Consider the following 72,089-nt stretch of genomic DNA (forward strand, 5'->3'; position numbering starts at 1 on the left):
GGTATAAACACTGCAGATTTTGTAAGTCTATCCACCACTACCCAAATGGTGTAATTTCCACTATTTGACTTTGGGAGGCAAGTCATAAAATCCATTGAAATACAATCCCATTTCCATCCAGGAATTTCCAATGATTGCACAGTTCCTTGCGGTCTTTTGTGTTCTATCTTCACTTTTTGACAAGCTAGACACTTTGCCTCAAATTCCACAACCTCATTCTTCATTTTGTGCCACCAATACATCTTTTTCAAGTCCTTATATAGCTTGTCCCCTCCTGGGTGTACTGAATACGGTGTGTTGTGGTCTTCTTCCATCAACTTTCTCTTTACCTCCTCACATTTTTGTGGTACACACCAACGACCCTTGTACCTTAAACTCCCATCTTCATGAATTTTGAAACCCGTAGCTTTTCCTTGCTTTATTTTCTCACGAATCCTATCCAACTTTACATCTCTTGCTTGATTTTCCCTTATTTCATCAAATATTATTGGTTGAATACTTAGGCTCGCAAGTATTCCTGCTGGCACTCCCCATTCTACCACTTCTAGATTCATTTTCCTCATTTCTCTACATAACTCATCAGCCACTATCAAAGTATTCAGTCCATGACTGGTTTTACGACTTAGAGGGTCTGCAACTACATTTGCTTTCCCCTCATGATATTGTATGTCTAAGTCATAATGCGTCATATATTCTAACCATCTTCTTTGGCGTGAGTTTAAATCCATTTGAGTGAAAACGTATTTCAAACTCTTATGGTCTATATAAATCCAAATTTGACTCCATACAGGTAGTGCCTCCAAATCTTTAGCGCAAAAATGATTGCAGCTAGTTCTAAGTCATGAGTAGGGTAATTTACTTCATGAGTCTTTAGCTGTCTTGATGCATACAAAATCACCTTCCCATTTTGCATAAGTAGACATCCTAGACCATTCTTGGATGCGTCACTATATACATCATAAATTCCACTATTGTCTGGCAGTGTAAGCACTAGCGCTGTGATTAGATTTTGTTTCAAGAGTTGGAATGCTTCCTCACACTTGTCATCCCACTCAAACTTCTTGTCCTTCTTCACTATAGAAGTCATAGGTTTAGCAATCTTCGAGAAATCTTTCACAAAACGCCTGTAATACCCTGTTAAACCTAAGAAACTCCTAAAGTCATACACTGTTTTTGGCGTAGGCCAACCTTTCATTGCCTCGATCTTTGCTGGATCTACTTCTACCCCATCTTTGGACACAAAATGACCTAGAAATGTTACTTTCTCCAACCAAAACTCACACTTAGAGAACTTTGCGTAAAGCTTGTTTTCCCTTAGTGTTTGCTGAATTGTCCTCAGATATTCTACATGTTCTTCTTTACTCTTCGAATACACCAGTATATCATCTATGAACACTACCACAAACTTGTCCATAAATGGATGAAACACCCTATTCATCAAGTCCATAAAGATTGCAGGAGCATTCGTCAATCCAAAAGGCATTACTATAAACTCATAATGTCCATATCTTGTTCTAAATGCAGTCTTGGGAATATCTTCATCTACAATCCTAAGTTGATGGTAACCAAAACTTAAATCAATCTTTTAAAACATAGTTGCGCCTCTCAACTGGTCAAATATGTCATCAATCCTTGGTAATGGGTACTTGTTCTTTATGGTGACCTTATTTAACTCCCTATAGTCAATACATAACCTCATAGTTCCATCTTTCTTCTTCAAAAATAATACTAGCGCTCCCCAAGGTGATGCACATGGTCTTATGTATCCCTTTTCTAATAAATCCTACAATTGCTCCTTTAACTCACTCATCTCTGCAGGTGCCATTCGATATGGTGCCTTGGAAATTGGTGTTGTTCTAGGAACTAGCTCTATTGTGAAATCAATTTCCCTTTTGGGTGGCATCACAGGAATCTCTTCTGGAAACACATCCAGAAACTCATTTACTACTTCTATATCCTCAAGCTTAGTTGTCTTTTCATGTTATATATTCCTCACACTATGAAAATACACTGGATGCCCCTTCTAAATATACTTTGCCAATTTTAACACAGATATGATCCTTGGGCACTTGGTTTCACCATGCATCCAATATGTCACCAACGCATTATCCGGTGTACTCATTTTTACTTTTTGTGATCTACAACTAATCTATGCGATGTACTTGCTCAACCAATCCATTCCCAAAATGACATCAAAGTCACTCAACCCAAACTCGATGAGATCTGATAAGAACACTTTTCCTTCGACTTCTAAAGGTATATCTTTAAATGTCTTATTACACTTTACTACCCCACCCGTAGGAATAACTATAGGTAAATCTACCTCATCTATGGTTTTCAAACAATTTGATAATTTTGAAACAATGGCCTTTGAAATGAAAGAAAAAGTTGCACCAGAATCAAACAAGACTTTAACAGGAATAGAGTTAATAGAAAAGGTACCAGTGATGACATCTTTCGTGGAATCAGCCTCATGCCTACACATTACATTCAACTTTCCTGCAGCTCTACCTTTCTGTTGGTTATTTCCATTACTATTGTTGGTTTTCGCCGCATTCTGTTGTGCCCCCTTGTTCCCAAAATAGTTGTTGCTTCTCTGAAAGTTTCTCTGATCCCCTCCTTGATTATTTCCCTGTTTTTTTCGATTGGGATCCTTGGAGAAACATTCATACTCCCTGTGTCCTAACTTGTTGCAAGCACGACAGGTAACCAATTTTCCATCACAATCCCTACCCGGGTGGTTATTTTTGCACCTTTTGCAAAAATAGCGCCTTCCATCCTTATTATTTCCCTGGTTAGAGTTCTTAGCTCCACCATTAAAGTTCCGACCACCTTGGCAATTGTTGCCTTGGAAATTATTGTTGTTGTGGAAGTTGTTGTTATTATGGTGGTACTTCTATTTCTTGAAGTTGTTCTGGTTACCTTGCGGGTTTGCAGAGTTCTTTCCCACCTCTTTTCTCTTTTCTTTTCCTTCCACTTCAGCTATCTCTTTTTTTTTCTATAATTCTAAGGCATATTTGGTCAAGTCCCGACTAACCTTCAGGATTAAGACCGCTCGGGTCGGGTTGAGGGTGCGAGCCGTAGGAGGCCGTCGCACTTGCGGGGCTCAAGCTTTAAAGTAAGAGCTCGTGAACCGACCGAAGCATGCGTCAAGGGTAAGAATGTCTTTTCTCTTTCTCTCTCTTATGTTCTTAATTATGTGATTGCATGTTTAGTTATTTTAATTAATGGGTGGGTCTTAGTCGGGTTTCTCTTCCGCATAGCGTTGGACGCTACAAAACCCTACAAGACTTTTCTGTAGAAACAGACTCTTTAGCAAATCGTGACAGCTCAATAAACTTGGTGTAGTATTCAGTGACCGACATATTCCCCATTGCAAGGTTAGAAAATTCCTCTGCTTTTTGTTTCCGTAAGAAGCTAGGGTAAAACTTGTCCCTAACCTTCTCCTAAAACATGGTCCAATTAAATCCAAGTAATGCCTTAATGGTAGCTTCATTTTGCTGCCACCAAAGGTCAGATTCACCCCTGATGTAATGGGTAGCACAGCCTAACTTTGATGTTTTCGGACACCCTACTGCCCCAAACAGTTTCTTAAACTCCCTCAACCAGTTTTCCAGTATAGTTGGATCAGGCTCTTCTTGATAGCTGGTGGCTTGCTCAGCGCCACCTTCTTAAATAGCTCTCCCTAAGCATCTACATTATTGGTTGAGTTCCTTGCTAATTGTTGGGCAAAAACTACCAACTGCTTCACAACTTCGGTTAGCTCTCCTCCATCGTTGTTGTTACCACTCCATTCTGCCATCTTTCTTCGCCTGAATTAAAACAAAGGGGTATTTCTTAAATATGGTCTTGGCTAGCTCTCAAGTTAGACACCCATCTACCTATTTAATACCCTTGAAGCATACACATTAAATTTTAAGCTAACAAATTGGGATTACAAAAGTTAAAATTCCCAAAATTTGCAGCTTTGTCAATTAAATATTGATTGCTAACCAACCACACATTTAATAAAGCATCACATTAATAAATAAAAATAATTTTCATGGATTCCCAAAGTTTAGAAATGAATTATTAGAATATTTGTGAGTAAAAAATTGCTTCTTGGAGTAATGATACGAAATGAATGATTTGGGAACGAAATGAATGATTTGGGAACGAAATGAATGATTTGGGAATGAAATGAATGATTTGTCAATAAAATGAATTAATGGACAAGGAAATAAATGAAATTTTATTGCCGATTAAGAAAATGTATGGAATACTGAAATAAAATGAGTTTAAATAACTTATGCAACTACATAAGTTTACTGACTCACTGTGGACATGCCACTTATTGCTTCACTGAAACTGGAATAAATTAAATGCGGAAACGAATCTAAGAATCCTAAAAGAAATGAAACTACAAAAATCTAGTCCTTTCGAACATTATCCTTCTTGTCGGTAGATTGTTAGTAGCTTATAGGATCGAATTCAGGGTCATCTTCTTCCTCCATTGATTCAGGTGACTTTGGTTGTTGCTCTACTTGGACAAACTCTTCATCTTCCTCATCGTCAGATGAAATGTTGATTACAATTGGAGTTAGAGGTGAATTTGGATTTGGAATCTCCATAATGGAACTATCAATAGTATGGTCACTCTCATCCATCATCTCTCCTTCTTCCTGCCCTCCATCTGTCCTTGCTTGATTACCCTGAGTGGGAGAAGAACTTCTTGACTGATGACTAGTGGAAGGGGAATAATTCCCTGCTGGATTATCATAGTAGTAATTGGGATATGGAATGTGCAAGCGCTCACAATGATATTTCTCAACTCTAACGAGGTAAGAAATTAGGTATTTGTAGTCAGGGTACCATTGTCCATAGAAATTTTTGTATTTAGAGTAGTTTGGGATGTCGCCGGGTAAATAAAAATCAAAGAACTTTGATTTAACAGCAAGATATGGGGGTTCATCTAGAAGACAGTGAATAATCATAGCAGAAACACGATCAGGAAGATCATAGTGCTAGTCTCCTAAGACATTGCTCATGTGGGAACAATAGAATTGGATTTTCTTGACAAAGTCAAACGGATGCTCATTGTTTTTCTTAATTAGAGTACCAATTTGGGAATGTTTGCTAGGAAGAATCGGCATCCTGTAAAGGAAAAGGCTTAGAAAAGAATTCCCTTCCCAAAGAAAATAAAATAATACAGTTCTTGCATGAATTAGGTTCAATGTCCAATCAAACAATTTCACCTATTCTAATCATATAATCACATGCTTTCAATTAATCAATCCACATGATCAAACATCACAACCTAAAATATTAATGCATACAAGAACATGATTATTTCTAACTTATATGCCCCAAATTCTTTCCTACCCAAGCTCACCAACACGCTTTTAAAAGCTTTTAACACATAGTACTTACCTCAATCCTTGCTTTCCTGCAAAATGAACAAACTAAAATTATTTTTGACTCCTCTTTTAAAATTAATTTTTCGAGAATAAACCCTGAAAAAAAAAGCCAAAATATTCGGGCAACATAAAAAAATTTTGACACCCCAAAATAAAAATAAAAATTTCAGATGTTCCTTCATAAAAAAAAATAAATAAAAAAAAATTTCGGATTTTCTACAATAATTATAAAAAAAATAAAAAAATAAAAATAAAAATTGGACCTTTAAAAAAATAATGAATAAATTTTCCGGTTTCCAAAATTAAAATAAGTGAGAATAACCCTCTTTTAAAATAACTTAATTCAATAAGCATTTGGCCAAGTTTAAAACAAAACACTTGAAAACACGTTTTTAGCTTTAGTGGTTATAAAAATCTCAACCTAAGCTCCCACATACCACTTTGTAACACCCTAGAAATTTCTTTCCTTTAAAATACCTGTTTCGCCCTTTTTGAAATACGAAATAAGAAAATCTAAGACATTACCGCCACCGTGAAAACGACTAAGACATTACCGCCAGCGGAAGATTTTCTTTAAAACCATTCAAAACAAGTCAACTTAAAAGTCAAACCAAAGTTAAACAAAGTCAAACAAAGTCAACCTATAGCTTGGAACCATTGTAGGCCTTTAAAACCAAACAATACTGAAAACCTTTACGTTAGTCTCATGAGCATTAAAAAATAAATAATATCCAAAGCAAATAAAACACATCATATTCCTATGGAAACTAAGCATAATTCGCTTTTCACTCATGCCCATCATGAAAATGTTTTATCACCTGAAAAACTTCTCTCTCCTTTTCCCCACTATTCGCCATTAGAAATGGGTCGTTGTGGGGCCAAGGTAAAGACAAGGCCAAACAAACATACAACACACAATCAGCAATGCTGAGTACATAAGCGTAATAAAACACACTATCATGCTTCATCCTATAATCACACAACTTACCTTGTTGCACCTGTGTACAAGCATACAAGACATTCAACACTTAACTAGAAAAATACCAATGTCCATTTGATTTGATTATGCATCGAACGGGTTTCCCCCTAACCTGCCCCAATAAAGGGGTACTAACACGGGAGCTAACCGTGCCAGTATAAAATAACCACTCGTAAGTAGCGGAACCTGCGCATAATAAAAAGGAATATACAGCGTCCTATACTCCTAGTAGAAGTTATGGTCAAATATAAAGTCGCATACTTCCCCCCATATGTTCATACTCAAGGTATATACGTTCCAAGAGTTTTGAGCACCTTAAGTGCACTTAGGCACCAAAATATAATTTCATCCTCGTGTACATAGACACTTAAATAGCTCCTTCCTCATGCTTATAGCATCAATAAAGATTATATGAACCATAATAAAATTTCCTTTTCATATTCCAAACCAAATTTAACATTTAGTTTAATTAAACATGCCTTCCATCATGATAATAATAAAAGTGTGGTTCATATCCAACATGCCAACATATTTAATTCCAATCACCAATTCATCATAAATAATTCATACATCACAAATCATTCACCAACATCAATCATACAACAAATTCAAACCAACACCTATCATGATACTACTTGGAATTAATTTATCAAAGCCTAATATGCTTCTACATATTCAAATAATTACCAAGTACGCGAACGTACCTTGAATGTGATCTCAAAATCGCCACGAATAAATAAAGTCACTCACTTGGAAACCTCCTACGAACCAAAATTACAAAGAGGCATGAATACTTATTCCACACAAATTTCCAGCAATATATACACTCCTTAAATCACTCATAAACCCTCTAAAACAAGCTAAAATTTAATTTAGAACTCTTACTTTTATTCCCAATAAAAATCCTTTCAAGAAACACAATTATAGCTTATATATAAAAATTCCAGCTTTATTAAATCATTCAAATTGATGTAATTGTGTTTTAAAACACTTACTTCAATAATTTAAATCACCCATAAACAATTTCCATCAATATACATAAACTTAGAAACCTAGGGTTATAATTTGGGGCTTTTTAATTCAAAACTAAATCTGAAAATTAAAATACATCATACTTAAAATCAAACATCATAAAAACCATCACAAAACCCAAAAACAATAATTATTAAGGGTGGATTGAATTAAAAATCAAAAGAAGAATTTTTTTTTTGAAGGTGCGCGCACAGCACCACCACGACAAGGCTGTTGCCGAGCCTGCCGGTCGCTGCTTCTGCTTTTGGCGTTTGCTGGTGGTGGCAGCTGGCCGGTGGTGGCTGTGTGTGGATGGTGATAAAACAAAAATAAAAATAAAGGGGAAGGGGAAAATTAAGGGGAAAGACAATAAGAGGAAAGAGAGAGAGTTTACCTTTGGGTATTCTCCACCTTAGGCAAAGTTTGATTTTGCTCATATGATGGGTATTTATACCCTCTCTCAATAACCCTCCTATTTAAAATTCCTTTACTACCCTTAATAATCCCTTTCCTATTCAAACTAGTATCTTGACTTTCCTTAAAACTCGTTGACTTTAAAATTTCCTTTTATAAAATAATATGCCCCAAAGTTTCCAAATCATGAAATAACATATTTTAAGGATTTTTAAATAATTAAAAATAAACTTTTAATTAAAATAATTCTTTTTAAATTAATGAAACAACATAAATAATTCATTTCGAATTATTTAAATACTTTAAGAAATACTTATTTAAGTTAAAATATGTATTAAAATACGCGGTATTACACCTAGCCTTAAGAGTCACCATCTTGACTCTTCTCACATCTTTTCCACAACCACAACCTCTACAACTAACCTTTATTAGTATCACTTTCATACACATCATTCATACATACATTGCCATATCACCTTTCCTTAAGGAACCCTTTGTCATGAAAGCTTGTGCCTATACCGCGCATGCTTCATCACATGTCACGATAACATTCAGCAAACATCATCATTGTTGAAAAGCATCATTGTATACTTGCTTAGCTTTTTTTCATATATTGCATATTGTGCTTAGCTTCATGACCTAAGCAACATTCATCAAGATTTGTTTTTTCATACATTGCATATTGTGCTTAGCTTCATGACCTAAGCAACATTCATCAAGATTCGTTTTATCATACAAAGTATATGGCGCTTAGTCTCCTAGCCTAAGTACATTCATCAACACATACATCAATTGGTCGCGTGACAAGGCACATTGTTCTTAGCCTCCTGGCCTAAGAACGTTCATCGTTCAAGCATCATTCTCAAGACGAGCGATTCAATTCGACAAGTAGAATATCCATGCGATTAACCTCACTCCACTCTATCATACTCAGTGGGGAAACTAAAAAATTCTTCCAATTTTAACATGCTTTCTTTTGGGGAAGTTAAAAAACTTATCTGAAATTTTTCTTTCGGAGGAATTTTAAAAAACTTTTCTAAATTTTCTCATTTGGGGAAGTTTAAAAACTTTTTTAAAATTTTTCTTTTGGGAGAAGTTCGAAAACTTTTTTCACAACTTCATTTTTTCACGTCTTTCTTTTTTCGGGTGAAAGTCGATACCCTCCACTCATGACAAAAATATGACGGAAATTTTTTGCATTTGCAGTTGTGTGTGTCTGTGAGCACACGATCAATTTATACACATAGACACACAATCACAAGTCATACACGTGTCATGTTGTAGGGTTTCGTAGTGACCCGACACTACGCGGAAGGAAAACCACCAAGACCCGCCCCTCAATTAAAGCAATTAAACAAGAATAATAAACTTAATCAAACAAGATTAAGAACAAGAATTATACCTTTGACGCGTGCTTCGCTCCCAAAGAGCTCTTACTTCAAAATCCCGAAAAGACGAGATCTCCGACGGATCGTACCCTCGACCCGACCCGAGCGTCCTAAGTCTTGAAGGTTAGTCAAGACCCGGACAAAATAACTATGAGTTTTACAAATCAAAGGTTTACTCTTTTTCTAGAGTTGCCTTTTTAATTCCACTCAAGGTTGTTCATTTCCCAATACCCAAGCTTGGTATTTATAGGGAAATGAACCCTTGTATTTCATTCCCCAACCAATGTGGGAGAAAGTTTATTTTGCTAATTAATTTATTTCTAAAATAAATTAATAAACAAAACTAATCACAATGCAACAAGTGTCAAATAAAGAGAGAAGGTTAGGTGAGGACCATGAATGGGTGGGGGGACCATTGCCTTGCTCCTCAAGGCCTTGCCCAAGCTTTGTCCCCACCCCTCACCTAAACCGACACCTCATAGACAGCTGGGCTGGCAGCCTGCCTTGGCTGCCAAGGCTGCCAGCTGGCGCCTAGCACCAAGGCTGGGCAGCCAGCCAGCTTGTTGTGCTAGCAAGCAGTGCTGGCACGCACTGGCCTAGCACGCATGAGCCATAGCACGCTGCGAGCTGCTGGGCGCTGGTGCTGCTAGCCTAGTGCTGCTGCCTAGCACTCCCTCGCACACAATCTCTCGCACAGGCCCTCTCGCACAGCCAGCCAGCTAGCATGCGCACACCCAGCCAGCGCATTATGCACGCAAGGCCTAGCATGCGTGCTGCTAGCGAGCCACGCATGCTGGGCTTGGTGCTCCTTGCTAGCATGTTGTGCTTGGTGCTGCCATGCGAAGGCACGCACGCAAGCACACAGCTAGGTGCCTCATTGCGAGGCTGTTGGGCGATGGTGCACATGCACACGCACACATGCATGTGGCTAGCACTGCGATGGTGCTATGCGTGATGCTAGGGTGTTGCGAGAGTGCCTATGCACACGCACGCACACGAGGGCGATGTGCTTGGTGCGATAGGGCTGCGATGGTGCGAGGCATGCATGCACAAGCCCATGCGCCAGTGCCTAGCACTGCGATGGATGTGCTTGGTGCGATAGGCTAGCGATAGCACCCATGAGCACCCAGGCACCCAGGCTAGCACGCTGCTAGCTGCGATGGGCTGCCTGGTGCTTGTGTGGCTTATGATAGCTGCCATGCGCACCCAGGCACCCATGCTAGCATGCTGCTAGCTTGCGATAGGCTGCCAGGGCGCGCCTAGGCTGCGATGGTGCCTAGCACACCATGGTGCGCCTAGGCTTGTTATGAGCTAGCCTAGCCTAGCTACGGCTACGCTCATACTTGTTGCTTGTGATTTTGCGACGCTCGGTCTCGACGCCCTAGGCTCGATTTCCGACGTCTGTATTCGTAAAACTCTGTCGACTCATTAAATCCTTTCGGATTAATTCGTCGTCTCGGATCGGTGATTCGATTGGGTTCGACCCGAAGGGTTCAGTTAAGATCAAGCTGTAATATCAATTGTACCTCGATATTACTGATCGGAAGCGGCCTCCACCTAGGCATTCCGATCACTTGACCTTACTGAAGAATTAGCTCTGTAATAATTCTGAACCCTCTATCGGAAGAATACACTTGTTGGAAGGACACCATTCCTTTCACATGTTGTGTCAAGTCAAGCTTGGTCGAGTCAGTTGGTCAAGTCGTGCGTCAATCACCGTCCACACGAGTCCTTTGGCAAAATTCCATTTTGCAGGTCTTAGGTACAATCTCTTTTCAAGGACATTCGAGCAATCATATTATCAGCCTCTGTTTGGGTACAATCAAGCAACCATATCAATAGCCTCTGTTCGGGGACAATCGAGCAAACAACCTCTGTTCGGGGACAATTGAACAATGTCGTACGCTCTTCTCCACCAATACCTATATAGTTAAAAGCACATGACATGAAGGTATCGAGCAACACTTATTAAGTCAGATATACATGACTTGAAGGTGCCACCATCGACATTTCATCATCACCATCAAAACTTATACAGTCAGATGCACATGACTTGAAAGGGCTATCATCATCATCCACAGCTTTTATTCGGAGACAATCGAACATCCCTGCTCTTCAGAGGCAATAGAAGGCACATTTATCAATATTCATTGATCATCCCGAGGCACGGAGGATTACTACTCATACATTCATATTTCAAGTTTCTCGAGGCGTAGAGGCTTGTAATATTTCATCATCAGGAACTTTTCTCGAGGCGAGGAGAATTGTTAATTTGTTTCTAACTTCTAGAGGTGTAGAGGTTTGAAAATTCGTCTCGAGGCGCGGACACCTTTTCTTGGTGTGATTTCCGAGGCGTGGAATTTCACTTATGATGTTGTGAGCTACTCGAGGCGTAGGAATTCACGATAGGATTCCCGAGGTGCGGAATAATATCATTCATCATCCGATACTCTTCCCGAGGCGCGGAACACTATCATTCATTCAGTAGACTGCTCGAGGCGTAGGAGTCTACGGCATGTTTCCCGAGGCGCGGAGACTTGTCATTTCTTTTATCTAGTAATCGCTCGAGGCACAGTGATTCACGATAGGATTCCTATGGCATGGAAGACTATCACTCGACATTCGGTAGATTTCTCGAGGGGTAGAAAGCTACCAAACGTATTTGCTACCGACGCACTGGTGTTAGATACGCATTATATTCCTTTACTCTTTATCTGTGGAACGAACACTTTTCTGCAGGTATCCACGTGTACAGAGTGATTTAGAATCGCAAAACGTTTTAAATTATTCTCCGTCCTCATTTACTACTTTGACTTTTGTTTTCAAAACTTACGTTTCTACAAACTCAGTTAAAGTGGTGGCTTGTGTAGACACGTAAAATGTCTCCCCAAAACCAAACCCGATGATGAACAACCTTTTATCGCCGTTATTGGTCGAGTTGCGTATTGAATTTGTGGAGTGCTTAAAACCATATCCTTATCCCAACACATTTTTATTTCATTCACCTAAACCAACCCAATTCCAAGCCAATTTCCCCAAATCATGACTTATTTTTCTCTTTTCGTGACTACAACCCAAAAACTGAGAAAAACTGGTTTAATGGCCCCATAACATTGATCCAAATATTATTTGGTTTGATAGGCATTAAAATATCTTTCCAATGATATATCATAAGCCCGATTTTGTTTTAGAACGAAGAAGATATGAGCAAAACAATAAAACTCGGCCCAAAACCAACACCCTTACACTAAAAAAAAATATCGTAAAGTCTACATGTGATTTTAACCTAATTCTAATTGGATTGGAAAGTAGACTTAAATATCTTTCCAACGATATATTATATGCCTTATTCCGAGTTACGGATTAAAAATTATGGACGTTTTAAAAACACGTAGAAACTGCCAAATATATCGCGTTACGGTACAAAGAGCCGTGCCACGGTACTCATGCCGTGACAAGGTGCCTCAAATTCCCGGTTTTCATCTTTTCACACGTTTTCTCTTTTAAAAATAATACTCCCTCCGTTTTTTTCTTAAAAACTAGAAATGAGATTGCGCAGAGTTTTAGGTGGTTTATTAAAATAAGATGTTAGTGGGGTATATAAGGTTAATATTTTATTGAAAAATAAATTGGTGAGAGAGGGAATGGGAATATTAGTGGGTAAAGAAATATTATTAAATTGTAAGAGATTTCCAAAAATGCAACTCTAGCTTTTAAAAAAAAAAATTGGTGAGAGAGGGAATGGGAATATTAGTGGATAAAGAAATATTATTAAATTGTAAGAGATTTCCAAAAATGCAACTCTAGCTTATAAAAAAAATGGACGAAAATAGTAATTCTAGCTTATAAAAAAAGCGGAGGGAATATCATTTGGTACTATGTAATGGCACCTAATCACTTATGCCGCGACACGACACTTTTTACCGTGACACGGTACTCGTAACGAGTTACGGTACCTTTTTCCCCTCAGCAGCGCCTCGTTTCTAGGGTTAGGGACCTCACTCCATTTTTCTCTATAAATACAAGGCTCATTTATGAGTTTCGGGGCAGCAATATCAATTCTCTCTTCCTTCCCTCACATTAAACAATTATTATACTTTCACCATACATTCCCTAAGCACTCCATGGATTCTGTACTATACCCGAAGTTCCATACTTAAACCAAGGCATGAAAGGTAGCCTTGTTTGAGGGTTTGGATCAAATCAACTCTACTTTAATTTAATTTAATTTCAATTTGATTTATTATTCTTTGATGTTATTAATGCTTTATTCATTATGTAGCAATTTAAAGAAGCACATAATGTGAGTAATTCATTCAATTACTTACTTTTATTTTATATTGCTAGTATAATGTTTAGGTTTATTATTATACTTTTGATGATTTGACTCACGATATTATGGTTAAATTGATTTCAATATTATTGCTTATTTTTTATATTGTTGATCACCATATTGCATGTTAAAAAGGAATATGTAATTAAAAATCACAACTAATAAGATAATTTGGACGACCGGTTTAGGTTCCTTTTTTATCTTGTTATTTATTTAAGTGGTCACTAATACTTAGAATGTGTGCATTAATATTCAACTATTAGACTAATCTAGTTTGGAGCAAATTGAATCTTTGTTTTCGTTATAAGAATAGAGTAGAGGACAATACGGGTGAAGTGGCTTCCATGACTTACTTCGTACCATCATCCCTGATCCTCCTTTCGTGGTTCTGGGCCATATGGAATTAGTAATCTCATGAAATATGAATGGGGTGTAACCTTCACGGGTCAATCGTTGTTGTCTTTCATTGTCCGTTATCGTGGTTGCCTTAAATGATGCGTGAACGGTTTACAAGTACCTTAAAAACTTGTTGGCCGCTCCCTCATTTTATTGTCCCTTATCATATAACATCAAATCCAGCTTCCTATGATTGTCAAGCATATTCACATCATGGTTAAGTAGATGCGCTTAAATCGACGCCTACAATACTGGAGTAACTTTTAGGTGCCATGCCAAAAATTACTTACTTAGAAAATATACTTTGCATATATAATATTGTGAGTATAGAAATATGTTAAACCCTGTAATTTGGTTGTATGTAGCGCGAACTGCTACTTCATGGATTTTTATCAATTTCATATTCAAGTTGTAATAATTATATATAGTTTTTTTTTTTTTTTGAAGAATAAATATATATAGTTTGTTGTGTCGTAGTAATCAAAAAACATATGGATAAAGGTATAAATTATAGTACAAAATAAATTTCAAATATTTTATACTTCACAAAATTATGGGCGCAAATTATATATGGAAAATATTTTATACTATGCTTATATATTGAATAGTAAATAAAAAAGATAAAAAAAATAAAAAAACACATAATAATATTTATATTTGAGTGATAATCTACAATATATATACAATCAATAACATATTTTTAAACTATAATATAATCTTTAGTAAAATATTTATATGTAAAATATATAAGATTTAATAAATTCTGAGGGTTATGCAATAATGTATATGAATATGATTTTTGACAAATATTAAAATATACACTATAACAATTTTCATCCCACTAAAAAAAACTAATCTAAAACAGGGACACATACCCTGTTTTAGATGTATAGATTATGATATGTTTATCATTAATAATCTAAAAAGGATAAAGATAGAGTAGAGTTTTTTTTTTTAGGGGAAGCATGTTGTTCAGGTTTTTTTTTTTTTTTTTTTTTTATGGAATAGGGAGGGGTGATTTCATTAAATAATAATAGTCATTCGGCACTTATAGTCATCCCTTAACAGATCTAAATTTTCAATACAAGTATTTAAAACCTCTAAACTAATGGCATCACTTCTGAACTGCTGCTGAATAATTTTAGATGTTTTCGCATCGTTTTTGACAAAGCTCCATTAATGTATAGTCGCAAAAGTGATAAAATTTTATTTTGGCATACATTGGAGATAGTTAAGGTAAGAAGCATAGTTAAGGTGAGAAGTGTGAGAAGCTCATATACATTGTAAATACATTGGAGATACATTAATGGCATACTCTAGATACATTAGAAAAACATTAGAAATACAGCAATTTATTTCCTTTCAAAAATGCATCTGGGCAAGTTTTTTACTAAATCAAAGGGCGCACAATATTTTTTTTTTTTTTAATTTTATCAATTCTAACCTCCATTACCGCACTCGAGCGCACTACCTCAGCTTTACATATACCAATACATCGAGAAACCAAGGTAGATACATCAACTTAATACATTTAAATACATCAAGTTCTAATTATAGATACATTCACTAATAAATTTAATTAAACAAAATTTAGATACACAAAAAAGTGATACAAATACGTCAACCTAAGCTAATAATATGTTACTCTGTACAATCAATCGAAGAGTTCAAGAAAAAGATAACAATCTAAGCTTGAAATTTGTTGTGCCGATTATCGTCAATAATGTCACATATAAGTTTAATAGATTCCAGTGGAGAAGAAATAGAATTCGCAAACGAATTTCGTCCAGCGATTAACATTGTGTTGTCAATTTCATAGCCGCCGTCGATTAATGGTGGTAGCACGAATTTCCAGCGATTAACATTGTGTTGTCGTTGGTTTTTTAAACAAACATCGAAATTATATTACCTAAGGATGGAATAAGAACATCCTTGGAAAATCAAAGTTTGGAGCTGCCGAGAAACTTAAGGGGAAAAGAAGTACTCAAGGCAGCCCAAAGGTGCATAGACCAAATAAAAGAAAACTTAAAAGCATAGCATAAAGAAAAGGTAATCAACTGAGAAACAGCAGCAGCCGAGAGATGATGAAGAGGGGAGCCTGAAGCAAGCTCGTGATAGTCAGCAAGGCCAGGCCTATCATTCACCTCTGAGTACAGCCAAGGTGTTAGCCAACTCTTCAGTGTTGTCGTTGGTTATTAGTGGGATATTGAAGAGCAATATTTGTTTTTATATGTGCAATGAAAGTTGGTGAAAATTATCATAATGCCATTAATGATGTGGGTTTAATAGCAACCTTTAGATTTTCTAGATCTAAGGGTTGTAATTGCTTCTCACCTTTTCACCATAAGAATACTTCTCATATGATCCTAAATCTATATATATATATATATATATATATATATATATATATATATATATATATATATATATATATATATATTACTACACTATGGTCCATCTTTATTTTGGTTGGTAAGGACTATCCTATTAAATTGGGACCTTTTACAGGTAAACCAACCTATTTACGCGGAATCTTGGGAAATTTGGGGGAGGGGGTGAGGATAAGAGAATCTCCACCCCCAAGAATCGCTGGTGGTAGAATTCGAACTCATGACCTAGATCTTGACGTAAAACTCCTACCAAGTTCACCAAGTAAGATTGGGTATAAAACTCATGTTCTTGGGAGCACCATGTTTCTATATGAGTGTGGGGTGGGGGGTGTTAATGTAGTACTTCTAGCATGTCGAGGTGGTCAATGTGACTCCCACGCACTCTTTGATTTACACCCTACAAATTCTTTGATGGACCATGGTGCAGCTAGCTTAGCTAGACCATGGTCCAATTTATAAACATATACTTCCTCTGTTTTTTTTTTTTTTTTGAACTTGACTCGCTTTAACTTTTACACTATCCACTATCCTTCTTTTGACTGTCTTTTGTGAATAATATGTAAGGAAAAACATATTCATTTGGGAACTTTTGAATTCGTTTCAATAAGTACTATCATAATATATAATTTTTACTTATGGAGAATTATTGACCGTTAAAGTTTTGCATTGGCAAGCGTGATAAAAGAAACATATCAAGTAAAAAAGAACCGATGAAGTAGTTATATTATAATAAACATCCTTATTCTTTTGTTTTAAACCTGATTGCCATTTTTATTTTTCTCTCTCCTCAAGAAATTTCTCAATCACCTATATGTTCAAAAACAGCTTGAAATTTTAAAGTTTTGGGGTGATGAATTTGGTGAGAAAAGGAAAATGAAGTTAAAATGGAGAATAGTGAAGATGAAATGGAGGAAAGAGAGAAGAAGTGTGGTAATTGTGGATTTGTGGTAAATATTTTTTTGAATCTTTTCCCATTTTTTTAAATTTATAACTGTAATTTGTTTGATTTCCTTAAACATGGTGATGAATTTATGTTATTGTTTGATTATTTGAATAATTTATAAATATGTGATAAATATCAATTATATTACTAACTTTGTGATGAATATCAATTTATTGTAGTCATTTTCTCGATCCTTTTTTTTTTTTTTTTTTTTTTTTGTTTCTACTCTTTTGATTCATATTCAATCATGTTATAGATCGATAATTAGTTTTTTTTATGATAAACCAAATTAGATTTAAGGAGGAGAAATTAGGGTACTCATGGGATAATTATGGTTTTGAAGATACTGAATTGCAAAGTCCACTTGATGGTTTGAGTTACTTAGGAAGAGTTGATGGGGGACACAGAAATTTCCAAGGTATTTAGAAGCAAGAGGAAAGCCTAAATGAAAACAAATAAGAGTGGTCGTGATATAATTACAATCAAATTTTTGTATAATTCTGTTAAAAAAATAAACATGTACTACTTTTAAAATGAACATTTAAGTACATTATAAATGAACAAACAACTATTTATAATAACATATTTTAAATGTTTTATTTTATCTTTATTTTTTCGTTAATAATTATAGATATTGAATTTGACCTTATATGAATACAGATAAACATGTTTTAGAATTATCTCGAATCAAGAGGGGAACTCTAACCACTTGAGCTATTTTACTAAATGTTCATATTTATTTTTACAAGTTCATAATGTTTTACTAAATAATTATTTTTTTAGGTCGTGGTCTAGCAATTCTATGATTATATGATAACATTTTCATTTTTTTTTTACGTATTTTCTTAATCACTTTTTACCATAATTGTTCATTTTTTTTTACGTGTTCATTTTTTAATTATTACTAAATGTTCTTTTTTTTTTTTGACGTGTTTATATTTTCTAACTAAATGTTCATTTTATAAGTCGTGGTCTAGCTAAGACTGTTGGAACAAAGTGTGTATGGGTGTGAATTTTGTGAAAATCACAAAGTCCCACCAATGTTGATCTAGCTAAGATTGTTGGAACACGACTTGAAAGTGCCCTTACTTGAAAGTGTAGCTTCCATTACGATTTTCGGTCCAGTAGTACACATCTTCCACTCCTTATGGTGTACAAGTTGAGAATAGCCTAAAGACTCTAAATAAACTACTTCCTCCGTTCTAAAAAAATTGCAACATGTTAACTTTTACACCATTCATCACGTTTGTTTGACCACATATTATGATTTATATGTAACGTAAAATATAGTCATGTGGATCTTGTTAGATTCATTTCGTAAAATACTTTCACAATATCAACTTTTTATAATATTTATTCTTATATAATTATAAATATTTAACATATAAAATATATTTTAAAATGCGTAATTTCATCCTTACTGCAATATTTGTGGAACAGAGGAAGCATTACTATTTCTCTATACATTCTAAATATACTTGTTTTTCGTATACAAGTATTAATCAAAACATAAAGTCAAATGCATAGACATGTAAATTGTGCAAAAATCATATTGTTTGCCTTCTAATCCCTCTAGCAAAAGTAGATGTGAAGTACTGTATCCTTAAAGCACGTCACGTGAAGACGAATGGAATTTCAATGCAGTTAGAACTTAAGTAAAAGTCATCTCATAAACAGTTCATCACTTAAGCGTTACATCAAGGACAGTTTCTCAAAACTATTAACTATACAATGTAACCATAAGCCCTAAAGAAAGAACCACCCCCTAAGCTACAAAACCAACCTAAAAAAGGGTAGCTTCATTACATCAGAGCCAGAGCAAATATAATGTGCTCTGACAAGACAATAGCCAAAATAATTGGTAGCAAAACATCGGTTTTACACAGTTAAAAAAAATGCCATTATTTTCTCCTCTTCCCCTGCAAAAATAATTTAAAGCACATCAGCTCACAATCGGAAAGTATCCTCTGAAAACTGATAAATCAAAAAGGCCATGACTTAATTATAGAAACATACAGATGCAGCAGCATAATCATCCATTGTTAGCTGTTTCCTTTTCTTCAAGGAATATGTGGGGCTTTCAGCTTGCTGACGAGCTGTACCCCGTTTAGAGGGCGTAGCAGTCTGCAAGAGTAAAGGACAAATGACATTAAATAAAGATCAAAATATGTGATCAAGGCATTAAGCATATAAAAAAATCTATTTCAGGAGAAGAGGGAGGGGGTGGAAAGCAGGATAAACAGTCAGCAGAGAAGATTCAACAATTAGAACTCAACTGACCTTGGCAAGCTTTTTCTCTTTACGTGCTTGCCTCTCCCTCTCATCATACTCCTGGTTCTCTCTCTCAACCAGACGAATAAGGGTGTCGCATCTCCTAGCAAGTTCTTGGGTGGTGCGGGATTTAACAAACCAATCGAACCGAAACAATGGAGATGTTCGGAAAGCAGCCTTCAATTCATCCCAATTCCCATATCCAAGTTTGTGAACCATGCAAATCTGTCCAAATTTTCAACAATGTCAGGTGGCATGAAATGTATAAAAACCTCATGGCACGAAAACAAAGAAAAAGAGAGAAATTTCACCATGAAGCGATCACATTCTTCATTGTACAGCTTCCCTTTGTTCTGACCATACTGGATCTTCAGTTCCAACCATGGATTCTTGTAGCGATCCAGCTTCTTCCCAATTGCTTTCATAATCTCATCTTTCCTGGATATTCTAGCTTCCCCTCGTTCGATATTCTTGATGATCCTATCATAATCTAAAAAATGGAACCAAATCAGCATAGAAGAGTTTTGTTGTAAATGCATAGAAAAAAATGTAGAAAATCAGTTGAGTTAGTCAATTCATCCAAGTCAACCCCAGGAAAGATGGAAAGATAAGGCTGACTAAATATCACAGAACAGCCTATCTATGACCACAGCAGACACTTTAGAAGTTTAAATTTCACATACAATTAAGCAGGAACTAGATGCTACATTATTAATCACACTTCATGAGAGGCACTGTTAGCAAGAGGTTATAAGAAGATTAGAGAAGGTAGAAGTTGAATCACCATTTAACTCCTTATATCTCTCTTTGAAAACTTTAGCATATCTTTCAACATCCTCGAATGTTTTCCCTTCCATCTCCGCAGCAATGCTTTTTATGTCACTTCTACCATACTTCTCACAAGCCCTGATGAAAGTATTAAAATCTCTTCTAGCCCATGTAGAGAAGCCCTGCAGCAAAGAAACAATATAATAAATCGCTCACTAATGATACAAAAAAGGCTTTCCATGCTCTCTTAAAATCTGGAAAGAGGGGGCTGTGAGATCAGTATTACCTCTTCCAACAATCGCTCCTTTTCTTCTTGTTCTTCAGCAGTCAGGGGGGGATCCGTCATTTCTGTAGTCAAATACTTCATCAGCAACAGAAAATGAATTAGATTTAAACAGATTATATACGCAGAAATAACATACCATCTGGCTCATCCACTTCTATGGAATCTTTTATCTGATTTTTTTGATGTGCTTGCTGAAAAGATAGAACAGAAGTTAGTTCATACTTAAATGCTTGATATTTATAGAGGAGTAGATATAACAAGATAACCCACCATCTGATGGCGCACTTCCTTCTCATAGAGTTCATTAAGCCTTTGAGTGTTGAAAAACTGGAAGTCATGCCTAAAATTGAGTAGAAACATACGTAAGTGACTATTGACTACAACCAACAAAAATTTGACCAGGAGAAATTAGAAAATAAGATGCAAAAATTTTAAGATAAGCCTTACAACTGAGGCATGCGAGGTATACGAGGCTCCTTAGGCCTAGCAGGACCACTTTGGCGCATAGTTTGCTTAAAATATTCTGATTCTGAATAGCTGTACAAGCCACAGGAATGTGGAAAACAGGATTAGGCATAGGGAACAAATATCAAAAGGCACTGTCAAAATGCAAATACGTACTTCCGCTTTCTCTCTCGTTTTGGTGGTTCAATCCAGTTGTCACTCACGAGTTTCTTGAAGTCCACCTTGCTTTCATCCTTAAATAGTAAAAAAAAAAAAAAAAAAAAAAAAAAAAAAAAAGGAACAGAATTAGCTTATAACCTCTAGATCAACTTGAAAAATTGAGCATGAGACACCTATAATATTCCTACCTTCTCATCCTCAAAATCATATAGATCAGCCGCTGTGAAGAAGCAAAGGATACACAAATCAGTCCAGCTCGCTAAATAAACGAAAAAGATACAGGCAATGCTTAAAATACTCCGATTCAAGTAAACCACATACTGTCGTCCATCTTAAATTTAATGGCATCCTCTGTGAATTTTTTCATTTTTGCATCCAGCTCAGCAGTTGCCTCTTCTCCCTTGGCAATAATTCGGTCTATATCTTCATCTGTAATTGTGCTGTCGCCAGAGCTAAAAACCATTTCAGCACCAAATCTCACCATTTGGAGCAGCTCATCCTTGTTAACAGCTGCACAAATCCACAAGTTTAAGTCAACAAGTCATAAAACACGAGAAATTATCATGTACCTCAATAGAAAACATCTTACTTTTTTGCTCAGCTAGTCGTCCTTGTTGAATAACCAATGCATCGAGCGCAAGTTTCTTATAAGCTCTTTCGATCACTTTTTCCTCAATGGTATACTGTTCACAAAATATCAAAGCAAGGTCATACCTTGATTATTATCAATGAAGAATGCTTTAACCTAGAAATAAGTACAGAAAATGAACAAACCTCTGTGCAGAAACGAAACACTTGAACCTCTTTCTTTTGACCAATCCTATGAGCTCTATCCTGTGCTTGCAAATCAACTTGTGGATTCCTGAAATGTGTTGCAAGTATCAACAAAGACATCAAGCAAGTAAACTCACCCACAAACACCATCAACAAGCAAAAAAGAGGGGAAAGGTTTCATTGATTTACACAAGAATTCTCACCAGTCACTGTCATACAGAATGACTATATCTGCAGTAGCAAGATTGATACCAAGACCTCCAGCTCGTGTTGACAGTAAGAAAACGAACTTTTCACTTCCTGGCTTATTAAAAGCTTCAATGGAAGCATCTCGATCATCTCCACCGGTATTACCATCAATCCGACAATATTGGTGACCACGATACATAAGATAGTCTTCTAAAATATCAAGTAGCCTTGTCATCTGATGTTAGTTGCCGAGCATAAACAGTTAGATGACATACTAAAATCTCAACAAAAATCATGGAATCATAGAGCAAGCAACAAAAGACTTGAAACAGTAATTTACAATAAAGCAAAGACCTAGGTTTTACAAAATATACCTGTGAAAATATTAAAACCCTAGAGCCACGCTCCTTCAGCTTTGGAAGCAACTTATCAAGCAATACCATTTTCCCTGAAATAAATAGAAAGTGAAGATTCATCAGTCAACAATGCCACATCAAAAGGAGCAAATCATAGTATCTATATTCACTCAGAATTACCAGCGTTGGTAACCAAATGATCTCCTGTGGTGTATGGAGGACCAGGTTCGGCACCTTGGAATAAATATGGGTGATTACAGCATTTACGCAGCTGCATTGCAATGTTAAGAAGGCGTTTGCGCTCTCCACCAGCATTAACAACTTCAAGATCCTTCTGCAGCAATGCTCTGTAATACTGTTTTTGCATTTGAGACATGCCCACTTTAAGAATCGTTTCCTTTTTTGGAGGTAAACCTTTCTCAACATCTGACTTCAGCCTCCTAAGAAGAAAGGGTCGGAGAACCTAGAGAATGCAGAACTACATAAGTTATGCAACAGAAGTAAAGAGGAAATAAAAATGATAAATAGATACTCTTCTAACTTTTGACTTACCTTATGGAGTTGCTGAACGACCTCCTGCTGATCATTCTCCCCGGAAATCTGAAACCACTCGTCAAATGTTTCTGCGGAGCTAAAAATCTCTGGCAATAAGAAGTTGAGAAGTGACCACAATTCATGGAGATTGTTCTGCAGTTCAGAAGAATATTGCATAGTATTAGTGTTAAGATTAACTTGGAACAAGGTGCATCAGGTCAAATTATCAATATCCAAGTCATAGATAAGACTGAACATCAAAATTAAAAGTTTGCGAACAATGTAAATGTCAACAAAAAACAAAAACAACTTTCAACAACCAGTTGAATAAAAATTATTCAAATTTGGCAAAAAAAATAAAATAATAAAATAAAATAAAAAATAAAAAAAAGAAGGAAAAAAATTTAAGAAACTTGATTCTGTAAAATTACAAAACCATACTCATAAGTGAGAGATCCACCAAATCATACACATAGTTAAGTATGTATTGGCTGTCTTTTTCTATCATAGCTAATAAGCCTCGAAATAAGAAATCTTAACACACAACGGGTGTAAAACTAACTGAGATTCTGTAAATAGTAAACCTTGCTTTAATAATACTCCCCCCCTCCCTTTATTTTTGCCCCATTGCAAAAAATTTGGGTCAAAATTTAAAATCTTTGACCATAAAATACCAAATCTATAAGAGATAATTAAGTCAGGTGGGATCTTGTTGGATTCGTTTTATTGTACATTTGATTAATATCTAGTTTTTATAGTTTTCACACAAGAAAATGGAGATAAAACCGTTTTAAGACACATTTTGGGGACCGTGAAAAGTCAAATGGGGTAAAATATTACGGATAGAGGGAGTAGTAGCTCATATTTAACTTTAAAAATCAAACTTAAAACAAATTTGAGTTTTTGGCCATAAATTTTTATTACCACATAATAATAAAAAATAACACATTTTTTGTTAAAAAAAACCTATGATAACATCTTTACATGACTGACATAAACTTAGAAAATGCAGCCTGTTTTATTGAAACAGAGATGGTCAATTTAAATTTCAAATGGACTGTCAGGGCAAACTTTATATTCTGTACTTCCAATTGGTCTCAACGGAACTTTATCATTTAACTCAAATCATAGCTTAGGAACACAGGCAAATAGCACACAAAGAGTGCTTGAAATACAATATAAAGGGGTCCTGTCAACTTCACTCTTCACAACTATCACAATACACATCATCTTATATTAGCTCAACACCCAAAAAATGCTAAGACCCAAAAGATTACCTGAAGTGGAGTTCCAGTGATGAGTAAACGATAGTTAGTACTAAAGAGTCTCATTGTTTTTGAAAGCAAAGAATTTTCATTTTTGATTCGATGTGCTTCATCAATGATGATATATCGCCAACTAAATCGGCGTAAAGTGGTCTTCTCTTTAATAGCCATTTCAAAACTAGTGACACAGACATCAAACTTTCCAGCAACCAACAAATCCTCGCGTATATGTCTCTGTGAATATAATCAAAAACACACAGCAACAAATCATCAGTGAACATTAATTGTGACAAGAACACAACAAAAAATCCATAAATAGAATCCAGGCTTACCCTTTCATCAGGATTTCCTAGAAATTTCACAGCACGCAAAATTGGACAAAATCGTTTTATTTCATTCATCCAATTTCCAAGGGTTGATTTTGGAGCAACAACCATGTGAGGCCCAGTAATTCCTCTGAATTCATGAAGATAGCCCAACAAGGAGATAGTTTGTAAGGTTTTACCAAGACCCTATTATTAGGAAGAAGACATACATATAGCAAATTAATCAATAGCAGCAATATAATTCTCAGAATAATAAAGATAATTAAAATAAAAGGGCAAACAAAGCTACACAAATTCAAACAATAAAGGGTACAAGTTTATTTCTTACCATTTCATCAGCAAGAATTCCATTTATACCATTTTCATACAGACGAATGAGCCAATTCAATCCAGCAAGCTGGTAATCCCTCATCTTTCCTTGAATACCTGAAAAAAGAAAAAACCCAATAACAAAATCAGGAGAAATAAATGAATACGAAATGTGCATACATACATGTAGAAAGGGTTCAAGTGAGACCAGCTCACTTATATGAGAAAACAAAAAAAAAAAAAATCATATGCAAGCAAATACGGTATTCCTATACCAGATTCCTGCCATTACATACTACATATGTTGCTTTTTAAAAAAAATGATTTGCAAAATTGTAAAGATATGATTAACTGGAAACAAAAGGCTAAAACTACAACAATCTCCACTCGTTTCCAAGCAGTCTCAGAATCTTTCTGCTTTCACTTTCCTCCATCTTCCTCCCTCTCAATATCATTTGTCAGCCATTTTCTCTCCAGAAGAAGCACAAAACTTTAAAATAAATTGCAAGAGAGTGAGAGGGGGGCATAGCCTTTCCCCTAATGCTTCTACTATTAAATATGGTCACATTAAGGAGCACATTATAAAAACACAAAGAGTATGTTTGAGTATGGCACAAATATTATTCACCAGCCGTGTTTCTCTTTAGATTGTGGTAAGATAGAATTTCAACACTTTCAAAAATCAATGTGCATATTTTTAACAAGATGTAAGTATTTCAAAAATAAGGGTATATTTTTTGAATATGTACATAATATTTGAGCTATATGTATTTTAGACTGAATATTTAAAAAATAAATATGCATATCTTTTGATCTAAAAATGTATATTTTCACTAGTTGTGCACAATCTTTCTCTCCCTCTCCCCCATATATATAGAATTGTCCAGTTGTCCATATACAGTACTGGCCATCAAAAGAACAACCTAAAATTCATGTACAAAAAGTAATCCAATTCCCAGCTCAAGTAATGTGTGCTAGCAGAAATTTGTTCCAACTTCAGATCTAATATACAACGACAAGAAAGCACTACAAAAAAGACCTAAATCAGATGGAACTGGAGATGGCCATTGCACATTCAAGCATCTCTACTATGAGATGCTGGTCCCAAAGTTTCAGTGATATGGCAATTTATATGTTTCAAAGTATTCCGTGTAGAAAATTCAATCCTGAGAAATGCAAAGGACAAATATAGGGTAGACACAATCAATAGTTTCTTAAACAAAAGATGCTCTAATGAAAAAACTAAATCATCAGATGCTCCAAGAGAAAATTGAATGGGCCTTCACTATAAAACAACTCCATAGGTTTATTACATGAACCTTACCACAAAGCACTTAAAATGGCAATTCCAGGTGAAGCCAAGTTACAATAAATCTTTAGATCTAAGTAATTGACCAAGGGAGAGCGGAACTCACAGGAAGGCTGAGTGACCAGCCTTGTATTGGAAGGCCCAGTTTCTTCCTCCTTAAGATATTCCTCATCTTCCTCTTCTTCAGTAACCTTTGATGCATGGCGACCCCTAAAATCAGCATACAAAAACCCGTAAAGAGGCAGATTGATAAATTTGGAAAATATCATATGCCACAAAAAAAAAGAACAGAGTTTTCTAAACAAATGCTGCTCAAAACTCACATTAAGGTGACGTAATCACGGTACAATATGGACTACAAATCAAGCAAGTAAACACTTGCCTAATTGCCTTTACCCATCAATGTTCTGTACAACAAGGGGCAATTCACTTATTCCCGTATCCTAAATCGACCAAATAACAAAGAGAATCTTGAGGAACACAGTTACCCTTTACGTTTAAGCACAGTTACCTTTTAGCTTATAATATAAATACTTCTACCGTGATTGCTCGGAAACTCACATCAAGGTAACACGATACACTATGAATGCAATGAAATGCTCATGACAAATCAAGCAAGACAACATTTGCCTTTACCCTTCCAAGTCAGTAATTTAAGGGACACTCTATATGGATCTATATTGGGTAATTCATCAATTCCCTTTCCCCGAATGACAACCCAAATCATGAGGAGCACAAGTACCCTTTTTGTTGAAGCAGACTTACCTTTTAACTTATAATGAGCATACTTCTCCCACTTATGCCCAGAAACTCACATTATGATGACCTAAACAAAGTTATACTATGGACTTCGAAATTCTCATAAGAAACTAAGTTAACCGTTGTCTTTACCCTTCCACGTTCAATAGTTGATGCAATATGCAGCACTGTGTAGGGGCAATTCACCCAAAATTGACAAAATAAACTAAGCAAATTATGAGGAGCACAATTACCTTATAGGTAACTTGATAAGCATAGTTCTCCCATTTACCGCCCTATACTATATGACCACCATTTTCTAAGTAAGCAACCCTCCACAAGAATATAAACCACTTCTGCTCACAATTGAAGACAGAAGACACCGCCCTTTATATTGAACCACACCTAGATTCACAAGGTATTTTTCAACATTTTCACCAAATTATGAATCGACACGAAGGCAATCATACATTTCCATATTCTCATACTCCACTCATGATTATCTCCACCTACTCAAAAAGGTAAGTAACTTAACCACATATCGAAACAGAGAAAAAATTATGTATACTAGGCATATAATAAAAACCATAGCATCCCTTGTTACATAATTTAGGACCCAATGATACAAAACAGCAAAAGTGTACTAGGCATACAATGAATAAGATTAACCATACCTTCCCTTGACCTTCTGAGAGGCAGAATGTTCACCCTTGGCAAAATGGGCAAATATCTCCGTTTGCTGTAGAAGATACTTCAACCGCCCCTTCCCTTTGTTATTCTGCCAGAAAGATCATAAACATTAAAGTCATTACTTATTAACAAAAAATATAACCAAAAGCTCGAAATTACGACACAACTAGTAGAAATCAAACGCACCATATCAGCATCAACAGCAGCATTCTGTTTGTCCAAAATTTCCTGGATCTTCTGCTTCTTTAGCTTCTGCATTTCCTTCAACCTCGCCCTTTCGCGCTTCGAAAGTTCTGTATTACCAGCGTTTACTTCCTACCACATTCACGCCACCAAAAATCGAAACAATATGTAAGAAAACCAAGAATACAAGCTCGTAGTAACCAAAAAAAAAAAATCCATAAAACAACACACCATGAAATAACACAAACAAAAAATCAACACAAAACGTAATTTGAAATTCATACTTAACCCTAGATTACACAAAAACAAAAAACAAAAAAATGCGATGGATCCAAACAAACACAACAAAATTGAAAACCCTAGAAATGAAGAGAGAGAAAATAGCCACCTCAAACTCTTCATCGTCGGCGGCGGGAACGTCATCCTCGGGTTCTTCTTCGTCGGAATCGACGGGTCTTGCAACAGCCTCGAGCTCTTCATCGTCATCTTCATCGATCTGGTCGTTAACTTGTTCTTCTTCCGACGAATTGGAAGCGTCGTCGGAGGAAGAGCGCTGTTTGGAGGGTTTCGCCATTGGAGAAAAGCTCGGTACTTTTTGACTGCTCCAAGACCGAGGGTTTGGAATTGGAAGAGCAAATTAGGGAAAGTGAGAAAGAAAGAAGGAGACCGACTAAACAAACTATGAGTGGTTTTTTTTTTTTTTTTTTTTTGTTGGATTACAAAATAATAAAATGATGAGTGAGAAAAGTGTAGGAGTATTTAAGGAGTTATTATTTATTTTCATTTTATTGAAAAATAAAAAATTGTAGACAGTGAAAAAATTCCCGCCATTTATCAGTGAAAATATGTCTTCCCGCCTTGTGGGTTGATTTTTTTTTTTTTTTTTTTTTGAAGGAGAGGGGCAAGCCCCTAAAAACGCCTTGTGGATTGATCTGTGCATAATATAATTTGCTTAGGGTGTTGTCAAACGTCGTTCACAAATTACAAGGTGACGCTCGTATTTTTTTATTGAATTTCCTAATTTACCCCTCATATATAAATACTTGGAAAACCGAGTTACGAAACTCACAAGTCATTTCTCAACCCCGACACTTTCTCTCTAAAACTTTCTCTCTCTAAAAAAAAGACAAGAATTTAAAAAAAATCAGAAAAAATAAAAAAAAAAATCAGAAATTTATTTTCAAAAAAAACCAAAAATTTGAAAATCAAACGAAGAACATACGAAAACCAATCAAAGCTTCAATCCGGGTATGGCGGACGGGAGACGCGTTAAGCTTACGTACGGTGGTCGTGGGGGCGGCATTTCCGGCGGCGAGCAGGTTGGTAATCCGTGCTTTGTTACTGTAATTTAAAAAAAATTACGGAAAACCCAGACTTCCGCCTGAAATTTCCGGAAGTTTCCCCAGACTTCCGGAAATTTCAGGCGGAAGTCTGGGTTTTCCTTTTTTTTTTTTTCCTTTTCTTTTGTTTGCTGAAGCTGCTTTTGTTTTTTTTTTATCTTTTTTTTGTTAATTATTTTTTTTCTTTTGGTGAAGCTGTTTTTTTTGTTTGTTTTTTGTTTTTATTTTGTTTGGTGATGTTTAGTTTTTTTTTTATTTTGTAAATTTTTCTTTTGTTTTTTTTTTCTTTTGTTTGGTGATGCTGTTTTTTTTTTTATTTTTAATTTTTATTTTTATTTTGTTTTTTTGTTTTTCTTTTGTTTGGTGAAGCTATTTATATTTTGTTTTGTTTTTTTTTTCTTGGTTTTTACTTTTGTTTGGTGAAGTTGTTGTTTAATTTTATTTTTATTTTTTCTTTTATTCATGATTATTAAATTTTCAATAATCTGTTTTTTTTTCTTTTTTTATTTGGTGATTATTATTGTATTTCATTGATTATTTTTGTGTAATTTAGATCGATTATTATTGTTATGTATTGTTGATATGTTTATTTATTATTTTTTCCATTTATTGTTATTGTTACGTATTGTTGTTATGTTTTATGTATTGTTGTTATTGTTATGTTTGTTTACTTTATTTTTCATTTATAGTTATTGTTATGTATTGTTGTTATGTTTATTTAATTTTTTTTTCATTTATTGTTATTGTTATGTATTGTTGTGATGTTTATTTTTTTTATTGTTGTTATGTTTATTTATTTTTTGTTTTCATTTATTGTTATTGTTATGTAATGTTGTTATGTTTATTTAATTTGTTTTTTCATTTACTGTAATTGTTATGTATTGTTGCTATTATTTTTGAACTGGAATATTAACGATTCAAGGTTGATATCATAGTTGTGTGTGTAAGTATTAATGAAATTATATTTTCTACTTATTTAATGCAGATTGAGGGTTCGGGCGCTCGACATGCAAGATCGAGACGTTTGAATGCATCAGTTAGGAGGGAGTTAGGTGGTGCAGGACCTTCGGAGGCACCGTTTCACCGTGAGCAGCAGTACGGGTCTGCTCGTACTTGGTCGGGGGAGCATCAGTCAGACATGAGCGCCCCCATGTACTCGTCGGGTAGAGTGCCTGTATTTGACGAAGAGGACGATGATGAGTGAGCTAGTCATGCTAGTCGAGATTCAGAGTATGACCCTCAGGATTACCGTACTGTGTATAGGGGTGACCATGGGAGATATGGTAGTAGTAGTGAACCAGGTGAAGGTTCTACCAGCTCGTCTGAGTCATGGGTGGTTCAGGGGCCGATGCCAGGTGGGCCTGAGGATGGTACTGTCATTCCTAGTTTTGGGGGTCACGTGGCTGCATATCTATGGGGTGGCCAGGAGCGAAATGTTCTGCGGTGTTTGAGCAGGACACAGTTGTGTACTGAGTTGGGTAACTAGCGCGCTCGTCTTCCGCAGGAGCACCTGGAACTAATTGATGGCAGTGGTCTATCTCACTTACCCGGGATCATGTTCCAGCGATTTGACTGGCCCCTGATTTCTGCTTTTGTTGAGAGATGGCAGCCAGATACGAACTCGTTTCACATGCCATTTGGGGAGATCACGATCATGCTGCATGACGTGTATCATATTCTAGGGCTCCGTGTCGACGGTTCCATGGTTTCCACCACTCCTAGCACGGACGTTTTACGGGACGTGTGCTCGATTACCTTGGATATGACTACGGAAGAGCTGAATGAGAAGTGCGGTACTAAAATCGTATGGCAGGGAAGTGGGGTGCTTACTGAGAGGATAGTGGAGTCGACCTTGGAGGCGTAGAGGCCCTTCAGTTTCCATTACAGGGCGTACTTGTGGTTAGTTCTTGGCGGATGTTTGTTTCTAGACAAGAGTGGAAACCGTACTTATCCTTCCTTCCTCAACGAGGTTTTTGTTGAGGATGGTCAGATTAGTGACTACTCCTGGGGTTCTGTTGTGCTAGCATACATGTACCGGCAGTTGGGTACAGCGTCACGAAAAGATGCTGATTCTATCGCCGGCTGTCTTACGCTTCTGCAGGCATGGATCTACGAGTACTTCCCGTGTTTTAGGCCTCAGCAGGGGACCTTGACCAGAGAGCTTACTGTTCCGCGTGCGTCCGCCTGGGATGTCGGATCGGGGTGCCCCAACAAGAGCATGGAGCGCCTCCTCGCTTTTTGTGTTAGGTTGGATCATCTGACTGACAATGAGGTGAACTGGCTACCGTACGGAGTTGATCCAGCACGACGCGTGCCTGCTACTCTTTTCATTGGCTGCATCCAGTATCGTAGCATCATTGAGCCATATATGCCTGATCGAGTGGTTCGACAGCTTGGATACGTCTAGGGCATTTCACAAGCCATCATCTGGCCTGAGAAGGCAAAGAGGCCGACGAACTTGAAGATGTATCGAGTTGAATTTCCGTCAGAGATGACTTTGATGATGTGGACTCGGTTTATTCCCGGTATGTCTTTCAGTGTCGTGATAGGTGCCCTGAGCAGACTTGGTGGTGGTGGTCCTACGGTCGGTCCTGGGTACATGCAGTGGCTATACCGGTTTTCTCATCCTCGTGTTTCTCCAGTTGCGTCATCGCATGAGAGTCGCACACTTCCAGAGAGAACTAACACGGATTACGTAAGAACTTGTGTTTCTAGGATGTGTAATTATGATTAGAAAACATGTGATTTATCTAATATGTTGTTTTTTAATTGCAGTGGATGGGTCGGTTCATGGAGGTCATCAACAGGACACTGGAGGAGTATCCGAGCTTGTCGCATGATACAAGAGTAATGGCTGAGGCGCTACGAGCTGACTGGAGGGCGATGATGGGGTTGTAAACTTGATGTTTTTTTGTATTTATTCGTCATGTACTTTAAGGACTGAACAACTGTTTTTGTTTTGTTGTTGAAACTTTGTTTAATTAAATTAATTTCTTGACGAATTACATTTCTACAACTGTTCATCATACATGCGTGTTACATCAATAAGTTCATTGTCTAGTTAACGCATCCCACATGTTCCTTCTAGCTACATAACGGTGATCCCAACCTTCAACACTTGGTTCGTGGTTCTCGGTCCACCAACCAGCAATAGGGGGAAGTGGTGAATCTGGTGCAAGTTCAAGCAATATAAAATGTGAGGCGGAAACTGTAGCGATGACAAACTCCCGTTGTGGTACCGTGACTCCTCTTCGTGCCCGCAACGGCAAGATAGTGAGACATGGGTACAAGCACGTTGGTACGGTGCCTACACCGAGAATAATAACCATTGCGTTGAACCAAGTAGCAATGGAAATAAATCTTGAATTGCAACCATCCAATGACGAGCATCAACCGCCCCACCGTCCCATCGAATACGCTCCACATTTATCTGAAGCCTTCCAAGCCCGTAAATCCTCTCGTACAGGGATGGATAACCAAGGACCTCGTTAGCGATTGTTTCTCGAGCGTCATACCATCGGCCTTGATCACCAAAGAAGAACTCGGCGACACAACGAAAGCCGCAGTTACCATCGCCAATGACATCTTTCCACCCTGTGATGAAAGGCAACATCGGTCCGGGAATCAAGTGTCGATACCGGCTTTGGGTGATGTCTGATTCATCTTCTGCAAATATATAGGGTTCAGTTATTAGTACAAGAACTCATGAAAAACGATTAAACCCACAATACCAAAATCATACCTCCTTGTCGTTGACCAGATTGACTGTTTCGGCGATTCACATGTTCGAAATAAGACCGATCACGTCTTATATCGTTGTTCCTCTGTCGACCACGCACCCTATGGTTGATATGAGGTTCTTGGAGGTTATCATGATCCGGATGTAGCTCTTCCTCAATGATGCGTGTCACATTTCGTAGAACAGCATTATCACTACCAAGTACCTCGTCCATCAGATTTCGAAAATGTGTGGCGTCCTCGGTCGCGTCATTACCGAACGCTGTTCCGTCATTACCATTGCTGATAACCAAAGTCTTCTAGAAACTGGTGAATTTGCCTACTATACAAGCCCGTCTCTCGAGCTAAAGACTCATGTATCTTACAAGCACATGGCAAACCATGGGTCACCCGCAATGCACATCCGCAACGCTCATACACCTGATAACTCAGATCCCTCATCCTTTTCGTCTCCTTGTCGAGAATCTTCAAACAATGCTGAGACACCTTGCCGTTAATACATGACAATGGCAATTGTCGGTACTTCTGACCAATCTTCGACCTAGATGCCTCCAAATCATTACGAATAGCGATGATCTGATTACCAATGTGACAATGAACTCGGGCCCATACGGTATCCAAAGAACCCGCACGTTACCAAAAAAACGTTATTATTTACAACAAACATAAATACAACAAAATACATACATCAAATACAACAACCAAAAAACGAACCTGTCGAAGAATCAAACCACATCTTGACGGCCGAATGCTGGCTCTTAACTCTACATGTGCTTGTGTTGCCAAAATGAAGAACTTGGTTTGTCCAAAATGTCACAAACTTCGTTTTATGACAAAGCCAAGTCCTCTCAACATACTCTATCACCTTTGGATAACTTGCCCATTTCAGTTTCATCGTCTCTACAGCAGCCTCATAATCCTCCTCGGTTGCAGCGTCCATCACACGTTTCCATCTCCCGTTTTTGAATGTCGCACCGACCTTTTTGCTTTTAAACATATCAGTGACACGAGCCTCAACATCTTTGTTAATATGCCATCGACAAAGTAAGTGCGAGGTCCCTGGAAACACTTCCCTCAATGCCGCAACTAGCCCCAGCTCACGATCAGTCAAGAAAACCGACGGTTCCTTATCAAACCCGATCAAGTCTCTCAATCTCTGCAAAACCCATCGATAGTTGGCCGTGCACTCGTTGCGCATGAAGACGTAACCAACGAGGAAATTTTGATTTGTCGGTGTCACACCAACTATCTTAAAGAACGGCATTCCGTATCGGTTGGTCTTGTATGTGGAATCCATACCGATCACATACGGGTACGTCCGTAGGATGTCTACCATGACTGGATGCGCCATGAAGGCGTGCTGTAAAACGCCTTGATCATCAGACAATACCCAGTAGACATACTGACTCTGTCTAGCCAAATGTAGAAACTGAATAACTCCTCTCCCATCTGACATCTCGGTTCTGAAGTCATTTCGGCAGTTGTAGATGTGTCTGATGTTTGGATGATCCTGAGGAAATTGCTCGGCAATAGTCGCCATGATGTTACGCGGTGCTACCTTAGACTTGGTCATGTTACGCACAACCTGCTTCGCTTCCGGGCTTAACTCGCTTATTTTACGATGGCCCTCTGGATACGCAATCATTGGATGGTTGTGAGTCCCAGTTACATCGTTTTTCACTGTGATAAACCAACAGTCGTTGACAAAAATGTAAGATATCTTGATGTAGAAAGGACAATCATTGGCTTTGGTTTTCGTGTCCTTCCTTATTGAGTTCTCAAGATCTCTCGGCTTACTCCTGCGTCCCCTATCACATCTTAAATATCGATATGGTCGACCATCCCTCTATCTGTTGAAAGACGATTTCACCAAAATAAATCCCAAATTTATTGCAACAGCATCCGCCCAACTAACTGCTTCATCAAACGTTCGAAAAACCTTGTCTGTCACGAAATTTGCACTATAATTCACACCGTCACCGCCGTCTTCAACCTCCGAATCCTTTAACAATAAACCAAACAAATGAGCCAAATATTAGTATTATAAATTTAACAATAATACTAATATTTTTATTAATAACAAAAACTATAATAATAATAATAAAAACTATAATAACAAAAATAATAATAATAATAATATAAATAATAATATAAATAATAGTAACAACAATAGTGATAATAATTACAATAACAATAATCATGCTAACAACAACAGTAACAATATTAATAATAATAATAATAATAATAATAATAATAATACCAATAATAAGAATAATAACAATAATAATAGTAACAATAATAATAATAATAATAATAAAAATAAAAATAAAAAAATCGATAATAATAATAATAATAATAATAATCATACTAACAACAACAATAACAATAACAATAATAATAATAATAATAATAATAATAATAATAATAACAAAAACATTAGAAATATAAACATAATTAATAATAATAATAACTAACACAATATAATAATACTCACAAAAAAAATCAGCAAAAATAATATTATGAATTTTGAAAGAATAAAAAAAAAACAAAACAAAACAAGAAAAACCGAATTTATGGACTTCCGCCCATTTTTTCCGGATCCCAGGGGAAGATCCGCCTAAAAAATTCGGAAGATCCTCCTAGGATCCGGAAATTCCAGGCGTGTGTGGGGATCCGCCTAGAATTTCCGGATCCTAGGAGGATCTTCCGGATTTTTTAGGCGGATCTTCCCCTGGGATCCGGAAAATATGGGCGGAAGTCCATAAAAAAAAAAATTTAAAACTACGACTTACAGATTCTTCCGACGACTGCTCCGGCGTACTAAAGTTGTCATCGCTCATCGTGAATAGTGGGCAACAACTTCCACACTCGGGATTTTAAAAATTGGTCGGAATTACCGTACAATGGTGGTCTCGGGTTTTTTTGTGGGTCGGGATTTTTTAAAGACAAGTGGGGGGTCGGGAATAATATTTAACTTTTTACTAGCTAAAGTGAGTCATGGTGGAGCCTTATATGGAAATAAAACACTCAAGGGCAAAATAGTCAATACACATAAAAATGGGAGCGTCACCCTGTAATTTGCGAATGACGAATAGCAGTTCACTTTGCTTAATGCCCTTTTTGGTTGAAAGGATTTAGATGGAAAAGAAAAGAAAGGCTTTTAATCATGTTTTCATGTTTGGTTGAATTAATAACATAAAAATTTGAAGGAAAGGTAGGGAAGTGGGAGGAAAGTTCCTTCACAAATTATTAGCTTTCCTTTCCTTCCAAAATCGAAGGAATTCGATTGGAAAGAGAAAAATAAAAGTTATCCTTTATAAATTTTCTTTCTCATCCCTTCATTTCCTTTTCATTAACCAAATATTGGAAAATAAAAATACATTCCTTTCCCTTCTTTTCCTTTCTTTCCCTTCCCTTCCTTTCTTTTCTTTTCCTTTACTAATATTGAACCAAACAAACCCTAAATATATATAACTTTTTGGCTTGAATATTAAATACGGTCATATAATCACTTTTGACAATGTAGGATATTTGGACATGCGATATCATACTTAAATAATTTTTACTAAACTGAAGTATTTTTATCGGTTAAAACTTATTTTTACTAATTCTCTATTATTTTAAATATATTAGATCTTATTTTAAAGAACTTTTTTAAATAAATTTTATGAAGAACATAGAACCGAGTTATTAGATTTTTATTCAAAGTTATGATTAATTTTGTAAATATGAAATATCAGTAGTGTATCGATAATAAAACTCTTACAACCATTTTATCTTCAAAATTCTATCCAAAATTCAATTATTTAACACCATATATGTCACAATAATACCTATTTGTCATTTACATGCACGACACTTGGCGAAAAACTAGAATGCCAAGTGTCGATGTCTCGTGACCTGGCTGCGAGACCGACTTTATTTATTAGTGATATATATATATATGTATATATATATACTAGTTTTTTACCCGTGCAATACCCGCATTAATTTTAAAATAAAATTTTTTATCAAAAATATTATATGTGTTATTTGAATTTTCTGCTCATGGGATTAATAATCACTTGACAATCATACTTGTCCGTTTATAAGTATTTTATAGATTAATAATTACTTGACAATCTACAAAAATTAGAATTAATAATGCACCACCAAAAAGAACGGTTGTCTAAAGTTGTGATCTCTTTTCATTTTCTCTAAACATGTGAGGAAAGGTTGGTTGCATGTTAAGACTTAAGAGAACGGTTATATATAATAACAGGCTCTTTGATTTTTTTATTTTTTTCTTTTGTACCTCTCTGGATCCGTCATTTATATAGAAATATCGGTATTTTATTGAAAATAAAATTATAAACCAAAAGTTTTATTGAAAATAAACTCTAAAATAATTTTTTATCCTACTAAATCTATCCAAATTTTATTGAAAATAAAACACTAAAATAACTTTTTTATCCTATTGAACCTATCCAATTTTTCTATCCTATTCTACAAAAAATATTCAAATAAATCATACGTGAAATATCGGTATTCGTTTTTTGGTGGCGTGAATAAATATTATATATATATATATATATGTATATATATATATAATCATATTTATTTTACACATGATAACATATTACTCCGTATTAAATTTCATTAATATTGTAGGAAAGAGAGAGAGAGAGAGAGAGAGAGAGAGAGAGAGAGAGAGAGAGAGAGAGAGAGCCCAAAAGGAACAACAAGAAATAATTAAAAGAAAGATGATGGATGGAGGAAAGAAGATTTCAATAGATTAGAAATGTGAATATTTTGGGTTGATTTGAACATATATGTACTAGGTACATGTAAATATTTTAGAAGTATTTTTATATGATATTTTGGGTAGGTTTGATCTGAATGTTTGCATAAATTTTTTATGATATTTTAGAATGAAATATACAAGTAGCATTGTGTTTTAACAACAAATTTTACAATTTCCATTAAGGTAAATCAAAAATTTCAAAAAGTAAAAGAAATGTATTCTAAAGTAAAATGAAAGTATTTAAAAACAAAGTGTGGGTGTGAAATATGTGAATCAAGAAGATATACCGTAGTTAACTTTTTATATATCTTTTAAAGGGTTATTATGAATTACATATTTAACGCATTTTTATGACAAATGTTATACATTGAGTTTAAAAGTTAATAAAATTATTCTTAAAGTAAAAGAAATCAATATAAAAGTAATCGAAAACTATTAAAAATTGGAAAACATGAAATAACACAAGGATGTTACAGAGAAGTCGATTCTGAAGTTAAATCACCATATTATAAATAAAATAATATAAATAAAGATGAATCTACTTATCAAATAAATCAATCTTGAATACAAAACTTAAATAATATTATAAAGTTAATGAAATGAATTATTAAGCTAAAAAGTAATTGGTAAAAGTAAATAAAATAAATAGTATATGAAATCCAGTTTAACAAAAGTTATAAAAAAAAAAAAAATATTCTTTCTTCAATTTGCAATCTATCTTGATCTTCAACAGCTATAATCCATCATGAAAATTCTAAGTACAGTGGTACCTGCACAGAATAAAGAAATATCAGGAAGTAAATCAATAACAAAGAAAAGTAATATAATTAAAACGGAAACAAAAGTAGAATACCTTAAATCCTTTTTGTTTGGACAGTTTCTATATTGTCATGTGAAACACATGATTGCCCACAAGCTCTACAAGTTCTTCACTTTTTAGATTTTTCTTCGGCACTTTTCAAGCATTTCGAGCTTCTAGCAGAACCTTTGTTAAGGTATATATTGATTTGGAGGCAAGATGTTTACATCTACTTTATTGATTCAACCAGAAGCTTAATATTAGCTTCTTTAAAAGTTCCACCATTCATTATTCAAAAAACTAATGTATATTTTTTTGGCATTTCTCTCTAGAATTTGAGAGTATTTCTCACTAAAAGTGAGTTTCTCTAGTTTTTGCTAGGGTTTGTTTTTCCCTTTGAAGATCTCTTGCGTGTTCTGCTAAGTTATAGGATTTCTTATAGGCTTGCTAAGGGGAAGTAGCTCTTCAGTTCCTAGATTCTGAAGGTTTATTCTCCTTTCTATTTCTTCAAAAAGATTAGTTCCTCGTTTTTATGATTTCTCCTCGTTTACCATAAAAGGCATTAAGCTTTTAGTAGCCTTTGGTTCTTTCCGAGATTGCAAAAGCGCAGCCTTTGGGTTTCGCATTTACCTTCTGTTGGGCAGTTAATGCTCTTTGTTCTATTGGTAGAGACTTTTGATAGAGGCGACTATCCCTCTAGGTTTATTCAGTCCCTTTAAGTTTTGGCTCCCCATGCGGGTTTCGGTTCTTCTTCCAAGAACTGGAGTTTGGCTATAAATGCCAAGAGTTAATTGTTGAAGTTCATCTCCTGTCTTTTTTATTCTCTTTCTATCATTTTTCTTCTGCTAGTCTTGTCTTTTCCTCTTCACTTCTACAACTACCAATCCTTTCTTTTGTATCTCTTTTATTCTCCCCTATATTCTCTGTCTCTCTGTTCGCGAATCATGAGCAATAATAGGGAAAACCCTAATGCTCATATCAACCTTAATATACAAAATATGAGGGAGGGCCCCCTTATACAATCCCCCTCAGATTTCAGTATTGATAATGCACCAATTAATTATAACTCAAGCGCAATTGGCTTATTCACTGGGCCTCACCCTCCTTTGGTGCACTTCGTTCAACATATAGTTAACTCTCGATGGATAAGGAGGGGTGAAATTATGGTCCACAGATCGGGGCCTTATTTTCTGTTTGAATGTAATAATAATCATGACTTGGAAGGAATTGTTAAGGCAAGTACAACAATCATAGATGGGAGGGTGATTAACCTAAGAAGGTATCAAGTTGACTTGGTGCCTAACCAAATGAGTTTTAATCTGGCAAGTATTTGGGTGAGGGTTCATGGGCTTCCCTTGGCCTATCTTACTACAGGCTGGGCGAGACAAATCCTCAGGCATGTGGGCTATATAGAGGAAATTGATCAAGAAGGGAATGAACTCCCAGCCCATGCTGAACTTAGGGCTCGTATGCTAATTGATCTTTCTATCCCCCTCATTCCGGGATGTTTTATTCCTTTAGAAGGAAATAGAGTTATTTGGGTGCATTTGCGTTATGAAGGCATTACAGGTTCTGCAAATCATGTTGTTGTGCAGGTCATGCGACCTCTCGTTGCCCCCTCCATGCGGCTGTTGCGAGGAGAAGGGTGAGGAGGAGGCTCAATGAAGTGGAAGCTGATGGAATAAGGGTTCTATATGGGCCTGCTGAGTACCCCTTTTACTCAAACTATATTCGTGGCCTTCCAGACTCTTATAGGTTTCGGAACTCTGGCCTGGACCTGCGCCCTCGAGAAGTTCAAGAAGAACCTTCTCTGTATAGAAGAGTCCAAGGAGAAAATATGGGCTTTGATGAGTATCATCCTTATGTTGAATCTCTTTCTTCCCATGATAGTGAAGATAGTGATGGATTCCACACTGGTGAGGAAGATTTTTCTAAAGATGATTCTGGTTTAGGTGAGGTGGAGGAAGAGCCGGGTAGGCCGGAGCTGAGGCTGTCTCCGGGTAGGCGCTTGGGCTTAGGGGATGATCCGTATGCTGAGTATACGCAAGGAAGAGGCTTGAGCCCTAATCTGGGAAACTTCAATGGAGGGAACTCCCCTCTCATGAGAGAAGACCAGCAGGGGGGAGGAGAGCGAGGGGTAATAGAGAGGAGATCAGGGGGTGTGCTACCAATCAGGCCTCTAGCTAGTAGAGGATCGACGAGCCATACTCTGTGTTCTCTCCCCTCTCAAACTCAACCTATTTTTAAGGGCTCAACTTTTGAAATGGGAGAGTCCTCGGCAACATAGCAAAGAATCAGACAAGGTGGGGGGCCGGGAACTATGTTCCATGCTTTGGGTATTTCTGAGTGGGCTTCTACTCCTTCTGGTCTGGAAAGGGTTACGGGTTTTGTGCAAGATGATAGGGTGGAGCAGGGAGGGAATTTGTTATCACCAATTGTTGAATTTCCATCCCAAGGAGGGGAAGGTTCACCTAACATGGCATTGAAGAGGTTGGATGATGAAGGGCAGCAGGAAGCAAATGATTATGCGAGTATTATGGAAGCAAGTACGATACTATCTTTGGGTATTCGACAGGCAAGAAGGGCAAAAATCCAAGAGCTCAACCGTGTCTCCCGGGCTTCGACCTCTCCTTTTCTTCGCCTATCACCTGCTGATTTAGGGGGGCTTCCGAATCTCCCCCTTACGGAGTTTGACCCTCCGAATAGCCCAATAATCCACATCAGTTCATTTAATTTTACGGAATTATTCAACTACGATGAAGAAGGGTGTAACAAGAAAAGAGTATGGGAGGCAGTAGGCCATCTGCCGCATTCTTGTGATGGGGATTCTATTAGGTATAGTGAGTCGGATTTTGAATGGGTTCAAAGGAAAAGAACTAGGAGGCTTTACAGGTGGTCGGAGAAAGGGGGCTTTTCGATTTGGCTTAAGGATAAAGGAGGAGTTAGTAAGTTTGCTTCCAAGGCAATTTCAGATCCCGATATGGCTCATAAACTTGGAGTGGAGGTTGATGGAGACCTTTGCAGGAGGGGCAAGAACAAAAGACCCCAAGGAAATTCTTCTTCTTCAACTGAGTCCTTTAAACGGCAAAAGAGTGAGGAGGTTACTTCGGTCTTAAGGGAAGTTAGGGACGACATGGATATTGACCTTCAGTTACCTGTTATGAACTTGATGAGGTTATCGTCGGGTGGTGAGGAGGATGCACCAAGTCAGCCCCCAATGGATAGATGAAGGTAGTGGCGTGGAATTGTAGGGGTTTTAATGATCCATACTCGCCTACAATTCCCTACCTAGTATGGATCTTTCAAATGAAGTTACCTACGTTTTTATTTATTTCAGAAACTAAAATGAATTTTGCTTGTGCGGCAGCTAGATTAAGTGCTATTAACCCTACTACCGCTTTTGGGTGGGATTCGGATGGTAGTAGCGGGGGTCTTTTAGTATTAAGTTGGTCTAGTGATAAAGTTGAATGCATGTACTCCTCAAAAAAATTTATCTTTTGTAGAATGATCAATATGAATGGAAGTATGAAATATGTACTTTTCTTTTATGGTGAGCCTCAAGTAGAAAATAGAAAAATCATTTGGGAGAAACTTCAATGGTTTTTAGAAGAGTACAAAAATGTTCTAGTCATAAGAGATTTTAATCAGGTTGAAAGTGGGAGTGATAAGCTAGGGGGCTCGGTCCGAATAAGAGGAGTCGATGCCTTCCTAGATTGGAGGTTCAGCAACAATGTGACAGAAGTCCCTTTTTCGGGGCCACGATTTACTTGGAGTAATAAAAAGGAGGCAGAAGACCTTATTCTAGAAAGGCTTGATCGAGCCTACATTACAGAGGAATGGTTTGCTCATTCCTCGAATGGGAGAATTTTTCATGAACCAATTGTTTGCTCCGATCATGCGGCAATCACTTATCATGATCAGCCTAGTTCTACCACTTCTAATAGACCTTACCAAATTGAGAATTGGTGTCTCAATTTTCCGGAAATCAGAGGAATAGTGGAATGTGTATGGAAGGAGGAGTATCAGGGTTCGTACATGTTCCAACTTTCCAGGAAGCTGGGTAAACTAAGGTCAAACCTTCAACATTGGTGCTTGGAAAATAAGAAGGTTTGGGGAATCAACTGGAAAAAGATTACTAAGGATCTTCAAAGCACAGGGATGAACATAACCTCGCTTAAGGAAGGAGAGGGGTTTGATAAGCATATCAACATGCTTCTGCCTGAAAGCCAATTGTGTTTTCGATTTTGGAAGCAAAGAATGAAGGCGAATTGGGTGAGACTAGGGGATTGCCCAACGCCAACAATGTATAGGAAGGTAAAACAAAGACAATTACACAACGAGATTTTGACGCTGAAGACTGGGAATGACACGTGGGTAGAGGGGCAAAAGGAGGTGGAAGAGTTAATCTTAACCTCAATAAAGGATGTCTACAACCCAGTCTTAAATGATTCTCATGGGGAAGATATCGACCTGTTGCTTAGGCAACTTGATATTCTTGTGCTCAGGGATGAGGATAAAATCTGGCTCGATAGGGATTTTACTGAGGGGGAGATCAAACAGGCTATGTTCAAGATGCACTGTTTTAAATCTCCTGGCCCCGATGGTTTTACCGTGGATTTTTTTAAAACCTACTGGTATGAGGTAGGGCAGCTGGTGATCGATAGTGTAAAACAATTCCTACGTACAGGAAATATGCTCAAAGAATGGAACCAGTCTCTGCTAGTTTTGATTCCAAAAGTTAAGACCCCAGAGCTGGCAAGTCAATTTAGACCTATTAGTTTATGCAACACAATCTACAAATGCATTTCCAAATGCTTGGTTAATAGGCTCAAGCCGATTCTCCCAAGCCTTATTACGGAAAACCAGCATGCTTTTATACCAGGAAGGTATATGGAAGATAATATTCTGTTGAGTCATGAACTTATGCACCTTATTAATTCAAGGAAGGGTTCTAATTTTACAGCAATTAAGATTGATATGTCAAAAGCTTATGATAGAGTGGACTGACTCTTTCTTCTGAAAGTTTTGCAAGCGTTTGGGTTCTCAAATCACTGGATACGGATGATTTCACAGTGTGTCTCAACGGTGAGTTTCAAAACAATTATTAATAGGAAGGCTACTAATCCTTTTGTTCCGAAGTGTGGTTTGAGACAGGGGGACCCCCTCTCCCCGTACCTATTTATTTTCTGTATGGATATCTTGTCAAGAATGTTATCTTTGGCAGAAGATATCAAGCTTATTAAGGGTCTGAAAGTCTCGCGAAGATCCCCTTCGATCTCTCACCTTTTCTTCGCAGATGATGCTATGCTTTTCTTCAAAGCAAATAAAGAATCATGTTTGTGTATAGCGGACATTCTTTCTAGGTTTGGGAAAGCTTCTGGTCAACAATTAAATCTCCAGAAGTCTGTTATAAAGTTTTCTCCGGATATTGCCCCCGTGGAAAAATTAGCTATTAAACAGGTTCTCTCTATTCCAGAAACTGAGAATATGGGGATTCACCTGGGTGCCCCTATTGATATTAGGGGGAAAAAAAGTTCCTCCTTCCAGTTCCTGGTTGACAAAGTGGCGGAAAGAATCATCTCGTGGGCCCCCTTACATCTATCCCAGTCAACAAAGTTAATCCTCATTAATACGGTTTTGGTTGGCATGTCTGCGCATGTTATGAAGTGTATGAAACTTCCCCGGAGCATCGCAAATAAAATTGACTCCCTAATTGCTCGATTCTGGTGGGATGGTAATGTGAATAAGGGGTTGCACTGGGTGAGTAGAAGTCTCATCCAACTTCCGAAGAGTATGGGAGGGCTGGGAATAAGGGGTATCTCGAATCTTAACGACGCTCTTCTTTTCAAGCAAGCGACGAGGATTCACCTAAACCCTCAGCTTCTGTTAGCAAGAGTACATAGAGGGTTTCAACAATGTAGTATATGTCATTTTGCTAGTCCTTATAGAAGACAAGGGAATCCTTCAGTGGGGAGGTCAAGTATACAGAAAGTGGTTCATTCCTTCAAGAAAGGTTTTGCGTGGAAAGTGGGAAATGGAGAAGCATCAGGGCTCTCAGCATGCCGTGGGTTAAAGGGGAAATCCCTCTAGTTAAGGATGGTATTATTCTAAGGGCAGCTTTGAATTGGAAAGTAAGTGATTTCATTAACGGTGATACTTTAACTTGGAATGCAGGAAGGATAAGGGAGTGTTTTGAGTGGAATAGTGCAAAAGCGATCCTGGCAATGGAGCTCCCTCTTTCATCTGAAGAGGATTTCCTCTACTGGAATTATCACCCCTCCGACAAATACACTGTTAAAACTGGGTATTACTACCTATCAAAGGATAGAGGAATGGAAATCACTTCATCTTTGAATAGGGATCTAGAGTTTGTAAAGCTGGTTTGGAGAATGAACATTCAACCGAAGTGGAAAGTTTTCCTGTGGAAGCTGTTTCATGATGGAATAACAGTGAAAGGTAATCTAGCTAGACGAGGGATACAAGTTGAAACTGAGTGTGACTAATGTGGGTTGGCTTTGGAAGATAGCCAACATCTGTTTTGATTTTGTAATTTGGCAAAGGAAGTTTGGGAGGATAGCTCTCTCACCATTTTCCCTGACATTCCTGGGTCCTCTTCTTCTTTGAGGAGATGGATCCAACACTATATCCTGCTCTTTAATAGCGAGGATGGGAAGAATAGTAATTGTAGTGTTTTGTTCATAGCTTCACTATGGAGTATATGGAAAATGAGAAATGCAGTATGCTTTAAAGGGTCCACAGGAACAAGTAGTCTGGTAGCGGAGTCCATAAAGCTTGCAATGGAGGAGCATGAGCTCTTCGGGCAACAAGGAAGTTTAGCAGACGAGAGGGAGGTTGCCAGCAAGGATAATCTTATTATCCCCCCGGGTTTCAACTATGTTCAGCTAGGAAAGGAAAAGCTTGGTTTTGACAATTTCATAGTGGAAGCCGATGGCTCCTGGGATAAGAACACAATGAGATCAGGGGTAGGATGGGCAGTAAAGAATTATATACATGGTGTTGCCAGGGATGAAGGGGGGAAATATGGTACCACAACATCAGTCATCCAATGTGAGGTATGGGCTTGTCTTGAAGCTATGAAGTGGGCTCGGGCTAAAGGGAAACAGGGAATTCTTCTCTTATCTGATTCCATCTCCCTCCTGAATAATTTACAAGATCACCAGGGGAAGGAAATCTCGATTTATTGGCTGCTAAAAGAGTTAAGAATAGTCGGAGCTTCGTTTCAAAGATGCGCAATCTTAAAAGTTAATAGGGATCAGGTTCAACGAGCTAACGACATTGCTAGGAAATGTCGGATAGATTGCACTTCTTTGCTGTAGTTTTACGTTTTGTTTCCTTTGCTTTTGTCAAAAAAAAAAAAAAAAAAAAATTTAAAAGTTCCACCTTCGCCAATTTTCTTTTTCATCATTTCTTCCTCAAATGAAGTCAAATTCTTTACAAGATTAGATAGATCATCCTCATATTTCTCTACTAAACTAACACAGGAGAACATCTTGGACTACACATAAGAGAGTAATGATAAGTGACATTTTATGGGTCTTTTTAGGGTCATTTTCTTATTTAAGTTCTAATAATTTCATTAGCTTTTGCGTTATTCTTCCTATTTTTCCCTTTTGATTTATTTGTTACTTAAATTTGAGTTATTTTGTTATTTTTAATAGTTTAAGCTTATTTTCGTAATTTATTTAAAGTCTTTTATTTTCTATTATTTTTTTTAAGTTTTTAGTTCTTGTTAATAATAATTTTCTAATTTTATTTTTTTTTAATTTTTTTTATTTTTTATTTTTTCGCTTCTCTCTTCCTATTTATTTTCTTTTAGTATCAAGTTAGTTTAATTCATATTATTTATTTGATTTCATTTGATTTTATTCTTTTATTTTACATCCCGATAACCCCCTATGTTTATTTGATTGTTTGGGTGGTCATTCAATGTTCATGGTTCAAGGTTCGAGGCTCGAAATTGAGCATAAGCAATAAAGACTATTGTAATACCCTGGAAATTTCTTTCCTTTAAAATACTCCGTTTACTCTAAATAAAATCCTTTTAGGAAATAACCAAAATATTACCGCCACCATGATAACGGCTAAGGCTAGTTTTCAAAGTCACACAGCGGAAGTCTAAAAATAAAAACCAACTTTTTTTAAAAAATAAAGTTTAAAACTTGAGTTCACAACCTCAAAACAAATGTAGAATAAAACATTCACAAGTTGGAACCAATTCAAACATGAACCTTCTTAAAAACCAATTAAAAACAAACATAATAATGTTAGTCCATAAATAATAACCAATAATTCAATAACATTAAAACTAAGAAACATAACAAGTAACACTCTGCACTCTATCCTATCATGCTCTTCATGCTTCAAGTACCTGTTATGTCTTTTTTATTTCAACTCTCTACACACCATATAAATAGGTCATAGTAGGGCCAATCCAAAGGAAAGCTAAACACAAACATAAAAGTACGAATCAGCAAAGCTGAGTACATATGCACCACACTAACATGAATATCCTAGCATCAAAATAAAAGTAATAATTAAAACATGCTCGCCACACAATCACAAGTCAACTTACCTTTGACTCATAACTAGCAATATTAATTATTAATAATAATTTTGGATTACGCATCGAACGGGTTTCCTTCCTTGAAAATAGCCCATTTAAATATTGAGATTCCAATCAGGGAGCTACCCAAATTGGCACCTACTATGTCACACTTGGTGACGGAATTCCAGCGCATTAATAATAAAAGAAAGTACAGCGTCTTGTACTCCTGTAGAAGTTATGGTTAAAAATAAAACCCCATAACTCCCCCCATATGTTCATACTCAAGGTATATACGTTCCAAGAGTTTTGGTGCATATTCTCTTACACTTTACGTGATTTACCAATTTAACATGTGATGACTCAAATCAATCAGTCAAGAACAAACATAATAACAATCAATACATACTTTCAATTCATTCTTGAATTGATTAGTGAGCACATACTATTTATTTTAATTAAGGTTCCTTGCCTAGTTTTGTGTCGCTGCTCCCGGTGGCTCGCCGGTAGTGGTGTTGGCGCCGGTCGCTGCTGGCGTGAGGGGAGAAGAAGAGGGAGAGAGAGGCGTGGGGAAGGAGAGGAAAAAAAAGAAGAGAAAAGGAGAGGAAAAATAAGGGAAAAGAGGAGAGAGAAAATAAAGAGAAAACCTTGGAATTTTTGTGAAATCTGATAATTATGATTTTAGAGTGAAAAATCTTGAGGTTTTGAAGTATTTATACTACCCTTTCAAAACAAAAACTAATAATTACAAAACTGCCATTACTAAATCCAACTCCCCCTTGACTTCTTCCTTTGAGGCCAACTTGTTAGGCTTTTAAGTGTCCTCAATCCCTAACAAGTTGATCCAACTATTGAAATAAAGATGACCCAGTTTAAAATACTTTTATTGCCTCAATTAATGACTCATATTATTTTATGCACACTTACATAATATTTAAATAATTAATTTCTTTTAAAATGAAATAAATCTTTTTAATTCATAAAATAAATAAAATAAATAATTAATATATATATATATATATAAATAATATAAAAATACGAAGTATTACAACTACTACCTATTCTGCTCCCCAGCTGCTTCCCTTTTGCTGCTCTATCATCTTAACACCAACACCACTCCACTAATTTGACCCCTGCTCCACTACCGCACATCCACCTTCACCAATTCACCTCACCCTCGCAGCACCCCAACAGCCGCACAAACAGCCACGCACCACCTCACACAACCCCTGCTTCTCTACTCACCAATCGCAACACAACCACCAAAATCTCACCTCAAAATAGAACTCCAACTCCCATACTCCAACAAGACCAACACCCGTTCAGCTACAACACTATTGTCTCACCACCTGACCACAACCACCGTCACCCTCCATCTCCAACCTCCACTCAACTCGCTGCCTAAAACACCCCTACTAACCAATCTCAACCTTTTCCAAACACCAGTCCATGCATCACCATAACACCACCACCACCACCAACGTAACCAGCGCTCCCACTGCCTCCTCCTCTACCGGCAGCAGGACGAGCCTCCAACCACCTCCAATTTGAACAGCAATAGCTCCAATTAGCCCACAATATCCCATTTCACTCTAATTTCAGATTAATTACGGAGCGGACTGTCACGTGCTGACTACTTTGCCCTAGTCACGCACCGTGCGCCACTTGCTTACAGTCCGTCGTAAGACAAGTCAGGCTTTCTCCCTTAGCACTATTCTTTGTGCCCACGTAGCACAACCCTTTGTGCTGCTAAAATATATTTGCTAGCACGTCCCCTTGGTGCTAACAAGACCCCTTGGTTGATCTAAGCACTCACCCTTAGTGCCTTAGTCCGAATTTACGACTAAGTATCATAGACAATTGAGCACACAAGCTATCACCCTTGCTAGTATGCCCGATCACTCACTTGGCACCCTCGTGCCTTGGTTTTCCTCACACCATCTAAGTGTTAGAAGGAAAGAGATTGAGTTGCAAGAGAACACAAGTGCTTTTGGAATGCTTTTTGTATTACTCTCAACTTGAATGTACAAATAATCCTTGGAGCCTATTTATAGTGCTCTATCCTACTTACAAGGATTATCTAGAATATTCCTGACCTCCTCAAATGGAGGGTTCTAGACTACACTAATCTAGAGAGTTCCCACCTCCAAAGGAATATACATACAAGGAGGTTTCTACACACTTCCTACCTAGAATTCTAAGGACTACCCTAGAAAATTCTAGATCGTACACTACTTATGTACATACATAGAAGATCCTAGAAACTCCTACTATGTACAAGATGACCCTTGAATATTCTAGAGACATCCCCTCTAGAATACTCCTTCAAAAGAACCCTTTGGTGAAGCCCGGAACATTCTAGAAGCACCTCGCGTTTTCTAGACTACCTGCTGCCAAAACTTGTACTTCAGGACCTCATCTTGGAAAAGCGACACCACCATGGTCTTCCTTGGCCCAAAATACGGTGGACCCCCAAATTTGGGCCCATTTGGACTTCGTTTGGGCCCCCAAATGGCCCATTATTGTGTTATTGTCACTTGGGTGTTCACTAGGTAAAATGGCAACCTGCTAAATAAAGCTCTATAGGGGGAAGTGCTCAGTTGGGCACCAAGGGCAAGCCCCCTAGCTATGATTATGCCCTGTTGCCTAGTGACCCAAATGACGCCTATGGTTGGCAAGGGAGATGGTCCGTGACAGGACGCTCTATAATTCGACGCGGGCGCTCCACACACATTTAATTTTTACAATTGAGGCAGTAAGTTCGGAGCGGACTCTCTAATGGGGGGTGCGACCGCTCAGTTCTATCGAGCTTAATTGTACGGATTAATGAATTTGGACGGTTGAGATTGCTTCAACTAATCCAATGGTGGAGATTTCGTGAACTCGTTGATGATGATGCCAGTTGATGTTAATAAACGATGGTGAAGAGTGATGATGGTTGTTAGAGCTCTGGCAGCGGAAATATGACTTCTACAAGATAATATGAAATCTATACCTCACAAATTAATAACATTTTTGGGATAAACAAACAACCACTGTGAAGGAATATACTTTCTTAATGCTAATAACCTTTTGACGTGAATAATAATTGAATTGTTTATCAACTTACAACCTATGCATTATATAATAACTTAATGCTAAACAATGAATGGTTGAAATTATTTAACTAAAGAAACAACGTAACATGTTGTTTGCAAAATATACTCCTTTCATTTTGCAATCACACTCATTTTCCTCTCCTAGAAAATCTCTCTTTCTCTCACATTTTAGAAGAACAAATTATATGGTTAATAATAGCCATATACTTCCACAATTCTCCACCTCGTTCATAATTTGAAAATTCAAATTTTGGACGAACGAATTTTAGTTATCCGTATCCGGTTGCACCATTTTGACAAGGACTGCCTACGTACCATCGACTAGGATCAAACCAACCGTAGTTCCACTTATTTCTCTATGTTAATACCTAACATGAGATAATGTTAAGTAATTTCAAATAACATTGGAACTTGCTTCCTGACACAACTTTCATTAACATGTCTGCAAGGTTCTCATTTGTATGCACTTTCATAAGAGAAATACTTCCTTTCTGTATGACATCTCGTACAAAGTGATACCTTACATCTATATGTTTGGTACGAGCATGATAAACCTGGTTCTTGGCCAAGTGAATACTACTTTGATTGTCACAATTTAGATTCACACTATCCTGCTTCAATCCCAAATCATCTAGAAGTCCCCGCACCACAATGCTTCCTTAACTCCTTCTGCCATAGCCATATACTCGGCTTTTGTCGTAGATAAAGCCACTGTAGTTTGTAACATTGATTGCTAACTAACTAGAGCACCATGTATTTTAAACACATAACCAGTAGTAGATCGTCATCTATCTAAATCTCCAGCATAATCCGAGTCAACAAAGCCTCTTATTTGACATGTATCTCCACCAAAGCATAAACTTGTGTCAATAGTACCTTTTAAGTACCGTAAAATCCATTTAACTGCTTCCCAATATGCTTTATCTTCCGCTGTAGTGGGAGATTGTTTATCAGAGAACCTAAAATGTGGAGCCAATGGAGTTACCACTAACTTAGCACCCTCATCCCAAACCTTTCAATAACCTGCTCTATGTAGCCTTTTTGGCTCAAGAACAATTTCTGGCTTCATCTCTCTCTTCTAATCTCCATACCCAGTATTTTCTTTGCAGCGCTCAAGTCTTTTGTTTTGAACTCTTCACCAAGTTGAGTTTTTAGTCTATCTATCTTCACCTTGGTTTTTGAAGCAATAAGCATGTTGTTCACATATAGTAATAGATATATATAATCACCTCCATGAAGTTTATGAATGTATACACAAAAATCGTAATTACTTCTGAAAAATCCTTGTTTTAACATAAAAGAATCAAATCGCTTGTACCAATGTCGAGGAGACTGCTTTAATCCATAAAGTGATTTCCTTAAGAAACATACATGATTCTCTTTACCTTCAACCATAAATCCCTCAAGTTGATACATATAGATTTCCTCATCCAAGTCACCGTGTAAGAAGGCTGTCTTCACATCGAGTTGTTTCAGCTCAAGATCTCCATGAGCTACAAGACTCAACAACACTCGAATAGAAGTATGTTTTACCACCGGAGAAAATATCTCATTGTAATCAACACCTTCTTTCTATGCAAATCCCTTGGCCAATAACCTAGCCTTATACCTTATTTTATCTAACTTGGAAGGATCCTTTTTTCTTTTATACACCCACTTACAACCGAAAGCAGTCTTTCCCACGGGCAATGGGACTACCTCCCATGTCTTGTTTTTATGAAGAGATTGCATCTCTTCTTCCATAGCAACCAAACAACTCTCGCTATCCTTGTCTTTGACAACTTGTTTGAAGGTGACCGACTCATCATCATCCTCCACCAAGAGTGTATATTCTACCAAGTTTACTTGCCCGTAATGCCTTAGAGGTTTGTCTGACCCAAACTTCCTGAACTAATTTATAATTCCTCTTTGGCTTAGTGGATGCCAAAGAATCCCGCTGTTGTTGTTGTAGTAAATGTGCATTTTCCTGCTGAATCTCCTCATAATCAAGATCATCCTCCTCTTCATCTTGAGTAACACCAGGATGCTCCACCTGAACATGACTAGAATCTTGTTGGTTTCTAGATTCTTTCTCCACCAATTGAGTATTTGTAGTCATTCCAACATCACCATCATTAGGCATCATAACTTTCGATAATGCTACCATAGATCTTTCATCAAAGGTCACATCCCTGCTAACTACAAATTTAGAATCCTCTACACTCCAACGACGATAGCCCTGAACCCCTTTTGGATACCCCAAAAAGATTGCTTTCTTGGCTCTTTTATCAAGCTTATTATCCTCAATATAATAATAAACCGTGCACCCAAAGACTCTAAGTCTCGTCTAATCTGCATGTTCCCTTGAACACACCCTATAAGGTGTGTCACCATCTAACTAAGGATGTGGGGATCGATTTACTAATTAACAAGTTGTAGCAACCGACTCTACCCACCATTCTTAGCTTAATCCAGAATTAGAGCGTATACACCTTGCTTTCTCAAGTAATGTACGATTCAGTATTTCCGCGACTCCATTAATTATGTTGTGGTGTGTTTACAATGCCTTCCTGATCACAAAAATCCTTCAAATCTCCCTCCGTGTATTTGGTACCATTATCGGACCACCGCTTGAAAATGTCGAATACCTTATTCTTGTGCTTAAGTAAATAAAGTCAAGCATATCTAGAATGATCATCAACAAATGTAACAAAATACCTGGAACCACCTTTGAAAGCAACTTTAGCCGGACCCCAAACATCCGTATGCACATAGTCGAACAACCCTTTGTTCTTCTGCTTGCTTGTAGAGAACTTCACCCTGTGTGCTTTTCCATACACACAATGCTCACAAAATTCCATTTGCGGCTTCTTCATGTTCTTCAACAAACCTTGTCCACTAAGCAATGATAGGCCCTTTTCCGACATATGCCCAAGGCGCATGTGCCATATCATCGTGTATTCTGTTTAATCTTTACTTCCACCAATTCCAACTGCTAAATCACCTGTAACAGTTGTCCCCAAGAGTGGATAAAGATTATTTTGCAAGACTATTTGCAAGACTATTTGCAAGACTATTTTGCAACTTTTAAAACTTTATTCTCCAAGACTATTTTGCAACCATGTTTCTCTAATAACCCAAGAGAAATAAGGTTCTTCCACAAATTTGGGATGTGTCTCACATCCTTCAAGGTTATTATTGTTCCATCAGGCATCTTGACTCGGATAATACCTAACTCGACAGTCTTACAAGCATGACCGTCTCTCATCAAAACAGTACCACCATCCAAACTCTGGTAAGTTGTAAACCACTTCCTGTTTGGGCACATATGGTGTGATGCACCTGAATCAAGCATCCATTTACCGGATATCTCATTGCATTGTTCTGAAACTGAGTTACAATAATCATCCTCGTCATTTGTTACAAAAACTAGCTTCTTGTTTTTCATGTTGTTTTCCTATGGAGTTATCGTTGTTGTTCTTCTTGAATATTACCCTCTTATTTGGGCAATTAGCTTTAAAATGACCAAGCTCACCACATTTGAAACATGCCCTTTCTACAAGAGGTCTAGATTTTGATCTAAACTTTCCTCCCTTGCCTAGCCCTCTTTCATTAGTCCTTCCTCTATTTGCAAACAATCCCTGCGCTTATTTGTTGTGTTCTCTTCCATTATTACTAAACATCATCCCACTTGTAGCAACCTTTTGAAGGTCATCCGCTAAAAGCGATGTTCTAGTCTCATCCATGGTTAGAGTATCACCCACAAGCATCAATGTTTGAACCAGATTTTCCTAGGATTTTGGTAATGAAAGCAATAACATGAGTGCTTAGTCTTCCTCATCTACCTTCACATCAATATTCTTCAAGTCTGATATAATCCTATCAAACTTATTGATATACTCCTGGATTGAGGTGCCTTCTTCCATCTTCCATGTATACAAATTGGATTTTAAGTAGATCTTATTTGTTAGAGTATTCGTCATGAAATTTGTCTAACTTTGACCACACGCCAGCGGCTGTTGCTTCTTCATTTACCATGAATGCAACATCCCTCTCAAGGCATAAGATTATAGCCGCTCATGCTTCATGGTCTAACTCTTCCCAATCCTCATCCTTCATGTCCTCGGGTTTTTGTTCTTTTCCTGCCAATGCCTTATGCAACTTTTGTAATACAAGCAAATTTTTCATTTGCATTCTCTAATAGGAAAAATCATTTTTCCCATTGAATTTTTCGATTTCACATTTCCTAACTTTACCTGTTCCACTAATAGATGTCATTATAACTAATTTCAAAAGCAAAAAATTCTACCACTTAAGATTTTGACGTCGGCTCTAATACCAATTGTTAGAGCTCTCGCAGCGGAAATATGGCTTTTACAAGATAATATGAAATCTATACCTCACAAATAAATAATATTTTTGGGATTAAAACAATCACTATGAAGGAAATAATATGTAATACCCCGTATTTTTGAAACGTATTTTCTAATTAATTAATTAATTAATTATTATTTTCTAAAAAGGGTATTTTAGTAATTTATTTTACTATTTGAATTTTGGAGCTAAAATGATATTTGAATTTTGGCTGCAAAAGTATTTTAAAACTTAATTATTATTTTTGGATTTTGTATAAGATTTATTATCCATTTATTTTATTTTAAAAATCGGATTATTTATATATGTTTCGGATATTTTAATTAAGCAAAATTATATTTTATTATTTAATTAAGTAGTCCAAAAATTTCTGATGATTATCTAGGGATTTCGGGTTTTCCTAGTGTGGAAAATCTGATTTTCTTAGTTAATTTAATAAGTGAATAATTGGTATTCTTAATTAATTATTTTATATAATATATATTATTTACACAATTGTTTTTAATCCCTTAAATCTAGCAAAATAATTCTCTAAATACTACATGAGGGGTTCGTTAATTTGAGCTATGGAAGCTCAAAATTTTCGGCCACCTTGGTTGGATTTTGGGTGATTTATTTTGGTAATTTGTATTTATAATTATCTCCATTAAATCTATTATTTTTCCTTAATTCTTATTTCCCATCTCCTAAATATTTGATCATCTTATTTCCCTACCTTATATCATCCTTGATTATTCCCCAAGCAAAGCCTTTTTGCCATATTATTTTTCATGATAACACACTTTCCTTAAATTAATTATTCTTAGTCACCTTAATATCAAACTTTCCATAATTCTTTAGCTCTCTTCTCCAAGTAATTTCCTAAATCCTTTTTACCATCATTCTTCCTACATTCTCCTACCATAATTCTTGCATGAGCTAGCCTATAAATAACCCTTGATTCATGGCTAAACACTCACACCAAATTCTCTAATTCTCTCTAATTCTCTTCTCTTTTTCTCACCTTTTCTTGCACCAACCACCACCGATCACCACCCTTTGCCACTGCCACCACCGGCTGCCACCACCAGACACCTGCCGGAAGGCTGCCGCCCCTTGCCGCCACCACTTCTTCCTCTTTTTCCTTGGTTTTCTACCTCTTCTTCTTCTCTTCTCTTATTATTATTATTATTATTATTATTATTATTATTATTATTATTATTATTATTATTATTATTATTATTATTATTATTATTATTATTATTATTATTATTATTATTATGTGGATTTATAAAAATTATTATGAGTAGTTTTAATCAAATAAAATCAGATTTTTATTCAAGTTTATGAAAAATAATTTATAAGGTTCATGTACATATAGTTGTGGGTTTTTAATTTAATTGTTGATATTATTTGTTAGCCTTATATTAATTAGGTTATATTTATTTGTAGGGTGTGTTTAATCAAAGTTCTTGAAGTTCGTTTGTGTTTGCTAGCAAGGATCAAAGGTACGTTAGGTGGCTAGATACTTTTGAAATTGATTGGATTGAACTGAGTTATTGGAGTTATATTAGAGAATTGATTTTGAATCATGAGTTTTGGAATCTATTGGATTTGGTTTTAAAAGCATGCTTACAAATAAATTGAGTTTACTTATCTTACACTTATCGTACTTAGCATATTTTGCTAATCCGCATTTCCTATTTTTTTTTTGTTCGCCCTGTTTACGTTAATGGTAAGCAGTGTTGACTATTTTCAGGTGGAGTCAATAATTGAGCATATCGGAGTCCCGGGATGTTCTTCACCTAGAATTAAGAATGTTGGTCTTTGTTGGTATTATGAGTACTCATGACAATGGTTTCTATTTATAGTTATTATTAATAAAGAAAAAGTTTGAGTTTCCGCTGCAAAGTATTGGTTTTGGTTAGTAGTTTGAGTAGTCTTGCATAATCACGCGGCGGTAATACGCCTAAGTTTATCGCTACAGTATAATTATACGTATTATGTTGGTGTTTCCATAGAGGGAGATTTGGGGGTGTTACATAATAAATATAAGAAAATAAACTTTCTTAATGCTAATAACCTTTTGACGTGAATAATAATTGAATTGTTTATCAACTTACAACCTATGCATTATATAATAACTTAATGCTAAATAATGAATGGCTGAAACTATTTAACTAAAGAAACAACATAACATGTTGTTTGCAAAATATACTCCTTTCATTTTGCTATCACACCCATTTCCTCTCCTAGAAAATCTCTCTTTCTCTCACATTTTAGAAGAACAAATTATATGGTTAATTATAGCCATATACTCCCACAATGGTAATTATCGAAGAGCAGCCACGAAGAAAAGATAGGGTGTCGTTTATTGGGGTTTCATTTGTTGTTTTCTATTCATTATATTCTTCTTTTATTTATTTCTTTTATTTCATTTTATTACCTTGTAATATAAATACCCTTTAAGGGTTAGGACACTCTCAACAATTTTCACCCTAGATTAGTTTAAGTCTCTCTTTTATTTCTCTCTCTCTTAGTTTTAGGTTTAATTTAGGGTTTTTAGAGAGAGAAAGTGAGAAAAATCAAAGAAAGGTGGAACTGTGGAAGACAGGAAGATTTGAACAATTATTTGGTGACAAAATTAATTGAAAGAATCATCCATTAATTAATGAACATTTCTTACTCTCTCTCCTCTATTTATTGTTACATTTATTGCTTTTATTTATTTGTATTCATTAGTTTAGTATTTGTGTTTGGTTGTTTTTGTTTTGTTGATTAGTTGTTAATCTTAGTTTAATGGTTGTTTTTTTTGTTTTAATGCTTAATTTAGTTATCCATTTTGCTAGTTTCTTCTTGATTTCCATCTTCTATTTCATTATGTTAGGGTAGGTTTTTAATCTAGGGAAGGGGATGTGAGAATATTGATGTCATTAATTGATTAATTATGTTTAGATTGTGATTGAGGCTTGAGTTGTGGACATGGATGATGACTTTATTGCTTAGGGTCTTTCTAGCTAATTACCCCTTTGATTTTTATCATGCTCTTAATTAATTGTGCAGGAGTGAATTAATTGAGAGTATAATTTCATCCATGTTTAAACTTATTATTATGTGTTTATTGTTTAATTAATTGCATGCATGTTTAGTTGCTTTAATTTATGCACGGATCTTTGGGCCGGTATTGTTTCCTTACAGTGTTGGACACCGGAAAACCCTACAGTGGTATCACGAGCCGCGTGCATTTAATTATTTTAACTAATAATTAATTAAGGTGATTTAATGGATTTAAATTTCTAGTTTAGCAACCTAATTAGATTAGGACCTTGTTTTTTATTAGATTAAAATCGTATTTTTGCTATTTTTGCCGACGAACCTAGATTTCGACTAAAAAATTGTGAATTTTTGGTGGAATCGATGTTCCAAATCATTATTTACCCACAAAGTGTTTAAAAATGACCTTCCAGAAGCCAAAATCCACCCAGAAAGTGGTTTTTCGTTTGAAACAAATTTTTTTTAATCTTTAAACCTTAATTAATTATGGCATGCAATTGTTGGACTATGTTCTTTATTATATCATTAATTTTCTGCGATTTTACTCCTTATTAAGCATGTTTATTATGTAAATTGGTTGCTTAATTTGGTTAGCTCTTAATTTCACATAAACTTGGATTTTCTCATTTTTGCAAATAAATTGCTTGTAGTGTGAAAGTTGATGGTGAATATGATTTTTGAAGCCCTTAAAATGTTAAAGATTCAATCTTTAATGATTTAAATGGTTGAATCTTAACTTGCTAAAATTCATGATGAACAAGTATTTGGTTTAATCATTTTGGAAGTTGATTAAAATCTTAAATGTTCATACTTGTGCTTGAAATATTATTGTTCTTCATATTGGAAGGTTGTAATATTCAAATGTGCATAAGTAAGTGTTGGATAAATTATTTCATTGGATGATTTATTATTTATTCAAGTATTTTTGTTAAATCTCATTATTAATTTATGTTGGTTACATTAATTGTGAGAATAGCCCTCAATTTTTGTTGCATCAAGTTGAGCCAAAAATAATTTAAAAAAAGGTTCTTGAATTTATTTTGGTTTGTGCACTAAAATTGAATTTATTTAAGTTGGACTTGTTTTATTTTCAAAATTGCTCAATATTAATTCTAAAATCAATTTAGAATTAATTTTAAAGTCACACACAAAAAATCTGGAATAAAATTCCGAAGCATGAGCATGTAAATTGAAGCCTCGAGCTTCGAGCACCCACCCTGGCTAGCAGGGCTGCTTGCACAGCCCGCATGTTGCTGCCGACGTACGTGCATGCGTGTGCCCATGTGTGTATGGTAGCTTGGTGCGGGACGGTGTGAGAGGAAGCCTCATGGTACGACAGCACCATCAACATTCGCGCGCGCCATGAGGGAGCTGACTATCAGGCAGCGCCCAACATCAATCGGCACGCAAGGCTGGGGCTGCTAGGCAAGGCCAACACTTGCTTGCGTGCGAGTAGTGGGGCTGTTAGGCGTGGCCAGCCCATGGCCTTATTTTTCCTCGTTTTGGTTTTGCGTTTTCTTTAAAACGAGGCTAGGCCTCGGTTTTCTTGCAAAATTATTTTGACAAAAATTTCAGTTAACCGGCCTAAGTAATTTTAATCGGATTAATATTGATTAAGTTGGATGTGGAATTTAGTGGGAGCTTCATTAATCGTTTTGAGCTTAATTTAGCCTTGTGCTTATATTATTCCGTTAGTACACAAAATCGGATAAACACTTTGACTTGTATTAATTAGGCGTGTTAATCGAATTAACCACCTAAGTTAGTAACTAGTATGCGCTTGTTAATCGAATTAACCACCTAAGTTAGGTTGGTGGTGCCATCATAGGCACCAAACAAGACATTCTTAACCTTGGCTTGCTGTGCCGCCTCGGTTATTTCCTTGGAGAACGTAGAGGGTTGTTCTCTAAGTTTGAGCAGAAGTAGCTGCCAGTCTAGGGGCTGGACTTGATATGTTGCCTGACCTCCAAAGAGGGCAGGTTGCTGATAAGGTTAAGCAAACGACCCGTATGTTTAATAGGGCACACACGACACCGAGCCTATCATTTAAGGACCTATATGGACAGACTTGCCGCCTGACAGGTGCTCCTGTGCAGATTGGGAATACCTCATTGAGGTATTCCTGAAGCTGTCTGGCATTGTCGGCGTTGAAGTCGTGTTAGACAGTTTGTTGTTCCTTTTGTGCTCGATGAAATGCCGAGCATCAGCGTAAGTCTTTTTGCTTCCATCTGGCTGCACATGCCGGATGGGTTTTCTCTGGTTTTCCCTCGGAGATGGAGTTTACTCCACCTAATTAGGTGTCGGTCCCCCTTCTTATGCTTGGGATGCGGAGTGGGCGGCCTGTTCTTGACGGGCTTTGTCTTCCTAGAGTGAGAAGGTTTCTTAGCCGACTAACCTTTGCTAGGACCAGCCGTCTGGGTCTTGATGAGGTCTCTCATCTCACCTTTGAAGTTCATCATGAACTTGACAAACTCCTCATGAGTGATGTGAGCAGTCTGTCTTGTAGTCTGAGGCTGGCCGACTATCTTACTTGGACCCGCCTGGTTATCACCCCGCTCCCTATTATCTTTTTGGAGGATGCACTTAGAGATGAGGGATCCATCTTTGGCTGTGTAAATTTCTACCTTTGGATCCGAATCTGTATCCTGGTCCGAATGGACCTCTGCTGACGGATGCTTTTCCTTAGGAGGTGGTACAGTCTCTTGAAAAACCATCTTAGAGGTACTCTCCCCACAAACGACGCCAAATGTTTCTTACAAGATGTCCTACGGGAGAGATACGTCACCAAGACTGGCTCCTCGTACGTATGTACCTGCAACAAACGGAAGCTCCGGTTGTTCAGAGTTCCGCCTCCGACGATCAAGTTAGTACGTGTTTAGAGAGTAAAATGCGGAAAGTAAGTAAATCTTCTCGGATCGCGAGATCAGGTGATTTCTCTGTTGTAAGAGAATAGTAAATGATGTAATAAATGAATGTATCCCCAAAATGGGGTAAATGTCCCTATTTATAGGGCATTGGGATTTATGCCCTTACGTAAGTCTAAATAACCTATGTTTGATGGGTTGCGTCGTTTTACAACACCTCGGGAAATGGGCTTGAGAAGGCCGCCAATTCCATTTAGGCTCCGCAGGCCACGTGTGATATCCTAGTTGGCCTTTTAGAGCATTCCAAGGGGACACGTGTCGTGGTCTTATTGGACCACGTGGCTGGGTAAAATTACCCAAATCAGTAACTATACTATTACTAAGGCTTGGCACTTAGTTTATTTTCACGTTTTCGCTTTTGCTAACTTGATATGTACGAATGCAACTCTTCCTTAGACTCATCGCCTTCTAGGATTGGCGCTCTAAGGAGCAGGAGAAGACCAAGGCCCCCTAAAACATGATCAAGAAGGTCCAGGATGAGAACACGGGCCTGCTGACAATGTAGGAGATCTGGCACAAAGCCGCCCTCAACACACTGTCCGAGAAGTCAACCAAACAGAATGAGGACATCGTCATAATGGGCGATGCTATTAGGCAGGAGCGACTTGCTCGGGAGGCTCTTAAAAAAGAGAAGGACGAGACAATCACTAACGTTTCTCAGTGGAAAGTGGGCTTCGAAGCCTCTGAGAAGCTAAAGGCCGAGATGGACTCTAGCCTCCAGGCTCTTCAGGCAGCTCTAGACCACGTGGAATCCCTCAAGCTTAAGGTTAAGCGGCTGAACAATTCTCTTGCAGACTTGACCGAGCAGCTCAAAGCGCCACGACCGATCAACCCTTAGAAGGCGGTCCAGCTTGAGCATGCGGCCGAGGAGAGGCTGAAGAGCCGTTTCTATGAGGAATTCTCCATGATGTTTCCCATCAATGAGGTGTCTTACTATCAGCAGCGCTTCGTTCATCGCCTAAACCATGTCTCTCTCAAGGAGGAGGCCGAAGCTATCGGACTACCCCCTCCCGAGTTCGTCGAAACTCCCTCTCCTCCTCCAAGCGATGAGGAGGATGAAGTAGAACATGACGAGGGGGAGAAGGAGGAAAAGGAGTCGGCTGAGGAAGAGGAGCCGACCAAGATGGATGGGGCTGCCAATGTTGATGGAGACAAGGCGCCGGCTAAGTGAAGGGTTCCGGTCTTCTACTGCAGTTTACCAACTTTTTGTACTCGACTTTTTATTTCTTTGTTCTAAACAATTTCGATCTTTGCCGTATGTTTGAGCGGTCTTATATAATGACTTCTTTATTTTTCCGCTTGTTTGAGCGGCTTTGATCTATGCAAGTTCTCTCCTTTTTCTTCATTCATACTTAGCATATTTTTGCATTTTTTCATGCCCTATGCCTTTATTTTGAGTAAAAATGGATAAGGGGTTTGCCCCTTTGTTCGAAATTCCATCCCTTCCTACCATTCCTCTCTCTTCTTTCCTTCCTTCAATCTCTTTGTATTTATACCTTCACACTCCACACCCCATCTTTTCTCTTTCCTTCCTTTTCCATGACTTTCTCCTCTTCATAACTCCTTGTTAAGTCACCCCCTTTTCTCAAATCTATTCTCAATTCCTTCAATTTTCTGTCTCCTAGGGTTTCCATCAAATTTCTGTTCTTTCCCTCTTCAATAATGACTTCGTCTCGGCCATATCTGGCGACCACCACCAGAATAAAAAATTGTATTAGAAGTTGATTAATACGTAAAAGACCCTCAATTGATTCGTATAAGGACCCATTTAAAGTCAAATGAATTTAGTGATACTGATTGATTCCCTATATAAGAATGAATTAATAAAAAATATGTCAGGATGCTCTTTATCATACGGCTAATCTTTTTTCCGATTGAAGTCCAATTGCAGCCGAGAGTCTTGCTCCGCTTTTTTCTAAGTGAATATTGATTAACTTTCATTTGCTATCCGTATTTAAAGAGGTTTGATTAACTTGATAGATCTTATACCTTGAAGGGTATGACGGTTATAAAGTTAATCAAATCATAATAATGATTGACCTTGGACTAGGCAAATGCCGAATGAATTTCTATATGCGGCCGTTTAATTGGCTTTATGTTTAGTCTGTGCCGAGTCGTCCTTTGATGCTATCTCTTAGACAGACTCATGAAATTTCAGATATGATCTCATTTCTAAGTATTCGTATAGCTTAATAGCTTAGGTATGCCTTTGCCCTTGGACTTAAAATGCCTTAGACAATTTTAGGCTACCTTATTTATTATCCGTCCGACCAAGTTCATGGCCGGATGGATGACAATCTGACCATTATGGCCGAGTTGCTTTGCTGGGAGAGACTTTTGATAGATTTCTCTCCCGACTTTCCACATTTGCCCCATTTGAGGGCCGTTCTGCTAGCCTGGGAGAGACCTTGTTGGGTTTTTCTCCCAGCCGTTCTACCTTGCCCCTTTTTAGAGGCTGAGCTGCTATGTTGCTAGCAACCTTTGTTTCTGTTTTTAGGCAACATTTCTGCTTAATATTAGTCGTACGCAATTTTTATGCAAAAAATTAATTAACAATGTTTAACTTTCTCATTAATTCGGTCAAAATTACATTGTTTGACCGTACGACTTTAATTACATTGCTCGGTCGCTAGACCTAGTTGTATATACACTTTTTTTGCTAAGTACAAAAACTTTATACATAATATTTTTTGAGATTGTCCGTATTCCAATTACGTGGAATAGGACGACCATCTAAGGCTTCGAGACGGTATGTACCATCTTACAGGTCTTCTTTGATTCGATATGGATCTTCCCAATTAGGGGTTAACTTGCCCTCTTTTTTTGCTCGGCCTACCGCTTCCATTTTTCTCAAAACTAGATCTCCCATCTTAAGTGGCCGCTTTGACACCTTTCGATTATATGCCCTTGTCATCCTTAGACGATATATTTTGTGTCTAAGCGCCGCGTTGCCCCTAGCTTCCATAAGAAAGTCTAAGGCAGTCTTCATGGCCTCCCAATTGGCCAATTCAACATACAACATTACTCGTAAAGTGGGCTCATACATCTCATTTGGGAGGACGACTTCAGCGCCGTAGACAAGAAAGAATGGGGTTTCTCTTGTTGAGCTTTTGGTTGTTGTTCGAATGGACCATAGAACATTGACCAATTCATTAGTCCATAGGCCGCCTGCTTTCTCAAGCTTCCGCTTGATGCCATTGGAAATCAATTTGTTGTACGCTTCAACTTGGCCATTTGCTTTTGGGCGTCCGACCTAGGCAAAGCAATGTGTTATGCCCTGGTCACTCAGCCAATCTCTGAGATGGTTTGTTCCAAACCGGGGCTCACTATCGAACACCATTGATTGAGGAACACCAAAGCGGGTAATTATGTTCTTCTAGATGAAGGCAGATAGATCTTTCCACTTGATCCCTCGGACGGCTTCGGCCTCCACCCACTTTGTGAAGTAGTCAACTACTACTAACACATACCGCCGCTGCCCTGATGCAAGGGTATACGGCCCTAAGATGTCCATGCCCCATTTTGTAAAAGGGAGTGGACTACTTATGGCCGACAGGCTATTCGTCGGACGGTTGATGAGGGTTGCGTATCTCTACCATTTATTACATTTTTTCACCATTTTCCTAGCGTCCAATTCATGCTCGACTAGTAATACCTCAGATGGGTCAGCTTTTCAGCTAAGGCTCGTCCGCCTATATGTGATCCGCAATGCCCCTGGTGGAGGCCGTCCTGAACTTCATGCCCCCGCTTGGGCGTAACACACTTAAAAAAGGGCTTGACAAATGATTTTTTGAACAAGCTCTCTCTCCCTTCATCTCAAACCATGCCACCTTTTTCTTCATTACCCAACTCTCCTTTGGGTCGTTCGGAAGAATTCCATCTTTAAGATAGGAGATAATTCCATCCATCCATGTGGAGCTTTGGTCAATGATTTGCACGGGCTCGGCATAAATGCTCCACTTATCCTTTACTTCCCATAACACATATCTCGAAGTATCACATGATGCCGAGGTGGCTAGCTTGGACAGGGCGTCCTCTTGATTGTTCTCGGACCGAGGAACTTGTTACAACGTGAAATGCTCTAGGCCCTTGGCCTCTTCCATCAGAATTTGGAGATATTTCATCATTGTCGGCTCCCTAGCCTCGTATTCACCATTCACTTAGCTAACTATTATATGGGAGTCCGAACGAGCATCAATTTTTGTTGCTCCGGCTGCCTTACACATCCTAAGGTCGGCCAGAAGAGCTTCATACTCGGCCTTGTTGTTGGAGGCTTGAAATTGAAATCTCAAAGCGTATTCAAACTTATCCCCTTCTGGAGATATACAAATGTGTTGGGTTTCGTAGTGTCCAACACTACGCGGAATGAAACCCTCCCAAAATCTGCACACAAATTAAAGTAACTAAACATGCATATGAATTAATTAACAATCACATAATTAATTAACAAGGAGAGAGAAAGAAGAAAAGACGATCTTACCCTTGACGTGTGCTTCGCTCTTTCTTAGAGCTCGTACTTGAAAGCGTTAGCTCCGCAAATGCGTAAGACTCCAACGGCTCTCACCCTCGAGACCCGACCCGAACGGTCCCTACCCCGAAGCTTAGTCGGGGCTAGACCAAGAAAACTTTAGAGTATTAGAATTAAGGTATTCTCTTCTTGGAGATCCCTTAAAACTCACAACTCAAGTGCCCCTTCCCAATCCTAAATGATGGGTATTTATAGGGAAGGGAGCCTTGAATTCCAATCTCCCATCAATGTGGGAGAGTTGGTAAAATTGCACTTTATTCAATTTATTTTAATTCTAAAATTAAAATGCAAATGAATCAATAAACAACAAGTGTCGAGTGGAGAGCAAGGGGTTAGGTGAGGACCATAAGGGGGGGACCATCCACCCCTTGCTCCCCAAGCAACCCACATAAACCGACTCCCACACACAACCAATGCATGCGCGCCAGCTGGTGCTGCCAGCCTTGGGCGCCAAGGCTGCCTCGTTGGCGGCCTGGCCATTTGGCTTGGCTTGTTAGCTAGGCACTGTGCGTGCACGAAGCCCAGCACGCAAGCACGCACAGCCTGCAGCCCACACACGCAATGCGTGCTGCTGCTACTACTGCGTTGCTTGTGCTAGGTGCAATCCAGCATGATGCTACCTCGTACGCTAGGCCTTCGCACCAGCCCACAATAGCAAGCCTCAATGATGCGAGCTGCTATGCGTGGCTGTGCACTACTATTGCTAGCGAGCTCGCACACTCGCTGCGACCATGTGCGAGGCCCAGCAAGCAATTGCGTGCTGCTGACCTTGTGATGGTGCGGCTGGTGCTGCTAGCTTGCCTAGCATATGCGGCCAGCCTGCGATGTGCCATCTCGGCCCAGCAAGCTATGCTTGCTTGCGGGCTGCTGTGTGCGAGGCATTAGCATTCTAGCATGCCTAGCACGCCAGTGATGCTGGCCATGCCACACCAACCAACTAGCCATCGCTGCTTGCTTGCGGTGCTAGAATGCATGCGCTGCTAGCTAGCTCGGATGATGCGACTGCCTTAGCTAGCTTTATTGCCCTTGGCCCTCGGATTACTCGGAGAATTCCGAGGCTAGGGGTATATTTGTAACTTGTTGTTTGCTTGATTTCTCGTCTCGTTGATTCCTAAATTCGACTCGACTTACGACGTTCGGTTTCAACGCTCTAAGCTCGATGTCTGACGTCATTGTTCGTAATACTCTAATGACTCATCTAATCCTCCAAATTAATTTGTTGTTTCGGATCGGTTACTCGATTGGGGTATCACCCGAAGGGTTCAGCCAAGGTTAAGCTGTAATATTAATTATACATTAATATTACTGATCGGAAGCGGCCTCCAGTTAGACATTCCGATCACTTAACCTCACTAAATAATTAGCTTTCTTATAATTCTGAACCCTCTATCGGAATAATACACTTGTTGGAAGGACACCATTCCTTTTAGCCATTTTCATAAAACCTATGATAGAGCATTCATTCCATTCATCCATTCACTATATGAGAATGACCAATGCATTTCACAACGTAAAACAAGCAACAATGCAAAATACACACAAACTAGTAACTAACTTAGGTGGTTAATCCAATTAATGCGCCTAATTAAAACTAGTCAAAGTTGTTAACCGATTATGTGATTAAACGCAATAAATTAGCTCAAGTAATTAATGAAGCTCCTACTAAATTCCGCATCTAACATAATTAAAATTAATCAAATTAATTTCATTAAGCCGGTTTACCCAAATTTTGCCAAAATTATTTTGCAAGTGCCGGGAAAATCCGAGGCCTAGCCTCGTTTTAATAATTAAATAAAATAATTAAAACGGCAAAAAATTGCAAAATCGTATAGCCCTTCGATGCCCGAGTGCCTAGCACTAAGGAATGAGGCTTCGTTTACTAGGCACCAATCCATGACTGTGTTACGTGGGTGCTGCCCCGCACAGCCACTACTGTGCCAAGCAGCCAGTTTATGGCTAACAGCATCGCACCATGTGCGTTATGCTGGCCATAGCAGCGCCAGCCAGTGTAGGACTCAAAGGCCCCTGGTATTGTGCGAGCTGGCACTGCCTAGCAGCCGCACAGCACACCTCGCACAAGCACCTCCCCGCACCATGCGCACCATGCTCCGCGCACACCCGCACCAACAACATCACATTGACGCACCACCCCGCACTTCTCGGCAGCAACATGCGGGATACGTAAGCAGCCCGGCTGGCCGAGTGTTGTCCTTGGGGCTCATGCCTCGATTTGCGTGCTTGTGTCTCGGGAATTTATCCTGATTTTGTGTGACATAAATAATTAATTTTAAATTAATTTTAGAACCAATATTGAGCAAAAATGAAAATAAAATAAGTCCAACTTAAATGAATTCAATTTTTAGTGCACAAACCAAAATTAATTCAAGAACCATTCCTTAAATTATTTTTGGCTTAACTTGATGCTACAAAAACTGAGGGCTATTCTCACAATTAATTTAACCAAATTTAAATTAATAATGAGATTTTGTAAAATAAAAGGAGTTAGAAAAATAAACACAATCATCCAATAAAAATTTCCAACACTAACTTGTGTAAACTTGAAAAATTACATCTTCCAATATGAATATTAATTAAAATTCAATCACAAGTTTTGAACTTTTAAGACTTTTATCAACTCAAAAATGATTAAATCAAAATTAGTTCAACATGGAATCTAGTTAGTAAAGTTCCAACCAAATAAACAATTAAATATTAGATCTTTAAAACTTTAGGGACTTCAAAATTATAAATTCACCATATACATTCACACTTCAAGCAATTAATTTGCACAAATGTGAAATTGCAAGTTTATGTGAAAAATTAACTTACCAAATTAAGCACCAAACAAGATTTCATAAACATGCTTAATAAGGGTTATCATTGCAGTAAATTAATGATGTAACCATACACATAATTTAACATTAACATGCCATAATTAATCAAGGTTTAAAGATTTAAAATTTTTCGTCAAAAAACGAAAAAACCCTTGAAAAACATGTTTCTGGGTGGATTTTGGCTTCTGGACAATCCTTACAAAAAGGATCAAAACTAATTTAGAACATGGATTTCACCCAAAATTCACAACTTTTGGGTCGAAAACTTTGTTCTTTAGCCAAAATTAGCATTAACTCGAGATTAAAACTAATTAAAGCGAGCTTCTAGTCTAATTAGAAAGCAAAACGGGAAATCTAAATCACCTTAATTAATTATTAGTTACAATAATTAAAATAGCGCGGCTTCGATACCGCTGTTGGGTTTTGTAGTGTCCGACACTACGCGGAAAGAAACCCTCCCAAAATCCACACACAAATTAAAGTAACTTACATGCACATTAATTAACAATTACATAATTAATTAACAAAGAGAGAGAATGAAGAGACGATCATACCCTTGATGCGTGCTTCGCTCTTTTTTAGAGCTCGTACTTGAAAGCCTAGAGCTTCGCAAATGCGTAACCCTCCAACGGCTCTCATCCTCGAGACCCGACCCGAACGGCCCCTACCCTGAAGCTTAGTCAGGGCTAGGCCAAAAGAACTTAGAGTATTAGAACGAAGGTTTTCTCTTCTTGGAGATCCCTTCTAGTTCACAACTCAAGTGCTCTTTCCCAATGCGAAATGATTGGTATTTATAGGGAAAGGAGCCCTTGAGTTCCAATCTCCCATCAATGTGGGAGGGTTGGTAAAATGGCATTTATTTAATTTAATTTCATTCTAAAATCAAATTAAAATGCAAATAAATCAACAAACAACAAGTATCAAGTGGAGAGCAAGGAGTTAAGTGAGGACCACAAGGGGGGACCACCCTCCCCTTGCTCCCCAAGAAAACCCACACACAAACCGGCTCCCACACGCACAAGCCAACCTACGCACGCCAGCTGGTGCTAAGCCTTGCACACCAAGACACACCCAGCTGGTGGCCTGATGCTTGGATGTGCTGCCTGCATTGCTGCGTGTGTGAGCAGCCTAGCAAGCACGCCACGCATGCATGCAGGCTGCTGCCAGACATCCTGGGCGCCCATACCGCAAGCATAGCTTGCGAGCTGCTGCTACTATGCTGTTATCGCTAGCATTCCCTAGCTAGCTATTGCTTCGATGCTTGTTCTAGGCGCAACCCAACACGCAAGCACGCACAGCCTACAGCACACGCACGCATAGCGTGTTGCTGCTGCTGATGCGATGCTCGTGCTAGGTGTAGCCCAGCACGTTGTTACCCCGCGTGTAAGGTCTTGCTGGCATGTGTTGCTGGCCTTACTTACGATGGTGCGGGCTTGCACTTTGTAGGACTTGCCTTGCATGCATGACTGGTTTGGCTAGCATGCTCGGCCATGCTAGGCATGCTGAGCTTGTGGCCGAGCCTTGCCTTGCCTTGCGAAAATGGCTCTGACTAGCCATGTTAGCCATCCTAGCCCTCGATTGGCTAGTCCACTTCGAGGTTAGGATTTTCTTGTGCGATGACTTGTTTGCTTGATTTCTTGTCTCTTCGATTCCTAAATTTGACTCGAATTACGACGCTCGGTTCCGACGCTTTAAGCTCGAAATCTGACGTCTATGTTCGTAATACTCTAATGACTCATTTAATCCTTCGGATTAATTCCTTGTTACGGTTCGGTTACTTGATTGGGTGTGATCTGAAGGGTTCAATCAAGATTAAGCTGTAATATTAATTATGCATTAATATTACTGATTGAAAACGACCTCCAAGTAGGCATTCCGAATACTTGACCTCACTGAATAATTAGCTTTCTAATAATTTTAAACCCTCTATCGGAATAATACAATTTTTCGAAGGACACCATTCCTTTCAGTTTTAAGGACATACGCAGGTGTTTTGCGGGAGGCCGAATCATATATAGAGGCAACTAAGTTCTATTCGCTTACAACAGCAGAGGAGCCGGCCAAGGGTGCTGAGAATACAACAAAGATTTGGGGCATGATACGAACGAGTGCAATAACCTTTTAGAGGGTCGGCTCAGTACATGAACAAGAACAATTACTATCATTACCACAAGGATTTGGGGCATGATACGAACGAGTGCAATAACCTAAAACGTTTGTTGGATAAGCTAGCCGAGAAGGGCATGCTCAACTTGTACGTTCTGAAATCTAAGTTCACTTACTCTCGGACGGACAACAAGTTCGAGAAGAAGAAGGAAAAGAAAAAATGATGAAGAGGGAAATATCACATACTTGGGGTTTGTGGCCGTCATTTCAGGTGGCTTCACTGTAGGCGGCCCAACCATGAAGGGTATTAAGTAGGATGATTGGAAATTGGGGAAGGTGATGCACACGGAAGAGTTCAAGGTTGAGCCTTTTCCAGAAGTAACCGTCTGCGAGGCGGACAGAGGTAAAATCAAAGCTCCCCACAATGACCCCATGGTGTTCATCCTCAAGGTTGCAAATCTAAAGGTTGGACGAGTGTTAATTGATATTGGCAGCTCGTCCGACATAACCAGCCTAGCTTGTTTGAAAAACTTGAAGTTTCCCGAAGATTGCTTTGAAGGATATCTCTCACCCGTTAGTTGGGTTTGGTGGGAGCATTATCCACCCCGTTGGACGGATAGACTTGCCTATCCGATTAGGGCAGAAGGGAGAGGGAAAGGACAAGCTCGTCCGCTTCTTGGTCGTTAAAGAGATCATTGGCTATAATGTCATCATCGGCCGTCTGACATTGAACTTGGAAAAGGCTATAATTGTCCCTCACTTAATGTTGATGAATTTCGAGCGGTTAGAAAGGAAGATAGGTTCAATTCAGGGGAACCAAGTAATGGCAAAAGAGTGTAATCAGCTGGTCGTGAAGCCAACTTTACTCGGACATGGCAGGAAGTCCGAGCAAAACTCAGAAGGAGGGTCACTCCAAGCAATGCAGGTTGGCAAAATGCGCAAGTCAATCAAGAAAGAGTAGGCATAGTAATTAATGACCGTCGGTCGGCTAAAAGAGTTAAGGCCGTAACCGACCGGCGATCATACGGACATAGTGCTATACCCAAACTAGCCTGATCGGACGGTCAAGGTAGGCACTATGGCCGTGGACTTGCTCGGAGGTGACTTAGTGAATTTGTTAAGGGAATTCAAAGATGTGTTTGCGTTTGAAGTTCAAGAGATACCAGGTATAAGCCTAGACTTGGCAGTTCACAAGTTGGCCGTGAACCCGGTCGTGAAGCCTGTTCGGCAAAAAAAGAGAAACCATGGTGAGGAAAGGAATCTGGCGGCCGCAGCTGAGGTGAAAAAGTTGTTGGATGTGTGTTTCATTCGGCAATGCAATTATCCTGATTGGATGGCCAACGTAGTGCTAGTTAAGAAACCGAATGGAACTTGCGGATGTGTGTTGATTACAATGATCTTAACAAGGCATGTCCTAACGATAGCTTTCCCTTGCATAAAATCGACCGCCTGGTTGATTCAATGGCCGGGCATGCCTTGATGAGTTTTATGGACACCTATTTGGGATTTCACCAAATCCCTTTGTGGGAAGAAGATCAAGGGAAAACAACATTTGTGACCGAGCAGGAGTTATATTGTTACAAAGTCATGCCGTTCGGCCTAAAGAATGCCCCAGCCACATTTTAGAGTCTTATGAATATGGTCTTCAGAGATCAGATCGGCCGGACATGGAAGCATATATTGGTGATATGATTGTTAAATCATAGAAGCCGACCGATCATCTAAGTGACCTCCGAGAAACATTTTCCGAACTTAAGTGGCATAAGATGATGTTAAATTCGAAGAAGTGTGTCTTAGGGTTTGAGTCCGACAAATTTCACGTATTTTTTATTAATCAGGGCGACATTGAGTCCAACCCTGAGAAGATCCAAGCGGTCTTAGACATGAAATCATCGAGAATCATAAAAGAAGTTCAGAGGCTGACCGGCTGCTTAGCCGCTCTCGGACGGTTTCTGTCAAGATCAAGGGATAAGTGCCGCTACTTTTTTCAAACTATCAAGAAAAAAGCAATGTTCGAGTGGACCGAAGAGGCCAAGGAAGCCTTTGTTCAACTGAAGAATCATTTGCATACACTCCCTCGACTCGTTAGTCCGCTCAAAGATGAGAAGCTATACATGT

General features: G+C 37.8%; 4 protein-coding genes across 4 annotated transcripts; 2 read left to right on the forward strand and 2 right to left on the reverse strand.

The window, feature by feature from the left end:
• Positions 1-18,868: 18,868 nt before the first annotated feature.
• On the reverse strand, positions 18,869-28,586 carry LOC110728697 (ISWI chromatin-remodeling complex ATPase CHR17). The gene is made up of 25 exons (XM_021908338.1): positions 28,261-28,586; positions 27,876-28,004; positions 27,674-27,777; positions 26,368-26,471; positions 24,972-25,069; positions 24,650-24,829; positions 24,330-24,551; positions 23,071-23,205; positions 22,699-22,981; positions 22,537-22,610; positions 22,177-22,397; positions 21,974-22,061; positions 21,789-21,882; positions 21,521-21,709; positions 21,388-21,419; positions 21,197-21,273; positions 21,023-21,112; positions 20,846-20,915; positions 20,712-20,766; positions 20,576-20,637; positions 20,306-20,471; positions 19,833-20,011; positions 19,531-19,746; positions 19,267-19,374; positions 18,869-19,169 (listed from the first exon to the last, which is right to left on the reverse strand). Exons 1-25 carry the CDS (start codon positions 28,444-28,446, stop codon positions 19,152-19,154), a joined length of 3,180 nt encoding a protein of 1,059 aa, XP_021764030.1. The 5' UTR covers positions 28,447-28,586; the 3' UTR covers positions 18,869-19,151.
• Positions 28,587-33,223: 4,637 nt separating this feature from the next.
• On the reverse strand, positions 33,224-35,790 carry LOC110728685 (protein FAR1-RELATED SEQUENCE 5-like). Its single transcript, XM_021908327.1, has 4 exons — positions 35,743-35,790; positions 34,862-34,952; positions 33,816-34,630; positions 33,224-33,526 (listed from the first exon to the last, which is right to left on the reverse strand). The coding sequence occupies exons 1-4, from the start codon at positions 35,788-35,790 to the stop codon at positions 33,224-33,226; spliced, it is 1,257 nt and encodes a 418-aa protein (XP_021764019.1).
• Positions 35,791-41,877: 6,087 nt separating this feature from the next.
• Positions 41,878-43,539, forward strand: LOC110728686. The gene has a single exon (XM_021908328.1). It carries the CDS (start codon positions 41,878-41,880, stop codon positions 43,537-43,539), a length of 1,662 nt encoding a protein of 553 aa, XP_021764020.1.
• Positions 43,540-43,740: 201 nt separating this feature from the next.
• On the forward strand, positions 43,741-45,869 carry LOC110728687. The gene is made up of 3 exons (XM_021908329.1): positions 43,741-44,596; positions 44,707-44,988; positions 45,097-45,869. The coding sequence occupies exons 1-3, from the start codon at positions 43,741-43,743 to the stop codon at positions 45,867-45,869; spliced, it is 1,911 nt and encodes a 636-aa protein (XP_021764021.1).
• The last annotated feature ends 26,220 nt before the right edge of the window (positions 45,870-72,089 follow it).

The sequence above is a fragment of the Chenopodium quinoa genome, unplaced genomic scaffold (assembly GCF_001683475.1).
Source record: "Chenopodium quinoa cultivar QQ74 unplaced genomic scaffold, ASM168347v1, whole genome shotgun sequence".
Classification (NCBI taxonomy): domain Eukaryota; kingdom Viridiplantae; phylum Streptophyta; class Magnoliopsida; order Caryophyllales; family Amaranthaceae; genus Chenopodium; species Chenopodium quinoa.

Coding starts and splice junctions, on each gene's coding strand:
- LOC110728697 (XM_021908338.1), bottom strand. CDS start 28,446: ATGGCGAAACCCTCCAAACAGCGCTCTTCCTCCGACGACGCTTCCAAT. Junction 27,778..27,875: donor CTGCTGTTGATGCTGATATG/GTGCGTTTGATT, acceptor TCTTTCTGGCAG/AATAACAAAGGGAAGGGGCG. Junction 23,206..24,329: donor TCACTGGAACTCCACTTCAG/GTAATCTTTTGG, acceptor TCTGAACTGCAG/AACAATCTCCATGAATTGTG.
- LOC110728685 (XM_021908327.1), bottom strand. CDS start 35,790: ATGAGCGATGACAACTTTAGTACGCCGGAGCAGTCGTCGGAAGAATCT. Junction 34,631..34,861: donor AACGTTTGATGAAGCAGTTA/GTTGGGCGGATG, acceptor GGTTTATCACAG/TGAAAAACGATGTAACTGGG. Junction 33,527..33,815: donor AATGGGCAAGTTATCCAAAG/GTGATAGAGTAT, acceptor ATTGGTAATCAG/ATCATCGCTATTCGTAATGA.
- LOC110728686 (XM_021908328.1), top strand. CDS start 41,878: ATGAATTTTGCTTGTGCGGCAGCTAGATTAAGTGCTATTAACCCTACT.
- LOC110728687 (XM_021908329.1), top strand. CDS start 43,741: ATGTTATCTTTGGCAGAAGATATCAAGCTTATTAAGGGTCTGAAAGTC. Junction 44,597..44,706: donor ATCAGGGCTCTCAGCATGCC/GTGGGTTAAAGG, acceptor CTTGGAATGCAG/GAAGGATAAGGGAGTGTTTT. Junction 44,989..45,096: donor TGATGGAATAACAGTGAAAG/GTAATCTAGCTA, acceptor TGGCAAAGGAAG/TTTGGGAGGATAGCTCTCTC.